Raw genomic sequence first — 72,089 nt, 5'->3', positions numbered from 1 at the left:
AAAAAACCTGAACACCCCTCATTTTGAGGGTGTGTGTGTGTAGAATGTTGCTCCTATTTTGATTTTGGCATTCACTCTTCAGTTGTCAAAATGCCGTCCAAGCAAGAAGAGTAGCGTATTAAAATTTTGCTCGCGCATCGCGAAAATCCGAGCTACTCGCACGCAAAGCTGGCAAAATCGCTAAAACTTGCCAAATTAACCGTTACAAATATAATTAAAGTGTTTGGGGAACGTTTGTCGACAGCCAGGAAGTCTGGATCGGGGGGAAATCGAAAACAGGAAGCCGCTGAGACGACAAAGAGAGTTGCCGGTAGTTTCAAGCGAAACCTTAACCTCTCTCTCCGAGATGCCGCAAATAAGCTGGGTGTATCGTCTACAACCGTGCATCGAGCCTAAAAACGAGCCCAACTATCGACTTACAAGAAGGTAGTGACTCCAAATCGCGATGATAAACAAAATACGACGGCCAAAGCGCGATCCCGGAGGCTGTACACGGCGATGCTGTCGAAGTTTGACTGCGTGGTAATGGACGACGAAACCTACGTCAAAGCCGACTACAAGCAGCTTCCGGCACAGGAGTTTTATACGGCAAAAGGAAGGGGAAAGGTAGCAGATATTTTCAAGCACATAAAACTGTCAAAGTTCGCAAAGAAATATCTGGTTTGGCAAGCCATCTGTACCTGTGGCTTGAAAAGCAGCATTTTCATAGCTTCCGGGACTGTCAACCAAGAAATTTACGTGAAAGAGTGTTTGAATAAACGTCTGCTGCCTTTCCTGAAGAAACACGCTTGTTCCGTACTGTTTTGGCCGGATTTGCCATCTTGCCATTACGGTAAAAAGGCCATGGAGTGGTACGCCGCCAACAACGTGCAGGTGGTTCCCAAGGACAAGAACCCTCCCAACACGCCAGAGCTCCGCCCAATTGAGAAATACTGGGCTATTGTTAAGCGGAACCTAAACAAGACCAAAAAAACTGCTAAGGACGAGCAGCAGTTCAAGGCAAACTGGCTTTCTGCAGCGAAGAAGGTGGCTGTACAAAATCTGATGGCAGGTGTCAAGCGTTAGGCCCGGCAATTCGGATTTGGAAAAGCGAAAGCCTAACTGAATATTTTTCCTGAATTTTATACTAATTGAACTTGAAAAAGAAATTTAATTTGATTTTTTAAATAAACGATTTCACCGATTTTCACGCGTTTTCCCTTGACCAAATTTTGACCGTATCACCCTTTAGTACGCATCGGAGAAAGCTGATACGATGACGTCGCGACTGACCAGACTGATGGCAAACATAGGAGGCCCTCTTCCAAGCAGAAGAAGGATACTCATAAAGATGACTAACAGTATCCTCCTCTAACAGGTTGGCTGATAAGTCTCCGGTCTGACACATAGATGGCAGCGCTAGTATTAAATGCATATTATTTTTATATAGTACCAACCTTCGAATGATTCGTGTCAAAATTTGACGTCTGTAAGCCAATTAGTTTGTGAGATAGAGCGTCTTTTGTGAAGCAACTTTTGTTATTGTGAAAAAAATGGGAAAAAAAGAATTTCGAGTTTTGAAAAAATACTGTTTTCTGAAGGGGAAAAAATACGATGGAAGCAAAAACTTGGCTTGATAATGAGTTTCCGCACTCTGCCCCAGGGAAATCAACAATAATTGATTGGTATTCAAAATTCAAGCATGTTGAAATGAGCACGGAGGACGCTGAACGCAGTGGACGCCCGAAAGAGGTGGTTACCGACGAAAACATCAAAAAAAAAATCCCCAAAATGATTTTGAATGACCGTAAAATGAAGTTGATCGAGATAGCAGAGGCCTTAAAGATATCAAAGGAACGTGTTGGTCATATCATTCATCAATATTTGGATATGCGGAAGCTCTGTGCAAAATGGGTGCCGCTCGAGCTCACATTTGACCAAAATCAACAACGTGTTGATGATGCAGCTGTTAACTCGTAATACACCCGACTTTTTCCGTCGATATGTGACAATGGATGAAACATGGCTCCATCACTACACTCCTGAGTCCAATCGACAGTCGGCTGAGTGGGCAGCGACCGGTGAACCGTCTCCGAAGCGTGGAAAGACTCAAAAGTCCGCTGGAAAAGTAATAGCCTCTGTTTTTTGGGATGCGCATGGAATAGTTTTTATCGATTGTCTTGAGAAAGGAAAAACCATCAACAGTGACTATTATATGGCGTTATTGGAGCGTTTGAAGGTGGAAATCGCGGCAAAACGGCCCCATATGAAGAAGAAACAAGTATATACGGCCGTAAGTTCGGCCAGGCCGAAGCTTATGTACCCTCCATCATGGATTGCGTAGAAACTTCTTCTAAACACTGCCATCCACAATCGAATTACTTAACTTGCGGTAACACTTGCCGATGGCAAGGTATCTTAAAACCTCCTAACACCATCTTCTAAATTGTGGTATATATTAAATCAAAAAAGATCGATCCAATACGTATATAATTCAGTTTGACAAAGTAGGCATACAATTTTGACAACATTTTCTACAGAAATAAAATTTTAACAAAGTTTTCTATAGAAATAAAATTTTCACAAAATTTTCTATAGAAATAAAAATTTTGACAAAATTTTCTATAGAAAGTAAATCTTGGTAGATTATTTTTGGCTCGAGTGGTAATCATGATTATGAACCGAATAAAATTTGAACAAAATTTTCTATAGAAATAAAATTTTGACAAAATTTTCTATAGAAATAAAATTTTGACAATGATGAAAATTTTATTATGAACCGAATAAAATTTTAACAAAATTTTCTCTAGAAATAAAATTTTGACAAAATTTTCTATAGAAATAAAATTTTGAAAAAATGTCTATAGAAATAAAATTTTGATAGATTATTTTTGGCTCTAGTGGCAACCATGATTATGAACCGATATGGACCAATTTTTGTGTGATTGGACCAATTTTGGTATGGTTGTTAGCGACCATATACTAACACCACGTTCCTAATTTGAACCGGATCGGATGAATTTTGCTCCTCCAAGAGGCTCCGGAGGTCAAACCTGGAGAACGTTTTATATGGGGGCTATATATAATTATGGACCGATATGAACCAATCCTGGCACGGTTGTTAAAGATCATATACTAACACCATGTTCCAAATTACAACCGGATTGGATGAAATTTGCTTCTCTTGGAGACTTCGCAAGCCAAATCTGGGGATGGGTTTATATGGGGGCTATATATAATTATGAACCGATGTGGACCAATTGTTGCATGGTTGTTAGAGACCATATACCAATATCATGTACCAAATTTCAGGCGGATCGGATAAAATTTGCTTCTCTTTGAGGCTCCGCAACCCAAATCTGAGGATCGGTTTATATGGGCGCTATATATAATTATGGACCGATATGGTCCAATTTTTGCACGGTTGTTAGAGACCATATACCAACATCATGTACCAAATTTCAGCCGGATCGGATGAAATTTTCTTCTCTTTGAGGCTCCGCAAGCCAAATCTGGGGATCGGTTTATATGGGGGCTATATATAATTATGGACCGATGTGGACCAATTTTTGCATGGTTGTTACAGACCGTATACCAACACCATGTACCAAATTGCAGCCGGATCGGATGAAATTTGCTTCTCTTTTAGGCTCCGCAAGCCAAATCTGGGGATCGGTTTATATGGGGGCTATATATAATTATGGACCGATGTGGACCAATTTTTGCATGGTTATTAGAGACCATATACCAACACCATATACCAAATTTCAGCCGGATCGGATGAAATATGCTTCTGTTAGAGGCTCAACAAGCCAAATCTGAGGGTCCCTTTATATGGGGCTATATGTAAAAGTGGACCGATATGGCCCATTTTCAATACCATCCGACCTACATCGATAACAACTATTTGTGCCAAGTTTCAAGTCGATAGCTTGTTTCGTTCGGAAGTTAGCGTGATTTCAACAGACGGACGGACGGGCATGCTTAGATCGACTCAGAATTTCACCACGACCCAGAATATATATACTTTATGGGGTCTTAGAGCAATATTTCGATGTGTTACAAACGGAATGACAAAGTTAATATACCCCCATCCTATGATGGAGGGTATAAAAAGTGGTGTTCCACCAAGACAACGCACCGTGTCACAAGTCATTGAGAACGATGGCAAAAATTCATGACTTGGGCTTCGAATTGCTTTCCCACCCACCGTATTCTCCAGATCTGGCCCCCGGCGACTTTTTCTTGTTCTCAGACCTCAAAATGATGCTCGCGGTTTGGCTGCAATGAAGAGGTGATCGCCGAAACTGAAGCCTATTTTGAGGCAAAACCGGAGGAGTACTACCAAAATGGTATCAAAAAATTGGAAGGTCGTTATAATCGTTGTATCGCTCTTGAAGGGAACTATGTTGAATAATAAAAACGAATTTTGACAAAAATGTGTTTTTCTTGGTTAGACCGGGGACTTATCAGCCAACCTGTTAAGGATATGAGATCTGTGCGTCGACCCTACAGACACGGACCAGAGCGAAAAAGCTGCTTTCAGTACAGAGAACGGCAGCCCTGAAAATCACTTCAGCATACCGCACGGTGATAGCAGGGACGATCCCAATAGACCTCCAGGCAATTGAGCGACAAAAGGTTTTCGAGGCTAAACAATAACGGACATGATACCGAACATTTAACAAGAGACCAGAGATATATGGCAGGACCACTGGACACACCGCCTTATAAGGTTAGGTTAAAGTGGCAGCCCGATGAAGTTTCAGGCCCACTTAGACTATTCAGTCTATTGTGATACCACATTTAACTAAAAGTACCGATTACATATGGGCACTTCTAGTTTTAACCACTGAACCTTCTCCATTATTTTCTTTTGTTAAACTAACCAGATTGTTCCAAAAAACATTAACAGACTGCTTAAATTAACGTTTTCCAGACCCGCCAGTAATCTAAAGCTATATGCCCCTAAAATTTGCTTACGCCTTACACAAAAATCAGGACACTCACACAAGAGGTGCTTAATTGATTCCTTTTCCTCCGCATCATGACAGCTTCGCAACAATAGTTTTTGAAAATTCGCCTATCAGGCAGCGACCCGTTATAGCAGATATCAGGAGTGATATCTGACGTCTTGAGAACACTAGCATATCTAGTGTGCGGTTTAAGTTTAAATGGGGCTATATTTGCTTGGTGTCGGTACAACCCTTGCAATTCTCCCATCGAACATCTGCTTCGCAGTTCCCCGGTATGTTCCTATGGCCAGGCACCCATATTAGGTGAATATTGTACTGCTCCGCCATCTCGTTGTGAGATTTGCGGCAGTCGATGGCCATTTTCGAGTTATGGAACACAGAGTCCAAGGGTTTTATTGCATGTTGACTGTCTGAGTATATATTAATGCCAACATTTGTTGGAACATTAGGTTAGGTTAAAGTGCAGCCCGATTAAGATTCAGGCTCACTTAGACTATTCAGTCCATTGTGATACCACATTAACTAAAAGTACCTATTACATATGGGCACTTCTGGTTTTAACCGCTGAACCTTCTTGATTATTTTTCTTTGTTGAACCAACCAGATTGTTCCAAAAACATTAGCAGACTACTTAAGTTAACGTTTTCCAGATCCGCCAGTAATCTGAAGCTATATGATCCTAAAAGTTGCTTCCGCTTGCAGATAGCCAGGGGCATACCTACAGATTCTAGTTCCCCTGGAATATGTAAGGTAGTCCCTAGCCTTGCCAACAGGCACCCATATTAGGTGAATATTGTACTGCTTAGCCATCACGTTGTGAGATTTGCGGCAGTCGATGGCCATTTTCGAGTTAAGGAACACAGAGTCCAAGGATTTTATTGCAGGTTGACTGTCTGAGTATATATTAATGCCTACATTTGTTGGAACATTACTTCTCAGCCAATTCGCCACCTCTCTTATTGCTAATATTTCAGCCTGAAAAACACTACAGTGATTAGGTAATCTTTTCGCTATTCGAATTTCCAGATCTTTAGAATATACTCCGAAACCCACTTGTCTATTCATTTTGGAGCCATCAGTGTAGAAATCTATATATCTTTTATTTCCCGGGGTCTGTGTACACCACGCCTCACTGTTGGGAATTAGAGTTTTAAACTTTTTGTTGAAAAGTGGTTTCGCCAGAGTGTAATCCACTACGTTAGGCATATCTGGCATTATTTTGAGGACCGAACTGTGACCGTACATTTTTTCCGACCACAGCGATAGCTCGCGCAACCGCACAGCCGTTGTTGCAGCTGACTGTTTGGCCAAAATGTCTAAAGGCAATAGATGCAGCATGACATTAAGGGAATCTGTTCTTGTCTTACTGAATGCGCCTGAGATACACAAGCACGCCATACGCTGAACTTTATCTAAACCTGTCGGTTGCTGAAGTGCCGGCCACCAGACTACAACACCATATAGCATTATAGGTCTAACCACTGCCGGGTATAGCCAATGCACAATTTTCGGTTTTAGTCCCCACTTTTATCTAAGTGACATAGAGCTATGGCGAGGAAGAAGATACGGGGAAGTGACGTATTACATAACTCAGATGCTCTCTGGTCACGGATACTTTCGAGAGTATCTGCATCGTATTGGGAAATTCAGCTCAGAGAACTATATATACGAAGAAGAAGAGGTCGCGGATGATGCCGAGCATACATTCTATACATGTAGCCGGTGGGCATAGCGACGGACAACGCTGGAAGACGAAATTGGACATGTCTTTCCGAGAAATATAGTCCAGAAGATGGTACAGAGTGAGAAGAACTGGGAAGCCATAGGGCGATTTTTGGAACACGTTCTACGCAGGAAGAAGATTGACATGGCGACTACGACACGAGTAATGTAGGCTCGAATCTGGATGCGGACTAGAAGGAGATGGTCACGTACCACGTGGGGTCCAACTCGAAGTGATGCCAAGGCGGTTCTGAGGTGTCAATCATACCCTGAGGGAAGAGGGATGGGTTTTAAGCCGTTTTAAGTCATTTGGAGGCCGGCACACTGGTGGAAACACTGTCAGGTGCATAAAGCATTTTCCTACTCACAGCCACAAAAAATTTCCCGAATATGAGAAAAATTCCTTTCACATTAATATTATTGTGTTTGATACAGTTAAACAAGTTTCAAGCCGATAACTTGTTTCATCCGGATGGACGGACATCATTAGATCGATTCACTATATCACCACGACCCCAAATATAGAGACCAATATTTCTATGCGTTACAAACGGAGTGACAATGTTAGTATAACCCAATCCTATAATGGAGGGTATAACAATAAATTGAAATGGATTCAGTACCACAAAAAAAGTCATAATAAGTCGAAAGGATTTGAAATTGAAGTACAACGCAGTGAAATGCAGTGGGCAATACAACTGAGCAACAAGCAATCAATGGTAGCTCTCAGTCATCGAGATGATATTGATGAAAGTTTTACCGTGGAGATTTATAGAACCAAGCACAATGGGTGCTGTCGTCTCTCTTAGGATTGAATTCCAATAAATTTCAATAGTACACCAACTAGTAGGATTTATATGTAAATACTACAGTGAATAGAAATAAAATTAATTTGTTTGTAAAATGAAAACTTGACTTATTGTTCTAAGTCCCATTTTCATTAAGCAACTTTAGTGCGAATTTAGCTAACCAACTATTAACCCATTTTAGAGATAAACCTGTCATCCTGCTAATATATTCATATGCCATAACTGCATAAAAATTTTAAATGAAGCATGACAAAACTTTCTGGAAATTCTCACAAAAAACAATCCTTGTAAATAAGCCCAAATCCAAAAAGGATATTTTGAATGACATTAATCACATCGAACAAGGAAAAGTAGCATAACTGCTCCTAAAAAGGCTAGACGTCGCCCTGCAGACTTTTCGCCCATTGGTCAGAAAGATTTTCTGGAAATCACAAGGTACGATTGAATTATCGATCTGCCTGTTGAAGGATAAAACTATCATTAGTCTGTACTACGACGACTTGTTGTACCAATTCGATGTAGAATTGAAGAAATTCGAATTAAGAAAAAGAACCACTTTGCCATGAAAAGTGCTTCTTCACCAGGAGAACACATCGTTCGTTCCTTCTGTCTATGTTACATTTGGAAACGTAGCAATTCTAAAATGTATTATTTGCCCGATCCCCCTTAAAGGTACCATTACTCCACAGTAATCTGGTTTTTATTGTGTATGACGTAATCAAACTAGTACTCTTTTCTGCAAATCTATGACATTTGATAATCTTACCCCACTGTGCAAGTAAGAGGCTCACCAAACTTATGCAAAGTTTCATTATTTCGTCTATTTATCGAACAAATTCAGTCAGCAGCAGTGAAAACTTTCCCTCTCTGTGGTTACGAATGTGTTTACATAAAGTAAGACCAACTATTGGAAAATTTACGTACTCTTCTTATCCATTTCACCAACATAAGAGAAAATCGTACATTACATCAGTCGGTTGTATCGGCCAATATCACACGCAGAAAATAAAAATAAAAATGGGATATGAATTTTTGTCTTCCGAATAACTAAGAGATAGACAAGCGGACGGAAACCCATGGCTAGATCGATTCAATTCAATCTTTATCTTCCGTATAACTAAGAGATGAATAGATGGACGGAAACCCATGGCTAGATCGATTCAAGATCTAGCCATTGATCTAAGACTATCAGATACCCTGTAGTTTGTCTTTAAAAAATAAAAACAAGTATAAACGGCCGTAAGTTCGGCCAGGGCGAATCTTATTTACCCTCTACCATGGATTGCATTGAAAATTGTACTAAAGACCGTCATCCACAATCGAATTACTTGGGTTGCGGTAACACTTGCCGATGGCAAGGTTTCTTAAAACTGCTTAACACCGTCTACTCAATTGTAAGTTAGTCCATACGGAGTATATATTTAAAAAGCTCGATTAAATACTATATAATTCAGTTTGAAAATTTTTTTATAGAAATAAAGTTTTGACAAAATTTTCTATAGAAATAAATTTTTGACAAAATTTTCTATAGAAATAAAATTTTGACAAAATTTTCTATAGAAATAAAATTTTGACAAAATTTTCTATAGAAATAAAATTTTGACAAAATTTTCTATAGAAATAAAATTTTGACAAAAATTTTTGGAGTAATAAAATTTTGACAAAATTTTCTATAGAAATAAAATTTTAACAAAATTTTCTATCGAAATAAAATGTTGACAAAATTTTCTATAGTAATAAAATGTTGACAAAATTTTCTATAGAAATACAATTTTGCTAGATTATTTTAGGGAGCGGCTATATATAACTATAGACGGGTATGGACCAATTTTGGCATGGTTGTTAGCGGCCATACACTAGCACAATGTACAAAATTTCACCCCGTATCAAATTTTAACCGGATCCGATGAATTTTGCTCCTCTAAGAGCTCCGGAGGTCAAATCTGGGGATAGGTTTAAATGGGGGTTATATAATTAAGACCGGTATGGACCAATTTTTGCATGGTTGCTAGAGACCATATACTAACACCACGTACCAAATTTAAACCGGATCGGGTGAGTTTTGCTCTTCCAAGGTGCTCTGGAGGTCAAATCTGGGGATCGGTTTATATGGGGGCTATATATAATTATGGACTGATATATGTTGGATACCATATACTTACATCACGTACCAAATTTCAACCGAATCGGATGAATTTTGCTCTTTCAAGGGGCTCCGGAGGTCAAATCTGGGGATCGGTTTATATGAGGGCTATATATAATTATAGACCGATGTGGACCAATTTTTGCATGGCTGTTAAAGACTATATACTAACACCATGTACCAAATTTCAGCCGGATCGGAAGAAATTTGCTTCTCTTAGAGGGTCCACAAGCCAAATCTGGGGATCGGTTTATATGGGGGCTATATATAATTGTGGACCGATGTGAACCAATTTTTTCAGGTTGTTAGAGATACTAACCCCATGTACCAAATTTCGGATGAAATTTGCTTCTCTTAGAGGTCTGCATGCCAAATTTGGGGGCCCGTTTTTATGGGGGCTATACGTAAAAGTGGACCGATATGGCTCATTTGCAATACCATCCGACCTACATCAATAACAACTACTTGTGCCAAGTTTCAAGTCGATAGCTTGTTTCGTTCGGAAGTTAGCGTGATTCCAACTGACGGACGGACATGCTCAGATCGACTCAAAATTTCACCACGACCCAGATTATATATACTTTATGGGGTCTTAGAGCAATATTTCGATGTGTTACAAACAAAGGTAATATACCCCCATCCTATGATGGAGGGTATAAAAATAAAACAACATTCCGTTTATAATCATCCCTTGATATTGCCATTGCGAAAGCTGCGGAACTATTGTTGATGAGGCCGATATTCACAAGCGATATCAGCTTCTTCATCGACAGTCAGGCAACAATAAAGGCATTAAGAAATCCGAACATAACGTCGAAGGTAGTTAGCCGCTGTTGTAGAGAGCTTAGAGCTATCACTGAACAGCATAATATCAACCTGTGCTGGGTACCTGGACATTATTGAATAATGGAAATGAGCAGGCGGATGTGTTTGCTAAAGAAGGCGCACGCGGGACTAACAACATCGTTATAGATGTCTTCCCCCCGTTATACACGCAAAGAAAAAAAACGTTTGGAAAACGTGTACCGAAAACGTTTTTCTTTTGTTAGAGTTTTTTGAATTGCTTCGAAAATTTGAAACTTTTACCAAAAAAATTCGTTTGTTACAAAATTTTTATTTTTTCAATAAAAAAAGTTATTTTTGAAATAACAACACAGTCCATTTCGTTTATATCAAACACTGTTCTTTTCTGACTTTAGGTCTTTAATAAGACACATTTTACAGTTCAAAATTTAATATAGTACAATGTAATGTTGAACATTTTTTCGGAATCTTCCGAATATATCTGGAATATATGTAAAAAAAAACAAAAGCAAAAAAAAAAAAACTTTGGCCGAAGCAGGGATCGAACCCACGACCCTTGGCATGAGAGTCGGACGTAGCTACCACTGCTCCACGGTGCCAAACTAAATGTTTGTTTCTGTTAAATAAACTTTGTTTATTCGGTTCGTGGGCGCCGCAAGCTATGCTATATAAATATAACTTATATGGATATTTATCTATTGATGACCATAACAGGTACATAGCTCAGTGGTTAGTGTGTTGGCTTACAATGTGCATGGTCCGCGGTTCGATTCTCCGTCCAGGCGAAAGGTAAAAACAATTTTAAAAATCTATAAAATCGTATAATTTCTTCTACATTGTTGGTATTACAGGAAAAGGTGTTAAGAACTAAAAATCCTCGTGGATGTGAGAAAGATGTGAGGGACAATGCAATTAGCAAGAAAATAATGTTTTTTTTTTTGTTGAGCTAGTCTTTATGAAATTGTTTTTACATCCTGGAAAAGAATAAACGTTTATCACAAAAAGTATATACTTTTCTTCCAAATACACTTCCTTACAGCGAAAAGCAAATGAGAAACGAACTTTGTTTGTCTAAAATTTCGTTTGGGAGGAAAGAATTATTTTTTTGCGTGTATTTATATACTTATAGGATCAATGTCAGATATGATGATTTATGGAGGTTAGGTTAGGTGAAGTGGCAGCCCGATGTATCAGACTCACTTAGACTATTCAGTCCATTGTGATACCACATTGGTGAACTTCTCTCTTATCACTGAGTGTTAAGCTCAATGACAAAGGGACCTCCTTTTTATAGCCGAGTCCGAACGGCGTTCCACATTGCAGTGAAACCACTTAGAGAAGCTTTAAAACCCTCAGAAATGTCACCAGCATTATTGAGGTGGGATAATCCTCCGCTGAAAAACTTTTTGGTGTTCGGTCGAGGCAGGAATCGAACCCACGACCTTGTGTATGCAAGGCGGGCATGCTAACCATTGCACCACGGTGGAAGGAACGTTGGGCTTCCTCTACGACGTGCGACCGTAAGAACTCTGATTTTCTGATGGCGACTCTCAGAGATGATCTGAGAGCATTGATAGGCATGATAACAGGACACAACACACTTGGAAAACACATGGTAAGGATTGGTTTAATGACTGACTCTATTTGTAGATGGTGTCTAGGCCCAGGGGCAACAGAAGACTCCTACCATTTTTTGTGCAAAGAAGAGTATTCAAAATGTATTTCACAATTAGAATATTTAATATTAAAATCTTGCTTGTAGATATAATATCGACTCACAATTTCAATCATCAACAATGCAATGGATTTGAATATTAAAAGTAATTTTCTTCATTTTTTATACCCTCCACCATAGGACATAAGACCCCATAAAGTATATATTCTGGGTAGTAGTGAAATTCTGAGTCGACCTGAGCATGTCCGTCCGTCTGTTGAAATCACACTAACTTCCGAACGAAACAAGCTATCGACTTGAAACTTGGCACAAGTAGTTGTTCTTGATGTAGGTCGGATGGTATTGCAAATGGGCCTTATCGGTCCATTTTTACGTATAGCCCCGTCCATAATTACATATAGCCCCCATATGAACCGATCCGCCGATTTGGCTTGCATAGCCTCTAAGAGTAGCAAATTTCATCCGATCCGGCTGAAATTTGGTACATGGTGTTAGTATATGATCTCTAACAACCATGCAAAAATTGGTCCACATCGGTCCATAATTATATATAGCCCCCATATAAACCGATCCCCCGATTTGCCTTGAGGAGCATCTAAGAGAAGCAAATTTCATCCGATCCGGCTGAAATTTGGTATATGGTGTTAGTATATGGTCTCTAAGACCCATGAAAACATTGGTCTATATCGGTAGACTTTTACGTATAGCCCCCATATAAACGGACCCCCAAATTTGGCATGCAGACCTTAAGAGAAGCAAATTTCATCCGAAATTTGGTACATGGTGTTAGTATCTCTAACAACCATGAAAAAATTGGTTCACATCGGTCCACAATTATATATAGCCCCCATATAAACCGATCCCCAGATTTGACCTCCGGAGCCCCTTGAAAGAGCAAAATTCATCCGATTCGGTTGAAATTTGGTACGTGATGTAAGTATATGGTATCCAACATATATCAGTCCATTATTACATATAGCCCCCATATAAACCGATCCCCCGATTTGCCTTGCGGAGCCTCTAAGAGAAGCAAATTTCATCCGATCCGGCTGAAATTTTGTATATGGTGTTAGTATATGGTCTCTATGCAAAAATTGGTCCACATCGGTCCATAATTATATATAGCCCCCATATAAACCGATCCCCCGATTTGCCTTGCGGAGCCTCTAAGAGAAGCAAATTTCATCCGATCCGGCTGAAATTTGGTATATGGTGTTAGTATATGGTCTCTAATGACCATGCAAAAATTGGTTCACATCGGTACATAATTATATATAGCACCCATATAAACCGATCCCCAGATTTGACCTCCGGTGCCTTTTGGAGAAGCAAAATTCATCCGATCTGGTTGAAATTTGGTACGTGGTGGTAGTATATGATATTTAACAACCATGCCTAAAGTGGTCCATATCAGTCCATAATCATTTATAGCCCCCATATAAACCGATCCCGAGATTTGGTTTTGAAGCCTCTTGGAGGAGCAAATTTCATCTGAGTCGGTTGAAATTTGGTACATTGTGCTAGTATATGGCCGTTAACAACCATGCCTAACTAGGTCCATACCAGTTATATATAGCCCTCAGATAAATCGATCCCCAATATAAGCGACCCCATATAAGCGACACCCATATTTCAATACTGGGTCTCTACGTACCGTGCAAAAGTCCATGTCGATTCGTAATTATTTGTAGACTTACCTATACATAACTTTTTTGTCTAATATATACCACGTATGGGCTAACTCACAATTTAGGAAACGATGTTAAGAAGTTTTAAGATACCACAACCCAAGTAGTTTGATTGTGGATGACAGTCTTTCGTAGAAGTTTCTACGCAATCCATGGTGGAGGGTACATAAGATTCGGCCTGGTCGAACTTACGGCCGTATATACTTGTTTAATATTAATATTAATTTTTATTTTATTTATTTAAATTTTTCTTTTTTTTTCTTTTATCTTTGAAATTTAACTATTGTATATACTTATTATAAGTCGAAGATGTTTTAACATGTATAATCCTGCACTGTATTTATAAGATTTTTATCTTGTCAATAAAATGAAATGAAATTAAATGAAATGTCCAGCATTATCCTTTACAGGATCGTGGGTTCAAACTCAGTTTCGACCAAACACCAACAAGTTTTTTGAGCCTGAAATTTCGGGCTGCCACTATACCTAACCTAACCTAACTTTGATTTTGATTGCTAGAACGATTTCGATCGATTTCAATTAGGTTGAAAAAATGTTTATTTGAGGTTTCATTATATTGAGATGAAATATAAATCGATATTAACATAGTTCATTATATAAAGAGAAATATTTTTGTGTACCATTCTTATAGGATGTCATATACTCCACTTTGTAGCATTGCTTTATGCTGACAGTAACCTTAACATTGTTATTGCAATCATTTTTATTTGCGTGTAATATCCTTCCCAGCATATTCATTCACCGACATATTGAATGGTCTCCTCCCCAATAAAATGTGTTTGTGGCCATGTCAAGTAGTCTTCACCATCACAACCACCCAAATTTCATTCAACAATGGCTCAGTAACCCATCAACCCAAAAACTTGATGATGCGGATGCTGCTGCATCTCAGGATGTGGTGACTGACAATGAATGGGTAATAGTTTCCATGATGCTTTACTTGGCTCTCTGTGTGAACTTAAAGAATATAAATAAACTTTGGTTTTTGGGATGTACCAAGTTCCTTAGTTGCACCAAATAGTTTTGTGGCATAGTCCATGTGTCCTCATTGCTATTGTCAAACTTTTCAGTTTTTCGTTTTGTTTTTTGGACAGTTTTTCCAATGCTCTACTAGTTTGCTTCTTTAGTTTGGGTTGTCTTGCTCTAGAGCGGTAGTAGTTCTTTTAGATTGTTGCGGGAAACTTTATTGCACTTTAATGTATTTGTTTGGGTTAAGAAAATTTAAATGTACTCTTAGGTGTGACAAAATGTTCTAAATGCATTTCAGGTGATCCACAGAGCTGGACAACCTCGTAATTGATTTTTATATCCTACACCATAGGATGGTAAAATATTGGTCTCAAATACCATAAAGTATATATTGTGGGTCTTGGTGAAATTCTTAATCGATCTAGCGATGTGAATATGTTACGTCCGTCCACACGGCTGTTGAAAGCCCGCTAATTTCCAAAAGAAACAAGCTATAGACATGGAACTTGGTACAAGTATTTATAATTGGTGTAGGTCGGATCATACTGGGTCCTAGCTGCCCTTTTTTAAGTATAGGCCGACCCCCAGATATGATTTCCGGAGCCTGTAGGAAGATAAAATTTCATCCGATCCGGTCACTTTAATATGGGTTTGTCATCGACAGGCTAAATGTATACTTTAGGACACGACCAAAGGAGATGTGCTGGTACAACTTAGTAGGACTTCCCCATTGCCAGGATCTCTTGAACCAGTCTGGGACAAACTCTTAGGAAACTGTTTTATCATAAATAATAAATCACTACCACTACTGAAGCCAGGCAAAGACCCGAGCAAAGATGATTCGTACAGACCGATCTCCTTTCTCTCGCCAGTAGCCAAGATACTTGAGGCTCTATTTCTTTTTCGCCTTGTGGAGAATTTTCCTGCTAGCAACCATTAACATGGATTACGTAAAGTACATAATACAACAATAGATTTGCATACAATTTCAGCATACATAAATAGCGGACTCAAGCAGCCCAAGCCAAATTTGTCACAATTTTATTTCTGTATACATTTTTGTCAAAATTTTATTTCTATACGAAATTTTGTCAAAATGTTATTTCTATAGAAAATTTTGTAAAAATTTTATTTCTATAGAAAGTTTTGTCAATTTTTTTTTCCATATAAAGTTTTCTCAAAATTTTATTTCTATAGAAAATTTTGTCAAAATTTTATTTCTTTAGAAAATTTTGTCAAAATTTTATTCCTATCGAAAATTTTATCACATTTTATTTATATAGAAAATTTTGTCAAAAGTCTATTTCTATAGAAAATTTTGTAAAAATTTTATTTCTATAGAAAATTTTGTCAAAATTTTATTTCTTTAGAAAATTTTGTAAAAATTTTATTTCTATAGAAAGTTTTGTCAATTTTTTTTTTCCATATAAAGTTTTCTCAAAATTTTATTTCTATAGAAAATTTTGTCAAAATTTTATTTCTTTAGAAAATTTTGTCAAAATTTTCTTTTTTATAGAAACTTTTGTCAAAATTTTATTTCTACATAAAATTTTGTCAACATTTTATTTCTATAGCAAATTTTGTCGCATTTTTATTTCTATAGAAAATTTTGTCAACATTTTATTTTATGTTGTCAAAATTTTATTTCTTTATGAAATTTTGTCAAAATTTCATTTCTATAGAAAATGTTGTAGAAATTTTATTTATTATTGTTGTTTTTTGGCAGCATTTTATTTCTATAGGAAATTTTGTCAAAATGTTATTTCTATAGAAAAATGTTGTCAAAAATTTTTATCTATAGAATGTTTGGTCAAAATTTTATTTCTATAGAAAATTTTGTCAAAATATTATTCCTATCGAAAATTTTATCACATTTTATTTATGTAGAAAATTTTGTCAAAAGTCTATTTCTATAGAAAATTTTGTAAAAATTTTGTAAAAATTTTATTTCTATAGAAAATATTGTCAAAATTTTATTTCCATAGAAAATTTTGTCATAATTTTATTCCTATAGAAAATTTTGTAAAAATTGTATTTCTATAGAAAGTTTTGTCAAAAAATTTTTTTTTCTAAATAAAGTTTTCTCAAAATTTTATTTCTATAGAATATTTTGTCAAAATTTTATTTCTTTAGAAAATTTTGTCAAAATTTTATTTCTATAGACATTTTGTCAAAATTTTTTTCTACGGAAAATATTGTCAAAGTTTTATTCTTATAGAATATACTGCCAAAATTTTATTTCTTTAGAAAATTTTGTCGCATTTTTATTTCTATAGAAAATTTTGTCAACATTTTATTTTATGTTGTCAAAATTTTATTTCTTTATGAAATTTTGTCAAAATTTCATTTCTATAGAAAATGTTGTAGAAATTTTATTTATTATTGTTGTTTTTTGGCAGAATTTTACTTCTATTGGAAATTTTGTCAAAATTTTATTTCTATAGAATATTTGGTCAAAATTTTATTTCTATTAAAAATTTTGTTAAAAAATTTGTTTCATAGGAAATTTTGTCAAAAGTTTTTTCTATAGAATGTTTGGTCAAAATTTTATTTCTATAGAAAATTTTGTCAAAATTTTATTTCTATAGAAAATTTTGTCAAAATTTTATTCCTATCGAAAATTTTATCACATTTTATTTATGTAGAAAATTTTGTCAAAAGTCTATTTCTATAGAAAATTTTGTAAAAATTTTATTTCGACAGAAATTTTTGTCAAAATTTTATTTCCATAGAAAATTTTGTCATAATTTTATTTCTATAGAAAATTTTGTCAACATTTTTTTTCTATATAAAGTTTTCTCAATTTTTTTTTTCTATATAAAGTTTTCTCAAAATTTTATTTCTATAGAAAATTTTGTCAAAATTTTATTTTTTATAGAAACTTTTGTCAAGATTTTATTTCGACAGAAACTTTTGTCAAGATTTTATTTCGACAGAAAATTTTGTAAAAATTTTATTTCTATAGAAATTTTGTCATAATTTTATTTCTATAGAAAATTTTGTAAAAATTTTATTTCTATAGAAAGTTTATTCAACATTTTTTTTCTATATAAAGTTTTCTCAAAATTTTATTTCTATAGAAAATTTTGTCAAAATTTTATTTCATAGAAATTTTGTCAAAATTTTATTTTTTATAGAAACTTTAGTCAAGATTTTATTTTTACAGAAAATTTTGTAAAAATTTTATTTCTATAGAAATTTTGTCAAATTTTTTAATGGAAAATATTATCAAAATTTTATTCTTATAGAATATACTGCCAAAATTTTATTTCTATAGAAATTTTTGTCAATATTTTATCTCTATAGAAACTTTTGTCAAAATGTTATGACTATAGAAAATTTTGTCACAATTTTATTTCTATAGAAAATTTTGTCAACATTTTATTTTCTGTTGTCAAAATTTTATTTCTATATGCAATTTTGTCAAAATTTCATTTCTATAGAAAATGTTGTAGACATTTTATTTATTATTGTTGTTTTTTGGCAACATTTTATTTCTATAGGAAAATTTGTCAAAATTTTATTTCTATAGAATTTTTGGTCAAAATTTTATTTCTAAAAAAAAGTTTTGTCAAAAAATTGGTTTTATAGGAAATTTTGTCAAAATTTTATTTCTATGGAAAATATTGTCAAAATTTTATTCTAATAGAATATACTGCCAAAATTTTAATTCTATAGAAAATTTTGTCAAAACTTTATCTCAATAGAAACTTTTGTCAAAATTTTATGCCTATAGAAAATTTTGCCACAATTTTATTTCTATAGAAAATTTTGTCGCAATTTTATTTCTATAGAAAATTTTGTCAACATTTTATTTTATGTTGTCAAAATTTTATTTCTATAGAAAATTTTAGTCAAACTTTTATTTCTATGTGAAATTTTGTCAAAAGTTTATTTCTTTTTTATACCCACCTCGGGTTTTTTTTATCTAATTTGCCTGAAATTGGAAATCTAGAGGTATTCTTGGACCATAAATAGGTGTGCCGAAAATGGTGTGTATCGGTCCATGTTTTTATATAGCTTCCTTATAGACCGATCTCCAGATTTTACTTCTTGGGCTTCTAGAATCCGTAGGTTTAATCCAATTTACCTGAAATTTGAAATCTAGTGGAACTCTAGGACCCTAAAGACTTGTGCCGAAAATGGTGAGTACCGGTCCATGTTTTGATATAGCCACCATATAGACCGATCTCCCGATTTTACTTCTTGGGCTTCTAGAATCCGTAGTTTTTACCCAATTTGCCTGAAATTGGAAATCTAGAGGTACTCTCCCGATTTTACTTCATGGGCTTCTAGAATCCGTAGTTTTAACCCAATTTACCTGAAATTTGAAATCTAGAGGTACTCTAGACTTGTGCCGAAAATGGTGTGTATCAGTCCATGTTTTGATATAGCCTCCATATAGACCGATCTCCCGATTTTACTTCTTGGTCTTCTAGAATCCGTAGTTTTAATCCAATTTACCTGAAATTTGAAATCTAGAGGTACTCTAGGACTCTAAAGACTCCTGCCGAAAATGTGAAGTACCGGTTCATGTTTTGATATAGCCCCCATATAGACCGATCTCCCGATTTTACTTCTTGGGCTTCTAGAATCCGTAGTTTTTATCTAATTTGCCTGAGATTGGAAATCTAGAGGTATTCCAGGACCATAAAAAATGTGCCGAATATATTGTGTATCGGTACAGTTTTTGATATAGTCCCCTTATAAACCGACCATCCGATTTGGGGTCTAGATTCTAGAACTACAATTAAATGTGCTGAATACTGTGTGTATCCTTCCATGTTTTGGTATAGCCCCCATTACACCGAACTCCCGATGTAACTCCTAGGGTTTCTATAAATTGTAGTTTTTATCCGATTTGCCACAAATTGCACATATAGTGACATTTTAGACCCATAACAAAGTGTATATGATTTAGTTTTATCGGTTCATTTGGTAAGCCTCCATATAGACCGATTTCACTTATTGAGGGTATATTGAGGGTGCACTGATCATGAAAATTGCTTGAAACTGAATGCAAAATTTCCAGATTTTACTTATCGTAGTCATTTAAATAATTGGGATGAAAATCCACAGATTATAGATTTCAAATTAAGTCGTTATTTCATCATTTTCTTGCATACTTACAAGAGATGTTTATGATTCCTCTAAAACTCAAACAAAAAATGGTTCTTATAAATTCAGAATCTGATCTAGTCTTCATAGGTAAAATCTTTACATTTATCTGTGGGAAGTCAGTACGCTTCCTTTAACTGATCTGCTTGGGAAAATATCATTCATCAAACCCCCCTGAAATTTTCAAAGGAAACTATTATATTTGATTCATGGTGGTGGGTATTTAAGATTCGACCCGGCCGAACTTACTACTGTATATACTTGTTTTTATTATTGTTGGTTTTGGTAACATTTTATTTCTATAGGAAAGTTTTTCAAAATTTTATTTCCATAGAATATTTCGTCAAAATTTTTTTTATTTTATTTTTCAAAATTTTATTTCTAAAGAAGAGTTAGTCAAGTTTTTATATTTATAGAAAAGTTGGCCAATATTGAAAATTTATGTACTTCTTGATTTTTTGTAGATTTTGCAAAATCTAACAAAACATTATTCTTTTATGTTCTATACAGTGGAGTAGCTGAGATATGCAGTAACTCCATGACAGCCGTCATTATCCTAAATATCGATGATTATCTTTCCCATTATTTTGGGAAATTAAATTCTTTTCCATTGGGTGCCGGAATATTGCCCAACCCCTCCCCCCAAAACTCGCAACCTTTTGAATAATGCAAACTGGATATAGCAAACATCCAAAAATCTGTTAGGAAACTTTAGTCCATCACCGTAAACGCTAGTGTGAGAGTGAGTTTCGTATCTCCCGGATGCATATAGCTGTTGCATGTCGTTGTGCATTTAGAAACATTTTTATAATTAGAATTGTTAAAGTTTTCCAATTAAATGAAATGAAACTACAGCAGTTCGCTACACTGTCCGCAATTCACCAAAAATTGTACGAAACTATAGGGGAGGAATTAACGGGGGGCATTAAACTTTTCTTTGCGCATAAAAATTTCTGAAATCACTTAATGATGTAGGAAATTTTGAAAAAAAAAGAGCACAGGGCTTTTAGATGTTTGAGTAGGTTTGAAGTCATAAACAAAATGAACTAAGGTAAACGATGGAAAAGCTATGGGAAAATATTTGAAAGTCCCATTAGTTTAGCACTTAGGTAATACCTATTTGCAAACAGTATTTCTATTGGAAATTGCTTACATTGACCTTTTGCAAAAGCTTTCCATTGAACACAAAAGCCATCAACTTTGCCCTTTATATTCAGTTCACTGCATTATGGCTGATTAACTTTGCCTTCATTTTAGTGCCACATTCACCTTCCTTCGTCAGGCCAGAGAATAATGGAACTATCCATTCAAGCATAAAACAGACTACGGGTCATTACATTTTAGATTTCAATCAACCTCACCAGGAAAAATGGGTATACTAACATTGTCATTACATATGTAACATATCATATCATATGTAACTTTGTTTTAGCCTATACACTAATAAATAGAAACAAGTATATACGGCCGTAAGTTCGGCCAGGCCGAATCTTATGTACCCTCCACCATGGATTGCGTAGAAACTTCTACGAAAGACTGTCATCCACAATCGAATTACTTGGGTTGTGTTATCTTAAAACTTCTTAACATCGTTTTCTAAATTGTGAGTTAGTCCATACGTGGTACATATTAGACAAAAAAGGTATGTATAGGTAAGTCTACAAATAATTACGAATCGATATGGACTTTTGAACGGTACGTAGGGAGCTAGAATTGAAATATGGGGGTCGCTTATATGGGGGCTATATACAATTATGAACTTGATATGGACCAATTTTTGTCTGATTGGGGATCGATTTATCTAAGAGCAATATATAACTATAGACCGATATGAACCTAGTTAGGAATGGTTGTTAACGGCCATAAACTAGCACAATGTACCAAATTTCAACTGACTCGGATGAAATTTGCTCCTCTAAGAGGCTCCAAAACTAAATCTCGGGATCGGGACTGATATGGACCACTTTTGGCATGGTTGTTAAATATCATATACTACCACCACGTACTAAATTTCAACCAGATCGAATGAATTTTGCTTCTCCTAAAAGCACTGGAGGTCAAATCTGGGGATCGGTTTATATGTGGGTTATATATAATTATGAACTGATATGAACCAATTTTTAAATGGGTGTTTGAGGCCATATATTAACACCACGTACCAAATATCAACTGAATCAGATAAATTTTGGTCTTCCAAGAGGCTCCGGAGGTCAAATCTGGTGATCGGTTTATATGGGGGCTATACATAATTATGGACCGATGTGGACCAATTTTTGCATGGTCATTAGAGACCATATATGTTACTCACACCATGTACCAAATTTCAGCCGGATCGGATGAAATTTTCTTCTCTTAGAGGCTCCACAAGCCAAATCTGGGGATCGGTTTATATGGGGGCTATATATAATTATGGACCGATGTGGACCAATTTTTGCATGGTTGTTAGAGACCATATACTAACACCATGTACTAAATTTGAGCCGGATCGGATGAAATTTGCTTCTCTTAGAGGGTCTGCAAGCCAAATTTGGGGGTCCGTTTATATGGGGGTGGTGAGGAATAAAACAAATGTTTAGTTTGAATTTTATTACACCATATGGTAGATTTATTTACAATTTGTTGAAGACTTTATTCGCGAGTGTTCACTTGTTTCCATCAATGGGCGAAACTAAAGTGATTTTTGATTTCATTGTTCAATTCTAGTGTACCAAATTTAAAGCGGTACTTCATTCATTATTTTATCAATGATATTTCAAAGTCATTCATATTTTCTACATACGTATAAAGTATTGCTTAAGCTTACTCTATTTCATTCATAGGTTTACATTCATTGATATTAACAGTTTTTGAAAGCAACAACAACATATTCATATTAGTAAAGTAACAACTACTTGTGCCAAGTTTCAAGTCGATAGCTTGTTTCGTTCGGAAGTTAGCGTGATTCCAACTGACGGACGGACATGCTCAGATCGACTCAGAATTTCGACCCAGAATATATATACTTTATGGGGTCTTAGAGCAATATTTCGATGTGTTACAAACGGAATGACAAAGTTAATATACCCCCAACCTATGGTGGAGGGTATAAAAATTATACATTTTTTAGGCTTCTCGCAAAATTTTTTCTGATTTCTTTTCGAACACAAACCAAGGATATACGAAAAAAATAATTCAAACGAAATTTGAAACAAACAAACTAATTGTAAAATATTTCTACATCCTTCCGGTAAATATCTGAGAAATATGCGAATTATAAAAAAATTGGTTTTTTAACGTATGTTAAAATCTTAATGCCATCATAATTAGTTCAAAAGTTATAAAAGTTTCAATTCATATTTTTAATTCCTAAAAAAAATTGTATTTCAAAACAAATGTTATTTGTCCTAAAGACTGTAAAATTTTGTAAAAATGTACCATAGATTTGCACTAAATTCTGGAAAATTTGAAATAGTGCATTTAACAGGTTGGTTGATAAGTCCCCGGTCTAACAAAGAAAAACACATTTTTTTGTCACAATTCGTTTTTATTATTCAACATAGTTCCCTTCAAGAGCGATACAACGATTATAACGACGTTCCAATTTGTTGATACCATTTTGGTAGTACTCCTTCGGTTTTGCCTCAAAATAGGCTTCAATTTCGGCGATCACCTCTTCATTGCAGCCAAATGTTTTCCCTGCGAGCATCCTTTTAAGGTCTGAGAACAAGGCACCCATTTTGAATGATATGACCACGTTCCTTTGATATCTTTATCTCGATCAACTTCATTTTACGGTCATTCAAAATCATTTTGTGGATTTTTTTGATGTTTTCGTCGGTAACCACCTCTTTCGGGCGTCCACTGCCTACACCGTCCTCCGTGCTCATTTCACCATGCTTGAATTTTGCATACCAATCAATTATTGTTGATTTCCCTGGGGCAGAGTCCGGAAACTCATTATCAAGCCAAGTTTTTGCTTCCACCGTATTTTTCCCCTTCAGAAAACAGTATTTTATTAAAACACGAAATTCCTTTTTTTCCATTTTTTTTCACAATAACAAACGTTGCTTCACAAAAAACGCTCTATCTCACAAACTAATTGACTTACAGACGTCAAATTTTGACACGAATCATTTGAAGGTTGGTACTATATAAAAATAATATGCATTTAATACTAGCGACGCCATCTATGTGTCAGACAGGGGACTTATCAGCCAACCTGTTATAAACCGATGCCCAGATTTGAACTCCAAAACCTCTTGGAGGAGAAAATTTCATCCAATCCGATTGAAATTCGGACGTGATGTTAGGTTAGGTGGCAGCCCGATGTATCACGCTCACTTAGACTATTCAGTCCATTGTGATACCACATTGGTGAACTTCTCTCTCATCACTGAGTGCTGCCCGATTCCATGTTAAGCTCAATGACAAGGGACCTCCTTTTATAGCCGAGTCCGAACGGCGTTCCACATTGAAGTGAAACCACTTACACGCAAAGAAAAAAACATTTGGAAAACGTGTACCGAAAACGTTTTTCTTTTGTTAGAATTTTTTGAATTTCTTCGAAAATTTTAAATTTTTATTACCAAAAAATTCGTTTGTTACAAAATTTTTATTTTTTTAATAAAACAATTATTTTTGAACCACTATACTTTTCTGACTTTAAGTCTTTAATAAGACACATTTTACAGTTAAAATTTAATATCGAAGCAGGGATCGAACCCACGACCCTTGGTATGCAAGGCGGACGAACTAACCATTGCTCCACGGTGCCCAACTAAATGTATGTTTCTGTTAAATAAAGTTTGTTTAACCGGGTCGTGGGCGCCGAAAAGGATGCTATATAAATATAACTGTTTGACTGTTGATGACAATAACAGCTACGCCCAGTGGATAGTGTGTTGGCTTACAAATTGTATGGTCCGCGGTTCGATTCTCCGTCCAGGTGAAAGGAAAAATTTATAAAATGGAAGTGAGGAAGATGTGAGGGAAAATGCAATTAGCCAGAAAAGATTGTTGAAATTGTTTTTATATCCTGGAAAATAATAAGCGTTAATCACAAAAAGTATATACTTTTCTTCCAAATAAACTTCCTTACAGCGAAAAGCAAATGAGAAACGATCTTTGTTTGTCTAAAATTTCGTTTGGGAGCAAAGAATTATTTTGTTTGCGTGTAGAGAAGCTTTGAAACCCTCAGAAATGTCACCAGCATTACTGAGGTGGGATAATCCACCGTAGAAAAACTTTTTGGTGTTCGGTCGAAGCAGGAATCGAACCCACGACCTTGTGTATGCAAGGCGGGCATGCTAACCATTGCACCACGGTGGCTTCCTGATGTTAGTATATGTTTTTAGACAACTATGCAAAAATTGGTTCAGATCTATCTAAAATTATATAAACCCCCATATAAACAGACATCCCCTATTTGTCTTGCGTAGCCTCTTTTAAGAGTAAATTTCATCCGATCCGGTTGAAATTTGGTACATGATTTTAGCATGTGCTCTCTAATAAGCGTGCAAAAATTTGCCCACATCCGTCCAAAATTATATATCAATAGCTCCCATATAAGCGAAGCGAATTAGTTAAAAACCTTGCCAATTAAATGACGTGGCAAATTATGCTCTAAGCATGGAGTAAAAGTGAATCTAGCTTATGATCGTTTTTATGGGGAGCAGTCCTCAAAATAGATCATATTCATCCAACTGACTGTTTTCGAAAGTTTTGCTCTGTTCGTTTCTAAACATACTAAAAGAAAACGAGCAATTGCTGCGACACAATCCAACAACCATGACTGTCTGGATTACAGAGGAAACATTTACAAAAGTGTCCGAAAATTTGAGTTGTCCATATAGACCGGATTAGAGATGTTATGATGTATAACAAAATGCTTTTGTAAGCTTGTAAATAAATCTGGAAGCTGTCAGATTAGCGTTTTAGAAATAACTGCCACCGGAAGTTGGTTGCAATACATATAAAAATTGTTCCGAATTTTACTTCATAAATATATGGATGGATAGTATCAGATTGTCTCAGAGGAGGATAGGTATTAAAATTCCAACAACCAAGTTTTCACGACCATCAAAATTAGTATACCTTGACCATAACGCATCACATGAAAGAAAATAGTGTAGTGTAGCTTATATAGCAGTCGTTCCCCCCAGTCTTTTGCAATCAAACGAAAGTTTAATGACATGCAAATATATGCGCAATATAATGAAAGGTTAATAATATCTTTGTGTAGTTGTATTCTTCTATGTATTGGCATTTGTGTCCTTGATCGTTTTCATTCTTGACTAGCTGCTGTAGATGCCTCTAGAGGAACCATTCAATAATTATTGATTTCCACTCTGCGATGCAGACGACAAGGACGACAATCATAAAGTTTAAGAGTTTCCTGGAAAATGTAAATTGTGTAAACGCCTTTTCGTCTGCCATACCATGCCTTGTCCACAACTCAACTAGGAGCTAAAGTGGGGGCTTTATTTTATAACAAATTCAATTTGTCTATTTTCAACAATTTGTCTATTCTTGGGAAATCTGCTTAAACTCTTGTTCTATGGCGCACTTTTTGTCGTAATAGTCAATGCCTGTCACTTGTCGATAGTTCAGTCAAATTCGTCTCCATCAATTTGAATGGCAATACTCTTATAAAGATTTCAATCAAGATTGAATATTTAAGATTATTTGGGGTGGGAAAGAAAAATAATAGTGGAGTTCAAAGACATTGAATTTTGAGAGAAAAACCAAACACAAGTAACAAAGAGCTTAGTTGGAAATTTTAGGATATTCTATTTTAAAAGAATTCAAAATTCAAATTCAAATTAAAACAAGTATATACGGCCGTAAGTTCAGCCAGGCCGAATCTTATGTACCCTCAACCACTGATTGCGTAGAAACTTCTACTAAAGACGGTCATCCACAATTGAATTACTTGGGTTGCGGCCGATGACAAGGCATCTGAAAACTTCTTAACATCATCTTCTAAATTGTAAGTTCGTCCATGCGGGATATATATTAGACAAAAAAAGGTCGATTAAATACATATATATTCAGTTCTTGACCGGTATATATAGGAAAGAAATAATTACGAACCGATATGAACTTTTGTGCGGTAATTGCGGAGACAGACTTGAAATATGGGGGTCGCTTTATATGGGGGCTATATAAAGGGTGGTTAAATTGTAAGGACCGATGTTGAATGTGAACCACACCTAAAGGCCAAGTTTTTTTCCGAATTTTATTTGACATTTCTCTATTTCAGACTTACTCAATTTGAACCATGGACGTCGTGAATGGGCAGAATGGTTCCAAGAAAAGGCAACAGTGGATGATAAATTTTCGAACAAAATCATCTTCAGTGATGAGGCACATTTTCACCTCAGTGGATTCGTCAATAAACAGAATTGCCGCATTTGGGCGAATGAGAATCCAAGAGTGATTGTCGAAAATCCAATGCACCCACAAAGAATGACTGTTTGGTGCGGTTTATGGGCTGGCGGTATCATCGGGCCGTATTTTTTCCAAACTGAGGCCGGTCAGGCAGTTACTGTGAATGGTGTTCGCTATCGTGAGATGATAACGAACTTTTTATGGCCCGAATTGGAAGATATGGATGTGGACGATATGTGGTTTCAGCAGAACGGTGCCACTTGCCACACAGATAACGAAACAATGGCGAAAATTTGGACTATTGGATGAAGGTGTGCCACCGAGGTCGCGGCGGCCCTTTGGCCGGTATTTTGTTCCATACATAATTGAGTAGTACCAATATATCATAATAAAATAAAATTACAATAGTTTCCTAAATAGTTTGTGTTTTATTCGAAATCAACATCGGTCCTTGAAATATTAACCACCCTTTACAATTATGAACACGAGTCTACCAAAACTGGCAGATTTTTTACTGTTTGGTAGATTGGTAGAATTCTTGTTTTGAAAGATTTTGCAAGATATGCCTCTCCAACTACGAGTAAGAGGTGTTTCATAAAATTCTATAGAAATAATATTTTGACAAAATTTTTCTACAGAAATAAAGTTCTGAAAAAATTTTCTATAAAAATAAAATTTTGACAAAATTTTCTATAGAAATAAAATTTTGACAAAATTTTCTATAGAAATTATATTTTGACAAAATTTCCTAAAGAAATAAACTGTTGACAAAATTTTCTATAGAAATGACATTTTGACAAAATTTTCTATAGAATTATACAATTTTGATAAAATTTTCTATGGCAATAAAATTTTGGTAGATTATTTTTGTCTCGAGTGGCAATCGTGATTTTTCTGTGATTGGGGATCGGTTTATCTGGCGGCTATATATAACTATAGATCAACACGAACCAATTTTGGCATGGTATTTATTGGCCATATACTAGCGCAATTTACCAAATTTCAACCGAATTGGATGAATTTTGCTTCTCCAAGAGGCAACGGAGGTCAAATTTGGGGATCGGTATATATGGGGGCTATCTATAATTATGGACCGATATGGACCTATTTTTGCATGGTTGTTAGAGACCATATACTTAAACCATGTAACAATTTTCAGGGGGACATGACCCATTTGCAATACCATCCGACCTACATCAATAACAACTACTTGTGCCAAGTTTCAAGTCGATAGCTTGTTTCGTTCGGAAGTTAGCGTGATTTTAACAGACGGACGGACGGACATGCTTAGATCGACTCAGAATTTCACCACGACCCAGAATATATATATTTTATGGGGTCTTAGAGCAATATTTCGATGTGTTACAAACGGAATGCCAAAGTTAATATACCCCCAACCTATGGTGGAGGGTATATAAAATTATACATTTTTTAGGCCTCTCGCAAAATTTTTTCTGATTTCTTTTAGAACACAAAACAAGGATACACGAAAAAAAAACAAATCAAACGAAATTTGAAACAAACAAACTAATTGTAAAATGTTTCTACATCCTTCCGGTAAATATCTGAGAAATATGCGAATTATACAAAAAATTGGCTTTTTAACATATGGTAAAATCTCAATGCTATCATAATTAGTTCAAAAGTTATAAAAGTTTCAATTCATATTTTTAATTCCCAAAAAAAATTGTATTTCAAAACAAATGTTCTTTGTCCCAAAAACTGTAAAATTTTGTAAAAATGCACCATAGATTTGCACTAAATTCTGGAAAATCTGAAATAGTGCATTTATATATAAACGTACACAGAAAAACATATCACCAAAATATTTCCAATTAAAAAGTTAATTGAAGTTGATTTTTTTTTTCAATTAATAAATTAATTGGTACAATTAACTTTTTAGTCAAGATAGAAACATTAACTTAATTTTAAATTTTTTAAAATTTTAAAATTTTAAAATTTTCGTCCTGGTTCCTGACTTATAATTACCTAAACTTCTTCCTTTCAACCTACCTATTATGTTCCTGTCCTTTGGCGTCATTTCCTGTATCCGTTCCTGCTGTCCTTATTCCTGCTATCCTGCAATAACTCCCGTTCAAGCGATATTATTATCTCCGATTTATTTCCCATTTCCTTGTACTGCTGTGTTCCTGATTCGTCCTGGCTCCTGACTTGTAATTGCCTAAATTTCTTCCTTTCAATATACCTATTATGCTCCTGTCCTTTGGCGTCATTTCCTGTATCCGTTCCTCCTGTCCTTATTCCTGCTATCACCATGTTCCTGATTCTCTTAGTTCCTGATTATCTTAGTTCCTGACCCATAATTCGTCTAATACAACACTAATTCTATCCCTGGTATCCCAGTTTTTCCGTAATGAATTTACTCCAGCTTCATCCTATATTCCCATTTCTGGTTGTAATATTGTTCCTTATCTTAACGTTGTTTTTTTTTTTTTTTTGTTTGTATCAAATTCTTAGTCCCAATCCTGCCTATAAATCTTCTATTGTCCCTACAATTTCTAAAATAACTTATATAGATATATTTAATATATTTTATTTTGTTTTATTTTTAATATATTATAAGTGTCATACTTTTTATTTGACTGTAACCAGCTGCTAATTATGCTGTGTAAGTAAATAAATAAATAAAAAGTTAATTGATACAATTAACTTTTAATCAAATTCGGAAGACTAAGTCAGTTAAAAAAGCGATGAACATTTTTTAAAATTTTTAATTAATTTTTTTTTTCAAACAATCAATTGTTAATCCAAATAAAAATTCTAAGCCAATTCAGAATGTAATTGAAATTAGTTACCTTTTTTTAATTAATAAATTAATTGAGTTTTGCAATCAACATCAATTAAATTTTTAATTGAATCAATTAAAAAATTAATTGATATTTGGTAATGAAATCAATTAATTTTTTAATTAAGAATTTTTTCTATTCCCAATTAAAACTGTGATTGATACTATCATTTTCGTGATTGAAGACATTTCAATTAAAAAATTAATTGGGTCAATTAATTTTGTGATTGAATCAGAAAAAAAATTTTTGTGTGTATGCTCATGTAGGGTTTATTTTTAAATCTGAATCGATTTCAACAAAATTGGGCACACGATACTGTCAAATCTGAGCCGTATATGTAAGTGCATATCGGGCGAAAATTACATATGCGACCAACATTCAACCCCTATGGACCAGCCCGGGGACCAACTAAGCTTTGAAACAACTATGGTATAGTTCCCGACCCAATTGTCCTTCTATTCTGCCCACAGTATATTTTTAACATATCCCATGCAAATATGCTTTAAATATACATACAAATTATTATTTGTACACGGATGAAAAAGACTGTTTTTCATATGTTTGGCTATAAACATTATATGTTTGGAACACAAATTTTTAAACACAATATTTTTGAGTGCAAGCATATAATGTTCATAAACTAGCATAACATGTTTGGGACATATATGTTAATATGTTAGAACATATTATGTTTGGGACATAAAATGTTTGTAAATATAATATGCTTGGATGCAAACATATATTAATTTAGAAATAGCCTATAAACATATATGTGTTTAGTAGCTTGGAGCGCTATTTAACAGGGAGCGATATTGAATTAAGTTGGTGGTTGTTGCTTGTTATTACAAAATTAACATTTTATTTTTCCTTGGGCAATTGATCAGCTACTTCTTTGATCCTTACAAACTGTGTGGTCCGCTGTTCGAATCCCCGTCCGGCAAAAGGTAAAATTAAAATAAAACAAGTATAATCGGCCGTAAGTTCGGCCAGGCCGAATCTTATGTACCTCCACCATGGATTGCGTAGAAACTTCTACGAAAGACTGTCATCCACAATCGAATTACTTGGGTTGTGGTATCTTAAATCGTTTTCTAAATTGTGAGTTAGTCCATACGTGGTATACATTAGACAAAAAAAAATGTGTAGGTAAGTCTTCAAATAATTACGGATCGATATGGACTTTTGCACCTAGGACCTAGCTAGGCATGGTTGTTAACGGCCATATACTAGCACAATGTACCAAATTTCAACTGACTCGGATGAAATTTGCTCCTCCAAGAGGCTCCAAAACCAAATCTCGGGATCGGTTTATATGGGGGCTATATGTGATTATGGACTGATATGGACCACTTTTGGCATGGTTGTTAAATATCATATACTATACACGTACAAAATTTCAACCAGATCGGATAAATTTTGCTTCTCCAAAAGGCACCGGAGGTCAAATCTGGGGATCGGTTTATATGGGTGCTATATATAATTATGGACTGATCTGAACCAATTCCTGCATGGTTGTTGGATACCATATACTAACATCACATACCAAATTTCAACCGAATCGGATGCATTTTGCTCTTCCAAGGGGCTCCGGAGGTCAAATCTGGGGATCGGTTTATATGGGGGCTATATATAATTATGGACCGATGTGGACCAATTTTTGCATGGGTGTTAGAGACCATATACTAACACCATGTACCAAATTTCAGCCGGATCGGATGAAATTTGCTTCTCTTAGAGGCCTCGCAAGCCAAATCGGGGGATCGGTTTATATGAAGGCTATATATAATTATGGACCGATGTGGACCAATTTTTGCATGGTTGTTAGAGACCATAGACTAACACCATGTACCAAATTTCAGCCGGATCGGATGAAATTTGCTTCTCTTAGAGGCCTCGCAAGCCAAATCGGGGGATCGGTTTATATGGGGGCTATATATAATTATGGACCGATGTGAACCAATTTTTGCATGGTTGTTAGAGACCATATACTAACACCATGTACCAAATTCCAGCCGGATCGGATGAAATTTGCTTCTCTTAGAGGCCTCGCAAGCCAAATCGGGGGATCGGTTTATATGAAGGCTATATATAATTATGGACCGATGTGGACCAATTTTTGCATGGTTGTTAGAGACCATAGACTAACACCATGTACCAAATTTCAGCCGGATCGGATGAAATTTGCTTCTCTTAGAGGCCTCGCAAGCCAAATCGGGGGATCGGTTTATATGGGGGCTATACGTAAAAGTGGACCGATATGGCCCATTTGCAATACCATCCGACCTACATCAATAACAACTACTTGTGCCAAGTTTCAAGTCGATAACTTGTTTCGTTCGGAAGTTAGCGTGATTTCAACAGACGGACGGACGGACGGACGGACGGACGGATATGCTCAGATCGACTCAGAATTTCACCACGACCCAGAATATATATACTTTATGGGGTCTTAGAGCAATATTTCGATGTGTTACAAACGGAATGACAAAGTTAATATACCCCCCATCCTATGGTGGAGGGTATAAAAATCATAAAATTGAATAATTTCTTCTACAATGTTTGTATTACAGGTGCTAAGAACTAAAAAATCTCGTGGAAGTGAGAAAGATGTCGGGGAATATACAATTGGGCAGAAACAAAATTTTGAGTATTCAGGTCGAAAACCTATGTTGTTAGCACCTATATTATCTGTTTATTTTCATAATTCATTATGATTGTAAATATATAAATACATAAATAAAATTTTGAGCACAATATTGTTTGGGAGAATTTTTTTTTAAGCATATAATATTTTTGGGTGCAAAATGCTTCCAAACATATTATATGGTCACATAATAACATATTGTTTTTTGGAAGACAACATTATTGAATTCGGATGCAAAAATACAAAATGTTTGGAACATAGACTACCCAAACATATATTGTTTAGACCAATATGCTTTCAAACATATTATATATTGGTAGAGATCAAACATATAAATGTTTGGGCAATACCCAAAAATGTATATGCTTGAAGTAAAATATGTTTGGGAGTATATGTTACAGAAGCGATTTTTTGTAAGAGTGTAGAAAGCAATATGGCGCTTTTACACAACCTCCATTTGTAATCCTATGTAATCCCAATTTTGCACAATATTCAATAATCATTCAATATCTTACCTCTGTATCCTGTACTCATCAATTTCATAAAAAAGCGATTTGTCATTGATTCGATACTTCATCATAGCCACGTATACAAGTAGGCAGAACTTGGCAGTCCTTGCAACCATCATCTTCACATACCTAGCAGATATATGACACGTGTCATTTTGTCATGATATCCTTAGTGTCATAGTTCAAAAGTAATTACAATAAGTACCTAAATTTACTTTACTTCATAGAGAAGACACAATCAAACTCCATTCATGTGGTAAGACAACCTATGCGATTCATGAGTTCTAACCACTTTTTGTAAATCTAACACAAATCTACTGACAGTCAGTATAGCAAGGGAAAGGAAAATTTCGTCAGGTGGGAGGTGGGCTATGGGGTGGTAAGGACTATAATATCCTTGCAACTAAATGTTATAGCAAAAGGCAGAGTTAAGCACTCATATGCCCATAAAACGAACGAGAACTTAACATGAGTTGGGAAAACTGTTCGAAGTCTTACTTGAGTGGTTGTTGCTTTCGCCTTTTTTTATTGTTTGCAACATTTCCGGTTCCGTTACACTTCATCATCGACAATGGCAAGCAACATTTATATTTTTTCGATTTCCCATAGTAAAGAAATCAAAAAGGAGTAGAGGGAGAGAGAGAGAAAAAATAGCAATCCATAGTAGAACAGTAAATAAGGAAGTAATGGGAGCCACAGTGATACAATAGACCATGGGTTCCATTCCAGTTTCGGCCGAACTTCCAAACCTTTCTCAGCGACGGATTATCCCCTCTTAATATTTGTAAAAAAGGGGTCTCCTATCATTTAGCTAAAACATAGAATCGGGCAGTATTCAGTAACACATAAAAATATAACCAAAATTTTTTCCGATTAAAATTTTAATTGAATTCTAAAAAAAATTCAATTAAAGTCAACCACAGAAATTAATAGTATCAATTAATTTTTTTATTGGATCAATTAAATGAAGACAAAAACAAGTATATATGGCCGTAAGTTCGGCCGAATCTTATGTACCCTCCACCATGGATTGCGTAGAAACTTGTACGAACCACATCCACAATCGAATTACTTGGGTTGTGGTATCTTAAATCGTTTTCTAAATTGTGAGTTAATCCATACGTGGTATATATTAGACAAAAAAGGTATGTGTAGGTAAGTCTACAAATAATTACGAATCGATATGGACTTTTGCACGGTATATGGGGGCTATATACAATTATGAACTTGTAATGGACGAATTTTTGTGTGATTGGGGATCGATTTATCTGAGGGCTATATAAAACTATGGACCGATATGGACCTAGTTAGCCACGGTTGTTAATGGCCATATACTAGCACAATGTACCAAATATCAACCGACTCGGATGAAATTTGCTCCTCCAAGGGGCTCCGGAAGTCAAATCTGGGGATCGGTTTATATGGGGGCTATATATAATTATGAACCGATATGGACCAATTTTTGCGTGGTTGTTGGAGACCATATACCAACAGTATGTACCAAATTTCAACCGAATCGGATGAATTTTGCTCTTCCAAGGGGCTCCGGATGTCAAATCTGGGGATCGGTTTATATGGGGGCTATATATAATTATGGGCCGATTTCAACCAATTTTTGCATGAATGTTTGAGGCCATATATTAACACCACGCACCAAATATCAACTGAATCAGATGAATTTTGGTCTTCCAAGAGGCTCCGGAGGTCAAATCTGGTGATCGGTTTATATGTGGGCTATATAATTATGCACCAATGTGGAACAATTTTTGCGTGGTCATTAGAGGCCATATACTAACACCATGTACCAAATTTTAGCCGGATCGGGTCAAATTTGCTTCTCTTAGAGGCTCCGCAAGCCAAATCGGGGGATCGGTTTTATGGGGGCTATATATAATTATTGACCGATGTGGACCAATTTTTGCATCGTTGTTACAGACCATATACTAACACCATGTACCAAATTTCAGCCGGATCGGATGAAATTTTCTTCTCTTAGAGGCTTCGAAAGCCAAATCGGGGGATCGGTTTATATGGGGGCTATATATAATTATGGACCGATGTGGACCAATTTTTGCACGGTTGTTAGAGACCATATACTAATACCATGTACCAAATTTCAGCCGGATCGGATGAAATTTGCTTCTCTTAGAGGGTCTGCAAGCCAAATTTGGGGGTCCGTTTATATGGGGGCTATACGTAAAAGTGAACCGATATGGCCCATTTGCAATACCATGCGACCAACATCAATAATAACTACTTGTGCCAAGTTTCAAGTCGATAGCTTGTTTCGTTCGGAAGTTAGTGTGATTTCAACAGACGGACGGACGGACATGCTCAGATCGACTCGGAATTTCACCACGACCCAGAATATATGTACTTTATGGGGTCTTAGAGCAATATTTCGATGTGTTACAAACGGAATGACAAAGTTAATATACCCCCATCCTATGGTGGAAGGTATACAAATTTTCTGTGAAGAGAAAAATTCACCACTTGTGGTATCACACAAGGACAGAATAATCTAATTGAGGCTAAAATAACGGGCTGCCACTATACCTAACCTAAGGAAATAATCATAGAAGGAGCTTTTCTTTGGGAACATAAAATTCAACATTTCCAATTTTTATTCTGCCATTGGCCCACTGTCCAATATGTAAGAGTTTTGATACTGAACATTTTGGCTAAGTCGTGTGACGACAGTACCTTCATTTTGTGGTAAAACGGTCGATGAACGTTGAAATACGAGTTGGATGGTGACAAGAAGCAATTTCCTCTTGAGAGGAAAGGGAAATAACTGGAAAAAGGCATTGCATGTTAGTTTCGAACATATTTCTCTACTTAGCGCTAATGTGTGTTCTTCCGAGTTATGGGATATTGATGTTACTTCGGGTTTGTTGGTTTTTTCCTTTTTCCTACCATAATTTCCCTGCATTATAGAAATCTACTAGAGTTGGTTATGCTCGACCACTCAAAAGTCCGCCGCTCTTCCGCCTGTCTATGCTATGTCTCTGTGACAGCTTGCCTGTCATTCTTTATTAGTGAACGATAAAATCCTTCGACTTATGTCTATTATTTTCCTTGTTTTTTCCTAGTGTTTTTTTTTTGTATTTTGGTTTATCGGTTCATTGTTTGGTTTGATGGAAAATTCTTTGGTTTTCGTTGTTTCGACAAGAACAATTTTTGAGTTACTTGTTGTTGTTGTTTGAATTGATGAAGAAATAACGAATGCGTATCCTTCCCATATCCTTCAAAGTTTTACTAGGATTTGTATATGAGAAAGAGAAATATCAGATATCAAGACCAAGGGAGGAATATTGGTAGCCAATGTGAAGACAATAAAGGGTAGTTGAAAATGTGCTATGAATTGTATTTCCAAGGTTTTACTTCGGTCAATATTTTATTAAAAATATGATTGCTTGGTTTTCTTATTTATTTATGAGAGTGATGTGATAATAAACTAGAACAAAAAAAAAACATTTTGGAACAAAGGAGATTTATTTTTCAATACAGACTTCCCACTCTCAGCCCGGCGTTCCCGGTTAACACCAGAGCCAAAAGTAATCTAGCAAAATTTTTAGAAAACTAAAAAAAACTGTCAAATAAAAGAAACTTTATATCCAGTTGTTAATCAAATTTTTGTGATGTTATGCTCACTTCTAACAGCGACAATTTATTGGGGGTCAAAATATCCCTTGAATTATAAATATGTTGAAATTTAAAAAATTTTTAACTAGCACCAAAAAAATTGCTACTTCTGCAAAAATGAGTACTTACCCACAATGGATTTGTATGGTATGACCTAAAACGAGAAATTAATTTTTTGTTCATTTATTATTGACTTTATAGAAAATTTAAGTTTAACACAAAATTTATCAAAATTTTATTTGTATTGAAAATATTGTTAAAACTTTATTTGTTTAGAAAATTTTGTTAGAATTTTCTTTGTAAAGAAAAATCTTATTTGTATAGCAAAATGTTGTAAAATTTTTATTTATATAGAAAATTTGGTCAAAATTTATTTGTATAGAAAATTTTGTCAAAATTTTTTTCGCATAGAAAATATTGTCATAATTTCATTTGTATACAAACTTTTGTCAACATTTTATATCTATAGTAAATTTTGTCAAAATTTTATTTCTATAATTTTTTTTTCTAAATTTTCTTTCTGTATAAAATTGTATCAACATTTTATTTCTATAGAAAAGTTTTTCAAAATTTCATTTCTATAGAAAATCTTGTCATAATTTTATTTCTATAAATTTTTTTCTAAATTTTATTCCTATAGAAAATTTTGTCAACATTTTACTTCTATAGAAAAGTTGGCCAACATTTTATTTCTATAGAAAATCTTGTCAAGATTTTGTTTTTATAGAAAATTTTGTCTAGATTTTGTTTTTAAAGAAATTTCTATTAATATTTTGTTTCTATTCAAAAATTTTGTCAAAACTTTATTTCTATAGAAAATTTTGTCAAAATTGCATTTTTATAGAAAATCTTGTCAAAATTATATTTCTATAGAACTTTTTGTCAAAATTTTATTTCTATAGAAAATTTTGCCAAATATGTTTCTATAGAAAATTGTGTAAAGATTTTATTTCTATTGAAAATTTTTTTCTAAGCTTTATTTCTATAGAAAATTTTGCCAAAATTTTACTTCTAAAGAAAATTTTGTTAAAATTTCATTTCTATAGAGAATTTTGTCAAAATGTCTATAGAAAATTGTGTCAAAATTGCATTGCAATAGAAAATTTTGTCAAAATTTGATTTGTATAGAATTTTTTTTTTCAAAATTTCATTTCTATCGAAAAATTTCAAAAAATCTTTTTCTATAGAAAATTTTGTCAAATTTTATTTCTATCGTAAATTTTGTCAAAATTTTATTTCTGTAGAAAATTTTGTCAAAACTTTATTTCTAAACGTGATTTTTATTAATTTTTTTTTAACATTTTATGTCTATAGAAAATTTTGCCAAAATTTTACTTCTAAAGAAAATTTTGTTAAATTTTCATTTCTATAGAGAATTTTGTCAAAATTTCTATAGAAAATTGTATCAAAATTGCATTTCTATCGAAAAACTTGAAAAACTCTCTTTCTACAGAAAATTTTGTCAAATTTTATTTCTATAGTAAATTTTGTCAAAATTTTATTTCTATAACTAGAAACTTTCGTCAAAACTTTATTTTATAGGCAATTTTCGCAAAATTTTATTCCTATAGGAAACTTAGTAAAAACGTGATTTTTATGGAAAATGTTTCTAATATTTTATGTCTATAGAAAATTTTGTCAACATTTGATATTTGATATTTGATAGTTGAAAATGTGCTATGAATTGTATTTCCAAGGTTTTACTTCGGTCAATATTTTATTAAAAATATGATTGCTTGGTTTTCTTATTTATTTATGAGAGTGATGTGATAATAAACTAGAACAAAAAAAAACATTTTGGAACAAAGGAGATTTATTTTTCAATACAGACTTCCCACTCTCAGCCCGGCGTTCCCGGTTAACACCAGAGCCAAAAGTAATCTAGCAAAATTTTTAGAAAACTAAAAAAAACTGTCAAATAAAAGAAACTTTATATCCAGTTGTTAATCAAATTTTTGTGATGTTATGCTCACTTCTAACAGCGACAATTTATTGGGGGTCAAAATATCCCTTGAATTATAAATATGTTGAAATTTAAAAAATTTTTAACTAGCACCAAAAAAATTGCTACTTCTGCAAAAATGAGTACTTACCCACAATGGATTTGTATGGTATGACCTAAAACGAGAAATTAATTTTTTGTTCATTTATTATTGACTTTATAGAAAATTTAAGTTTAACACAAAATTTATCAAAATTTTATTTGTATTGAAAATATTGTTAAAACTTTATTTGTTTAGAAAATTTTGTTAGAATTTTCTTTGTAAAGAAAAATCTTATTTGTATAGCAAAATGTTGTAAAATTTTTATTTATATAGAAAATTTGGTCAAAATTTATTTGTATAGAAAATTTTGTCAAAATTTTTTTCGCATAGAAAATATTGTCATAATTTCATTTGTATACAAACTTTTGTCAACATTTTATATCTATAGTAAATTTTGTCAAAATTTTATTTCTATAATTTTTTTTTCTAAATTTTCTTTCTGTATAAAATTGTATCAACATTTTATTTCTATAGAAAAGTTTTTCAAAATTTCATTTCTATAGAAAATCTTGTCATAATTTTATTTCTAAAAATTTTTTTCTAAATTTTATTCCTATAGAAAATTTTGTCAACATTTTACTTCTATAGAAAAGTTGGCCAACATTTTATTTCTATAGAAAATCTTGTCAAGATTTTGTTTTTATAGAAAATTTTGTCTAGATTTTGTTTTTAAAGAAATTTCTATTAATATTTTGTTTCTATTCAAAAATTTTGTCAAAACTTTATTTCTATAGAAAATTTTGTCAAAATTGCATTTTTATAGAAAATCTTGTCAAAATTATATTTCTATAGAACTTTTTGTCAAAATTTTATTTCTATAGAAAATTTTGCCAAATATGTTTCTATAGAAAATTGTGTAAAGATTTTATTTCTATTGAAAATTTTTTTCTAAGTTTTATTTCTATAGAAAATTTTGCCAAAACTTTACTTCTAAAGAAAATTTTGTTAAAATTTCATTTCTATAGAGAATTTTGTCAAAATGTCTATAGAAAATTGTGTCAAAATTGCATTGCAATAGAAAATTTTGTCAAAATTTGATTTGTATAGAATTTTTTTTTTCAAAATTTCATTTCTATCGAAAAATTTCAAAAAATCTTTTTCTATAGAAAATTTTGTCAAATTTTATTTCTATCGTAAATTTTGTCAAAATTTTATTTCTGTAGAAAATTTTGTCAAAACTTTATTTCTAAACGTGATTTTTATGGATTTTTTTTAACATTTTATGTCTATAGAAAATTTTGCCAAAATTTTACTTCTAAAGAAAATTTTGTTAAATTTTCATTTCTATAGAGAATTTTGTCAAAATTTCTATAGAAAATTGTATCAAAATTGCATTTCTATCGAAAAACTTGAAAAACTCTCTTTCTACAGAAAATTTTGTCAAATTTTATTTCTATAGTAAATTTTGTCAAAATTTTATTTCTATAACTAGAAACTTTCGTCAAAACTTTATTTTATAGGCAATTTTCGCAAAATTTTATTCCTATAGGAAACTTAGTAAAAACGTGATTTTTATGGAAAATTTTTCTAATATTTTATGTCTATAGAAAATTTTGTCAACATTTTGTTTGCATAGAAAATTTTGTCAAAATTTTATTTCTGTAGAAAATTTTGTCAAAATTGTATTTCTATGGATTTTTTTATCAAAATTTTGTTTCTATAGAAAATTTTATAAAATTTTTAATTTCTATAGAAAATTTTGTCAAAATTGTATTTATATAGAAAATTTTGTCAAAAATCTATTTATATAGAAATTTTTGTCAAAATTGTATTTCTATAGAATTTTTTGTCAAAGTTTTGTTTCTGTAGAAAATTTTATCAATATTTTATTTCTATAGAAAATTTTGTCAAAATTGTATTTCTATAGAAAATTTTGTCAAAATTGCATTTCTATCGAATTTTTTTGTCAAAATTTTGTTTCTATAGAAAATTTTATCAAAATTTTATTTCTATAGAAGAATTTGTCAAAATTGTATTTCTATAGAAAATTTTGTCAAAATTGTTTTTCTGTAGAATTTTGTTTTTCCATTCGTTTTGTTTTGTTATTGTTGGTTTTGTTCTTTAAGCATTGTTGTTGTTTTTTATTGCAGCTTAAAACCATACATTAGTCAATGTATCAGAATAAATTCAGGCAGTTTATTAAACCCAAAAAAACCACACTTGAACCCTCCGAAAAAAGGTTTTACATTGATAGCCGGCTTATGCCGCAATAAATTCGAAACAAACATATCTCTTTTCCTATGCCACTGTCAAATCATCGATTTGAATTCAGTTGGCTGGGTTTATTTTGAGCGTGCCTCCTCTTCTTTTTCCATTCGTTTTGTTTTGTTATTGTTGGTTTTGTTCTTTAAGCATTGTTATTGTTTTTTATTGCAGCTTAAAACCATACATTGACTAAACTACAAGTGTAGCTTGACAGTGGCATAGGAAAAGAGATATGTTTGTTTCGAATTTATTTCGGCATAAGCCGGCTATCAATGTAAAACCTTTTTTCGGAGGGTTCAAGTGTGGTTTTTGTTGGGTTTAATAAACTGCCTGAATTTATTCTGATAATTGGTTGATAGTTCTGCTGCAAGTAGAGAATGCTGATGAGGAATGTGATAATTCCGAAACGTGCGTCCATCCAACCATCTTGCAGTCTATAGGGCTTTGCCCAAATAAATTTGACAAACATTCTTTTCCTCTGTTGGTTAAGCTACACTTGTAGTTTAGTCAATGTATGGTTTTAAGCTGCAATACAAAACAACAACAAAATTTTATTTCTATAGAAAATTTTGTCAAAATTTTATTTCTATAGAAAATTTTGTCAAAATTTTATTTCTATAGAAAATTTTATCAAAATTTTATTTCTTCAGAAAATTTTGTCAAAATTTTATTCCTTCAGAAAATTTTGTCAAAATGTCATTTCTATAGCAAATTTCGTCAAAATTTTATTTCTATAGAAAATTTTGTCAAAATTTTATTTCTGTAGAAAATTTTGTCAAATTTTTTTTTTCATTGTTGTTGTTTTGAATTCAGCTTAAAGCCATGCATTGACCAAACTATAAGTGTAGCTTAACCAACAGAGGAAAAGTATGCTTGTCAAATTTATTTGGGCAAAGCCCTATAGACTGCAAGATGGTTGGATGTACAGCTGTTTCGGAATTACCACATTCCTCATCAGCATCCTCTACTTGCAGCAAAACTATCAACTAATTATCAGAATAAATTCGGGTAATTCACTCAACCCAATGTGAACTACACTTGAACCTTCCGAAAAGGGGTTTGATAGTCGGCTACTGCCTAAACAAATTTGCCAGCATATCTCTTTTCCTTTGCCAAAAATTTTGTCAAAATTGTATTTCCATAGAATTTTTTGTCAAAATTTTGTTTCTATAGAAATTTTTATCAAAATTTTATTTCTAAGAAAATTTTGTCAAAATTTTATTTCTATAGAAAATTTTGTCAATATTTTATTTCTATAAAAAATTTTATCAAAATTTTATTCCTCAGAAAATTTTGTCAAAATGTCATTTCTATAGAAAATTTTGTCAAAATTTTATTTCTATAGGAAATTTTGTCAAAATTTTATTTCTATAGGAAAATTTTATTTCTATCAAAATTTTGTCAAAATTTTATTTCTATAGAAAATTTTATTTCTGTAGAAAATTTTGTTAAAATTTTATTTCTGTAGAAAATTTTGTCAAAATTTTATTTCATTATTGTTGTTTTTGATCTCAGCTTAAAACCATGCATTGACTAAACTACAAAAGTAGCTTAACCAACAGAGGAAAAGTATGCTTGTCAAATTTATTTGGGTAAAGCCTGTAGACTGCAAGATGATTGGATAGCCTTAACCAACAGAGGAAAAGTATGCATGTCAAATTTATTTGGGCAAAGCCCTATAGACTGCAAGATGGTTGGATGTACAGCTGTTTCGGAATTACCACATTCCTCATCAGCATCCTCTACTTGCAGCAAAACTATCAACTAATTATCAGAATAAATTCGGGTAATTCACTCAACCCAATGTGAACTACACTTGAACCTTCCGAAAAGGGGTTTGATAGTCGGCTACTGCCTAAACAAATTTGCCAGCATATCTCTTTTCCTTTGCCAAAAATTTTGTCAAAATTGTATTTCCATAGAATTTTTTGTCAAAATTTTGTTTCTATAGAAATTTTTATCAAAATTTTATTTCTAAGAAAATTTTGTCAAAATTTTATTTCTATAGAAAATTTTGTCAATATTTTATTTCTATAAAAAATTTTATCAAAATTTTATTCCTCAGAAAATTTTGTCAAAATGTCATTTCTATAGAAAATTTTGTCAAAATTTTATTTCTATAGGAAATTTTGTCAAAATTTTATTTCTATAGGAAAATTTTATTTCTATCAAAATTTTGTCAAAATTTTATTTCTATAGAAAATTTTATTTCTGTAGAAAATTTTGTTAAAATTTTATTTCTGTAGAAAATTTTGTCAAAATTTTATTTCATTATTGTTGTTTTTGATCTCAGCTTAAAACCATGCATTGACTAAACTACAAAAGTAGCTTAACCAACAGAGGAAAATTATGCTTGTCAAATTTATTTGGGTAAAGCCCTGTAGACTGCAAGATGATTGGATAGCCTTAACCAACAGAGGAAAAGTATGCTTGTCAAATTTATTTGGGCAAAGCCCTATAGACTGCAAGATGGTTGGATGTACAGCTGTTTCGGAATTACCACATTCCTCATCAGCATCCTCTACTTGCAGCAAAACTATCAACTAATTATCAGAATAAATTCGGGTAATTCACTCAACCCAATGTGAACTACACTTGAACCTTCCGAAAAGGGGTTTGATAGTCGGCTACTGCCTAAACAAATTTGCCAGCATATCTCTTTTCCTTTGCCAAAAATTTTGTCAAAATTGTATTTCCATAGAATTTTTTGTCAAAATTTTGTTTCTATAGAAATTTTTATCAAAATTTTATTTCTAAGAAAATTTTGTCAAAATTTTATTTCTATAGAAAATTTTGTCAATATTTTATTTCTATAAAAAATTTTATCAAAATTTTATTCCTCAGAAAATTTTGTCAAAATGTCATTTCTATAGAAAATTTTGTCAAAATTTTATTTCTATAGGAAATTTTGTCAAAATTTTATTTCTATAGGAAAATTTTATTTCTATCAAAATTTTGTCAAAATTTTATTTCTATAGAAAATTTTATTTCTGTAGAAAATTTTGTTAAAATTTTATTTCTGTAGAAAATTTTGTCAAAATTTTATTTCATTATTGTTGTTTTTGATCTCAGCTTAAAACCATGCATTGACTAAACTACAAAAGTAGCTTAACCAACAGAGGAAAAGTATGCTTGTCAAATTTATTTGGGTAAAGCCCTGTAGACTGCAAGATGATTGGATAGCCTTTTCGGAATTACCACATTCCTCATCAGCATACTCCACTTGCAGCAAAACTATCAACCAATTATCAGAATAAATTCGGCTAAATTATCAAACCCAAAGTGAATAATTGTTAATAATTTCTATTAAAAAATTTGTCAAAATTTTATTTCTAAACAAATTTTGTCACGGTTTTATTTCAGTAGGAAATTTTATTAAAATTTTATTTCTGTAGAAAATTTGCTCAAAATTTTATTTTGTAGAAAATTTTATCAACAATGTATTTTTGAGGCAAATTTTGTCAAAATTTTATTTCTGTAGAAAATTTTGTCAAAATTTTATTTTGTAGAAAATTTTATCAAAAATGTATTTTTGTAGAAAATTTTGTCAAAAATTAATTTCTGTAGAAAATGTTGTCAAAATTGTATTTTTGTAGAAGATTTTATCAAAAGTATATTTTTGTAGAAAATTTTGTCAAAATTTTATTTCTGTAGAAAATGTTGTCAAGATTTTATTACTATGTATAATACACAAATTTTTATCAACATCGTTAGCTGGATTAACATTTTAAAATTCTCTCTTCGGTTTTCTAATATCTCTTTTCATATATGCCAAGTTCCATTGCAAACCCCCTTTAACCAAATATGCGAAATAACGAGGGAAGATGACTTCATTAATATTGCATATGGTCGTAGGATAAGACACAACCATGATTGTATGTAGTTGCTTGACTGCATGCCTGCGAATGAAATATGTGCATGTGTGTGAGAACTTGTGTGAAATGGTGTGTTTGATTACAGGAAACGGAAATACCACAATACAGCCTGTTGTGCAAGTCGTTAAACAGAATTCTGGTTTTATGAATTTTATTCTCCCTGTTCAGTGTCCGCCACTTCTCCACCTCTCAAATACTTCACTCCACTCCACTCCATCTTCATTTGTACATTTCACGTTAAGAAAAATAAAATTAAACGACTGAGACAAAACATGGACAATTTGCTTATTTCACTCTGTGGTTTCGCAATAAGTAAACACAGTCAGTAAGTGAAGCATTAAGGAAATGCCAGTCAATTAAGGTATTACATAAGGTTCTTCTCTTCGCCCACTCTACACCAAGGTTTGTATTTATTTTTTTTTGGTTGTGTCTGTTTGTATATCGTTGAGAAGAAATATAAAGTAAATTTATAATGTAAATACACCCTCATCCTTCCAACTCCTATGTACCAGGAAAAAACGCAAATACTGTACCTTATCATGGGTATACATCAAAAGCTTCATCACCATTGAATTCACATGGAACAAATAATGAATTAAACAAAAAATAAATGAGATTTCTTCAGACATATGAATGCTTGCTATGGAGAAACAGACTATTTGCTCTTTTTTTTTAATTTTTATAGCCGACACACCAAAACATATCAATGGAAAGTCCTGAAAATTTAATGGTTGCAAGCCGTTATTGTCCTTTAATGTAAGAAAAATCATGGAAAAAGCCATTCCATGTACTGATTTAAATTGGGCTGAAAGAACTTAAAGTTAACATAATAATTTAAAATGTTGACAACTTTAATCGATTTCTTTTTATTAAAGCGAATTGGAAATCTCCAACGAGCATAATCGATATGAACAATAAAGTTCCGTAACGATCGATTTGCAACGATTTTGTGTTCGCAGCAAAACAACCTCAGGGAAAATTCGGCCAAGTTTATATACTAAAGCTATTTGCAAAACAATACCGGGTGGCTGACAAGTATTAGAAACAACTTCCCATGACAGTTAATTTTATATATTATTATTACAATTTTAATAGGAGTTGGTTACTCGTAGGTTAGGTTAGGTTAGGTGTAGGTGGCAGCCCGACGTATAAGGCTCACTTAGACTATTCAGTCCATTGTGATACCACATTGGTGAACTTCTCTCTTATCACTTAGTGCTGCCCGATTCCATGTTAATTTAATAGCCGAGTCCGAACGGCGTTCCACATTCCAGTGAAACCACTTAGAGAAGCTTTGAAACCCTCAGAAATGTCACCGGCATTACTGAGGTGGGATAATCCACCGCTGAAAAACTTTTTGGTGTTCGGTCGAAACAGGAATCGAACCCACGACCTTGTGTATGCACTGAAAAAAATATTGTCGTGAGGTCAAAGATTTCATGTCTTTCAAATACGAATACAAATTTTGCTTGACATAGAAGACGCATTTTTCTAAAAAAAAGTTATTTTCCTTGTCCAAAAGTCGATAAACTTTTCAATGAAGTCGTATTGTCCTTATAATTAAGTGATTTGACTTAAAAATGGGTATCTTAACATGAAAAACAAAATGTATAGGCTAAGGTCAACTTGACTTTAATAATTCAGAAAAATTCTTTAAATTTAATGAAATTGTCTTTAAATTTGTTGTCTTTTTGCATCTTGACTACAAAGCAAAAAATCGTTCAAATATAGGACATGTTTTTCAAAACTTTATTTTAAAGAAGTTTTTTACTTCAAACATAGCATAATTTCTACTGGAAGTCGAGTCCTAATTTGGAAAACAAAGTTGCCGTTAACTCGTTTTTAAAGGACTTTGATAGCATATGAAGAAAAAAAGCTGAGAAAGCGAAAAATTAAAATTTGGTTCCTAGAAGCAAGTACACAAAACCTAAATTTAAAAGAGAATTGTGTCTTAAAAGTATCCTTACTTGTATTCTCCGCTTCTTTGGCTCGGAATCAATACCAAATTTTTTAAAGTAAAGACAAAATCTTTGGAACCGAGTATGCTTTTTTTTCGGTGTGCAAGGCGGGCATTCTAACCATTGCACCACGGTGGCTCCCTGGTTACTCGTATGAAGCTATTGAAAATAAAACGCCAGATACCAATTCAAAAGCCTGACTATCATAACATATGCTTTAGGTTAGGTAGGTTCCCAGCAAAAAAAAGCGTCGCCAAAAAAGTAATGAAAATGTTCTTTTTGGATCCGGAAGTGGTGCAAAATTGACGCAGAAGCGATGAATTTAACATGGGCTTGTCATAGGACGGAAGTCCTCTATTTCAACAGCCTTTCTCCTTCCGATGCGGTCCGCTTTGTCCCAGAAACTTCCACCTGCTCGTTCTCTTTGAAAGAAATCTCGGAATAACCAACCAGAAGCCCTTATGAATGCAAGTATGTTCCTTAAGCTGCACTCCCGCAGATCAGTGAGAGCCTGAAAGAAAAAGGAGCCAAGTATTTTGTTTCTTCTAAAGGATAAAGCTGGGCACTGACACAGGAAGTGGTACGAGTCCTCCGTAACTTCTGGGACCAGGCACCATCTACAGATATCATCGTCATTAAGTCCTATTCTTACCATGTGTGTTATGCCCTGTTATGATACCAATCAATGGCCGTAATTCGTCTCTGTTCATCGACAACAAAATTTCACAGTTCCTACGTTTCTTTTCATCCCATATCAACTTGGTTGGCTCGCAACCATCCGAAGGGACCTCTATCCTGTAATGATAAGAAGATAGTGGGGGGAAAACGTCCGCTAGGACGTTGTTCGTTCCACGAGCAGCCTCCTTAGCCAGCACATTCGCTTTCTCATTTCCTATTATCCCATAGTGCCCAGGTACCCAGCACAGAGTTATATTATGCTGTTCAGTGAAAACCTTGAGTTCTCGACGATAGCTGCTGACTACCCTAGACCTTATGTCAGCACTGCACAATGCCTTTATAGCTGCCTGACTGTCGGTTAAGAAGCTGATATAGCTTCTGAATAACGGCCTCATCAACAGCGACTCAGCAGCCTTTGTGATCGCAGAAATCTCAGCCTGAAAAATACTGCAATCACTATCCTGCTTGTAAGACTCACTTATTCCTAATTCACTATAATAGATTCCGCTACAAGTTCCTTCCTCCATCTTTGATCCGTCCGTAGACATATTCAGGGTTCCGAAGGGTATCCTCCTGTCTTCCGACTCCTCCATACGTGGTATAAGGTATGTCGGTTTGTGATGATAAACATGCTCCGTGGCCATATGGTCCGTCTCTCTATACTGCCCGGCCAGAATTTCAGAATGCCTGCAGGCTGTCCTCTCCAGCGTGTTCAAGCTCTTAATGCTTGATTGCTGGCTAATGAAAGTTTCCATAGTCTTTAGTGTTGATCTGGCGGGGTGAGAGATGATTTACCATATTCTGTCAATTTAATTTGTGGGGGCCACCGCGGTGCCATCGCACAGTAGTCGGTGCTATATGGCCGTTCTGAATAACGGCCTCATCAACAGCGACTCAGCAGCCTTTGTGACCGCAGAAATCTCAGTCTGAAAAATACTGCAATCACTATCCAGCGTGTAAGACTCCCTTATTCCCAGTTCACTACAATAGATTCCGCTGCCAGTTCCTTTCTCCATCTTTGATCCGTCCGTATACATATTCAGGGTTCCGAAGGGTGTCCTCCTGTCATCCGACTCCTCCATACTTGGTATAATGTATGTCGGTTTGTGATGATAAACATGCTCCGTGGCCATATGGTCCGTCTCTCTATACTGCCCGGCCAGCATTTCAGTATGCCTGAAGGCTGTCCTCTCCAGCGTGTTCAAGCTCTTAATGCTTTATGCTTTATTGCTGGCTAATGCAAGTTTCCATAGTCGTTAGTGTAGATCTGGCGGGGTCAGAGATGATTTACCATATTCTGTCAATTTAATTTGTGGGGGCCACCGCGGTGCCATCGTACAGTGCTATATGGAGTTAGTGGCCAAAAATACTTCCAGTATAGGTCTCATCGTGAAACTTCGGTCACGGCTTTATAATTAGATCTCCCGATTTTATTTCTTGGGCTTCTAGAAACTGTATTTTCTATCCGATTTGGCTGAAAATTTAAATCTAAAGGTATATTAGGACCAAAAGTAGGTGTGCTAAAAATGGTGTGTATCGGTCAAAAAGTTCGTACTTTTAACGAAACTTTCTTCACATTTCATGAATTTTGTGAAGAAGTTTTTACGAATATTTTACGAAACATTCTGCGTTAAAATTTCTTCATAAAAAGTACGAAACATTTTCTTTGAAATAACGAAGAAGTTTCATTGAAGTTGTAAAATTTCCGTTCGCGGCATTAAATTGTCTTTTATAATGTGCTTGAGTGCATTCCTTTATTCTATTTTTTTATGCAAGTCTATGCTACTTCTCATTTGGGTGATAGCGCGCTATGAATAAAAGTGAAGCAATAAAACTAAAAATTATTCAAAAACTTAAGATGTAAAGTAGTGATGTCATTTTTCACACTTGCAACTACAACCAAATGCACTTTCGACTATAAATTTTTTTCTAAAAGTTCGAACATTTTTCAGAAAAAAGTACGAAAGTTTTTCATAAAAAGTACGAACATTTTTCATAAAAACTACGAAAAGTTTTCATAAAAAGTACGAAACATTTTCATAAAAAGAACGAAATTGTTTCATAAAAAATACGAAGATTTTTCATAAAAAGTACGAAGATTCTTCATAAAAAGTACGAATTTTTTTCTTACAAACTACGAAAATTTTGGAAGAACTTTTCTTCGTAAAAAGTACGAAATATTTCGTACTTTTAATGAAAAGTTTCTTTGGTTGTAAAACAATGACAAATTTCGTACTTTTAACGAAATTTTTCGTTCTTTTTACGAAGAAAATTCTTTCGGTGTACACGTTGCTCCGACATCTCAATACTTTGCATTCAAGTACAAACAACGATATAATCATACATTTTTAGCTCGAGGTATAATTTGTTTAAAAAAAAAAGTTAGAAAAACTAAAAATAACGGAATATCTCAAAAACGGTTCCATTTTTATACCCTACACCATAGGATGGGGGTATATTAACTTTGTCATACCGTTTGTAACATATCCAAATATTGCTCTAAGACCCCATAAAGTATATATATATATATATATATATATATATATATATATATATATATATATATATATATATATATATATATATATATATATATATATATATATATATATATATATATATATATATATATATATATATATATATATATATATATATATATATATATATATATATATATATATATATATATATATATATATATATATATATATATATATATATATATATATATATTCTGGGTCGTGGTGAAATTCTGAGTCGATTTGAGCATGTCCGTCCGTCCGTCTGTTGAAATCACGCTAACTTCCGAACGAAACAAGCTATCGACTTGAAACGTGGCACAAGTTGTTGTTATTGATGTAGGTCGGATTGTATTGCAAATGGGCCATATCGGTCCACTTTTACGTATAGCCCCCATATAAACGGACCCCCAAATTTGGCTTGCAGATCTTCTAAGAGAAGCAAATTTCATCAGATCCGGCTTAAATTTGGTACATAGTGTTAGTATAGGGTGCCCAACAACCATGCAAAAATTGGTCCACATCGGTCCATAATTATATATAGCCCCCATATAAACCGATCCCCCGATTTGGCTTGCGGAGCCTCTAAGAGAAGCAAATTTCATCCGATCCTGCTGAAATTTGGTACATGGCATTAGTATATGGTCGGTAATGACCATGCAAAAAATGGTCCATATGGGTCCATAATTATATATAGCCCCCATATAAACCGATCACCAGATTTGACCTCCGGAGCCTCTTGGAACACCAAAATTCATCTGATTCAGTTGAAATTTGGTACATGGTGTTAATATATGGCCTCAAACACCCATGCAAAAATTGGTCGAAATCGGTTCATAATTATATATAGCCCCCATATAAACCGATCCCCAGTTTTGATCTCCGGAGCTGCTGATTTTTATCAATTTAGAATCTTGAAATATTAACTACCCAGCAAAAAAAAAACGTCGCCAAAAAAGTAATGAAAATGTTCGTTTTGGATCCTAACCTAACCTAACCTAACATGGGCTTGTCATAGGACGGAAGTCCTCCATTTCAACAGCCGGTGCACTGAATTTGCATCAGTTCTTTAGGTGTGATCCGAATTCAATTCTTTGGATGTAAATTAAAAAATTCTGTGATATTTTGGCAAAAAAATATTTTTTATAATTTAATAGAAAGATCGAATAAAATCAAAATTTATAATTTTTATATTTTTTTATAATTTTTAATGGATTTTATTTAACTCTTGTCTTAAACGTTTGACCTCAAATATTTAAAAAAATTCACAATTTTTTCAGATTGGATTTAGCATGTTTTCTACAAAATTTAAATAATTTGTAGCATTTTATGACTTTTTACTCTTTTTGCAACCTATTTGAAACAAAAAAAGGTAAAATTACCCATTAAAAGTATGAAAAAAACATGTTATAAACAATTGAATGAAAAGAACTTCCTGTATAGTTAAAATAAAGAACAGCATTGGGAGTACATCTTCTAGAAGTGCTTATAAAGTTGTGCGTTTGGAAGAACTTCCAAATTTTTTTGCTGGGTAATAAACCACAAAAAATCCCATTGAAGACTTCAGCGGGGAACACAACTAAAACTCTACATAAAATTTTTATATAGGAACGAAGGAACACGAAACAATGAGACTGACAAAAATTGATTTTATAACAAATTTAAAACAAGTTTTATAATTTTTTTTATTTTAAAATATACACGGATGAAAAAGACTGTTTTTCATATGTTTGGCTATAAACATTATATGTTTGGAACACAAATTTTTAAACACAATATTTTTGAGTGCAAGCATATAATGTTCATAAACTAGCATAACATGTTTGGGACATATATGTTAATATGTTAGAACATATTATGTTTGGGACATAAAATGTTTGTAAATATAATATGCTTGGATGCAAACATATATTAATTTAGAAATAGCCTATAAACATATATGTGTTTAGTAGCTTGGAGCGCTATTTAACAGGGAGCGATATTGAATTAAGTTGGTGGTTGTTGCTTGTTATTTCAAAATTAACATTTTATTTTTCCTTGGGCAATTGATAAGCTACTTCTGTGATCCTTACAAACTGTGTGGTCCGCTGTTCGAATCCCCGTCCGGCAAAAGGTAAAATTAAAATAAAAAAATCATACAATTGAATAATTTCTTCTACAATGTTTGTATTACAGAAAAAGGTGCTAAGAACTAAAAAATCTCGTGGAAGTGAGAAAGATGTGGGGGAATATACAATTGGGTAGAAACCAAATTTTGAGCATTCAGGTCGAAAACCTATGTTGTTAGCACCTATATTACCTGTTTATTTTCATAATTCATTATGATTGTAAATATATAAATAAATAAATAAAATTTTGAGCACAATATTGTTTGGGAGATTTTCTTTTAAGCATATAATATTTTTGGGTGCAAAATGCTTCCAAACATATTATAAATTCACATAATAACATATTGTTTTTTGGAAGACAACATTATTGAATTTTGATGCAAAAATACAAAATGTTTGGAACTTAGACTATTCAAACATATATTGTTTAGACCAATATGCTTTCAAACATATTATATATTGGAAGAGATCAAACATATAAATGTTTGGGCAATACCCAAAAATGTATATGCTTGAAGCAAAATATGTTTGGGAGTATATGTTACAGAAGCGATTTTTTGTGAGCGTGTAGTTAATACCATGTAACACAGCTGTTATTTCTTCATCCTCATTTGTGATTCTTTGAATTACAAATATTTTTGTGATCTAAATAAATGAAAAGTTTGTCCCAAATTGTTCATGCAAAAACCCCAACTTTGGTCCTTACCCATTGTGAAAAGTCTTAAGCGTAATCCTTCTACAACACTTATAAACAATAAATGAAACCAAACGATGTCAACCAAAGACGTTTCTTGCCTTTTGCTAATTAATAATTTCGCATATTTTGACAGTTTGAAAAGATGAACGCACAACCGAACCATTCATCCACTAAGTGAAAAGGCCAAAAAAAAGCGAAGAAAATATTTTGCGCTTTTGCAAAACACCAAATGATCGTTAAGAGAAGATGAGAAAATGGATGGAACTAAGGCATTCAAACGCAGCACAATGAGACGAGGACAAAAAAACGTATACTAAATAAAATTACGAATTTGAAAGAGTCGTAAATTTTGTTTGGCCAAATCCTTTGTATCCCCAAGCATTGGTCGCATGTAAAATTCTACTAAAGGCAATGCAATGCAATGTCTTTTATATTCTGGAAGTAGAGAAGAAAATCAAATATTAATAATCGAATATCAATTTACTGGTTTTTAAAATATGGCCCATTAAGATCTATACACTTTTGCGTGTGTTTGACCCAATTGTCGAAGCACTGTGATTGAGGTATCTTCAAAATGCATCAACTGCTTCTTCAGGTGTCGAAAAATGTTGACCTTTCATTTTATATTTTACATAATGGGATTTTTTGTTTATTCGGTGCCATAATTGTTTAGAATTTAGCATAGAAGGCTCCACCATCAACTTTGTGAACATGGGTTTCATTTTCAAATTTCACCCAAATAAAATACAAAACCATTTTATCCTATATACCAACCACGGTTGCCACTCGAGCCAAGAATAATCTACCAAAATTTGAAAAAAAAAAAAAAAAAAACAAGTAAAGAAAGTCTAAAGTCGGGCGGGTCCGACTATATTATACCCTGCACCACTTTGTAGATCTAAATTTTGGATACCATATCACATCCGTCAAATGTGTGGGGGCTACATGAAGGTTTGTCCCAAATACATACATTTAAATATCACCCGATCTGGACAGAATTTGATAGACTTCTACAAAATCTATAGACTCAAAATTTAAGTCGTCTAATGCACTAGGGTGGAACACAATGTTAGTAAAAAATATGGGAATCATTTAAATCTGAAGCTATTTTAAGGAAACTTCGCAAAAGTTTATTTATGATTTATCGCTCGATATATATGTATTAGAAGTTTAGGAAAATTAGAGTCATTTTTACAACTTTTCGACTAAGCAGTGGCGATTTTACAAGGAAAATGTTGGTATTTTGACCATTTTTGTCGAAATCACCATGGATTGCGTAGAAACTTCTACGAAAGATAATCGAATTACTTGTTTGTGGTATCTTAAAACTTCTTAACATCGTTTTCTAAATTGTGAGTTAGTCCATACGTGGTATATATTAGACATGGAATCGTCATGGACTTTTGCACGATACGTAGAGAGCCAGAATTGAAATATGGGGGTCGCTTATATGGGGGCTACATAGAATTATGAACTTGATATGGACCAATTTTTGTGTGATTGGGGATCGATTTATCTGAGGGCTTTACCCATTAATATATATCAATGTACCAAATTTCAATTGACTCGGATGAAATTTGCTCCTCCAAGAGGCTCCAAAACCGAATCTCGGGATCGGTTTATATGGGGGCTGTATATAATTATGTACTGATATGAACCAATTCCTGCGTAGTTGTTGGATATCATATACTAACATCACGTAGCAAATTTCAACCGAATCGGATAAATTTTGCTCTTCCAAGCGGCTCCGGAGGTCATATCTGGGGATCGGTTTATATGGGGCATATATATAATTATTGACCGATTTCGACCAATTTTTGCATGGGTGTTTGAGGCCATATATTAACACCACGTCCAAATTTCAACTGAATCAGATGAATTTTGTCTTCCAAGAGGCTCCGCAGGTCAAATCTGATGATCGGTTTATATGGGGGCTATATATAATTATGGATCGATGTTTGCATGGTCAATTTTTGCATGGTCATTAGAGACCATATACTAACACCATGTACCAAATTTCAGCCGGATCGGATGAAATTTGCTTCTCTTAGAGGCTCCGCAAGCCAAATCGGGGGTCGGTTTATATGGGAGCTATATGTAATTATGGACCGATGTGGACCAATTTTTGCATGGTTGTTAGAGACCATATACCAAGATGTGGACCAATTTTTGCATGGTCATTAGAGACCATATACTAACACCATGTACCAAATTTCAGCCGGATCGGATGAAATTTGTTTCTCTTAGAGCAATCGCAAGCCAAATCGGGGGATCGGTTTACATGGGGGCTATATGTAATTATGGACCGATATTTCTGCATGGTTGTTAGCGACCATATACTAACACCAAGTACCAAATTTCAGCCGGATCGGATGAAATTTGCTTCTCTTAGAGCAATCGCAAGCCAAATTTGGGAGTCCGTTTATATGAGGGCTATACGTAAAAGTGAACCGATATGGACCAATGTATGTATGGTTGTTAGAGACCATATACTAACACCACGTACCAAATTTCAACTAAATCAGATGAATTTTTGTCTTCCAAGAGGCTCCGGGGTCAAATCTGGTGATCGGTTTATATGGGGGCTATATATAATTATGGACTGATATGAATCAATTCCTGCATGGTTGTTGGATACCATATACTAACATCACGTACCAAATTTCAACCGAATCGGATGAATATTGCTTTTCCAAGGGGCTCCGGAGGTCAAATCAGGGGATCGGTTTATATGGGGCCTATATATAATTATGGATCGATTTCAACCAATTTTTGCATGGTTGTTAGAGACCATATACAAACACCATGAACCAAATTTCAGCCGGATCGGATGAAATTTGCTTCTCTTAGAGCAATTGCAAGCCAAATTTGGGGGTCCGTTTATATGGGGGCTATACGTAAAAGTGGACTGATATGGCCCATTTGCAATACCATCCGACCTACATCAATAACAACTACTTGTGCCAAGTTTCAAGTCGATAGCTTGTTTCGTTCGGAAGTTAGCGTGATTTCAACAGACGGACGGACGGACATGCCCAGATCGACTCAGAATTTCACCACGACCCAGAATATATATACTTTATGGGGTCTTAGAGCAATATTTCGATGTGTTACAAACGGAATGATAAAGTTACTATACCCCCATCCTATGGTGGAGGGTATAAACAAATTTTGCAGTGTTTGATGAAAAATTTCCGGTTATTATGAAAAAAATATATCTTCGAAAGAAATGTTTTATTATTTTTTTGGGGTGTATAAATATCCCTTGAATTGTAAATGTGTCGTGTCGTGTTCTCAAAATGGAATATAAAAATGAGACTTTGACGAAATGTAAACTTTTTATAGAAAATTTTGTCCAAATTTTATTCCTATATAAAATTTTGTCAAAATTTTATTTCTAAAGAAACTTAGCAAAAATGTATTTGTATAGAAAATTTTGTCAAAATTTTATTTCTATACAAAATTTTGTCCAAATTTTATTCCTATATAAAATTTTGTCAACGTTTTATTTCTACACAAAATTTTGTCAAAATTTTATTTCGCATTGTTGTTGTTTTTATTGCAGCTTAAAACCATACATTGACTAAACTACAAGTGTAGCTTAACCAGCAGAGGAAAAGAATGTTTGTCAAATTTATTTGGGCAAAGCCCTATAGACTGCAAGATGGTTGGATGGACGCACGTTTCGAAATTACCACATTCCTCATCAGCATCCTCTACTTGCAGCAAAACTATCAACCAATTATCAGAATAAATTCAGGCAGTTCATTAAACCCAAAAATGAACCACACTTGAACCTCCCGAAAAAAGGTTTTGTATGATAGCCGGCTTATGTCGATATAAATTCAAAACAAACAAATCTCTTAAAGAACAAAACCAACAATAACAAAACAAAAAGAATGGAAAATTTTATTTCCATAGAAAATTTTCTCGAAATTTTATTTCTATTGAAATTCATCAAAACATCAAGAATTCTAATAATCTACAAAACAGTAAAAAAAAACTACCATTTTTTGGTAGAATTCCAGGAATTGTTGCAACTGTGATACCAGCCCATTGTGCAAAATGCGAAAACGCATAATGCCACTAAAACCACAACTTACCACGTTAACACTTCGCAGTGGAACAACATCAGCATCAACAACTATGAAAGCCAAAAACTTCAGTGTTAAAAAAAATGGGTAAATGGGTAGTCCCAAGGATTTTTGGTATTCATAGCCAACAGAGAGGAAAGCGAAAACTACCAGTCATACTCATAGCTCGAGAAAGTTGTTCGGGACGGAAAAACTCAAAAGAGAAACTCCATGGAAAATGGCAAGAAAAATTTATGGATTCAATTAAAACTTTTTCATATTTTTGAGCCAAACAACCAAAGTCGTCCCAAAAACATGACCACAATGGTAGCAGCAATGCGAAACAACTGCCGCCACACCATTCAAAATTCCACCCTCCTAGTGAGTAACATGACAACAGCAGCAACAACAACAATCAACATCGTCAACTGGCACTTGGTCCACGTATGCTTCTTTTGCATAACACCATGGGAAGTCTAATGCAAAGCAGAAATAAAAGAGTCATTGGACAATCCTGAAGGGGAAAACGCCACAGTTTTTTTCCTTTTTGTTATGGCACTTGCAATGCATATTCAACTACATAGGAAAAAAATGAACTAAGAACGCTATGAAAATTTTATACCATTATAGTTTGAAAATTATACCAAATGATATTGTTTCTATTGCTAGAGATGTTCTCGCTTTATCAATTTAAAATCATTGTGATCATTCATTGTTACTTTCAAAAAATTTCTTTAAGTGTATATGTGAAAAGTGCGTAGTTTGTTGTTAATGCAAAAACACAAATGTTTCCTGTTATTGCCGTAGTTTATGAGAATTTCTTGATAAGGGTGGCTTTTTATGACCCCTACATCGCCCTGTTCTTAGCAATGTATCCCGCTATGAATTCATTTGAAGTTATGGCTAAGATGCTTATTGGTCTTTCTCTCAGTACAATTTCTTTCGAAGAATAACTGAATTTTGAATGCCCCACATAACTTCAATTGAACGACTTTAAAAATATATGCATCGAAATTTCCCTATACCTGTAATGGATTCGTTTAACTTAAAGACAACTTGTAAATATTTAATAGTAAAACCACTAAAAGAGAAAGAGAGACATAACAATTATAAACAGCTCAAAGCTTAAACCTGCCGAAAGGATTGTGTACAAACCAGAGCTATTGGGTCGAGTCAATTTGACTCGACTCCGGCTCCGGAGTCGACTCCATGTGGTGTACCTAAATCTCAATTTACATTATTCCAATTGTAATTTTAAGATGTAGTGTTCCAAAAATATACGGCCCCATATGGGGCCGTTTTGCCGCGATTTCGACCTTCAAACGCTCCAATAACGCCATATAATAGTCACTGCTGATGGTTTTTCCATTCTCAAGATAATCGATAAAAAATTATTTCATGCGTATCCCAAAAAACAGAGGCCATTACTTTGCCAGCGGACTTTTGAGTCTTTCCACGCTTCGGAGACGGTTCACCGGTCGCTGTCCACTCAGCCGACTGTCGATTGGACTCAGGAGTGTAGTGATGGAGCCATGTTTCATCGATTGTCACATATCGACGGAAAAACTCGGGTGTATTAGGAGTTAACAGCTGCAAACACCGCTCAGAATCATCAACACGTTGTGTGAGCTCGCGCGGCACCCATTTTGCAGAGAGCTTCCGCATATCCAAATATTGATGAATGATATGACCCATACGTTCCTTTGATATCTTTAAGGACTCTGCTATCTCGATCAACTTCATTTTACGGTCATTCAAAATAATTTTGTGGATTTTTTTGATGTTTTCGTCGGTAACCACCTCTTTCGGGCGTCCACTGCGTTCACCGTCCTCTGTGCTCATTTCACCACGCTTGAATTTTGCATACTAATCAATTATTGTTGATTTCCCTGGGGCAGAGTCCGGAAACTCATTATCAAGCCAAGTTTTTGCTTCCACCGTATTTTTTCCCTTCAGAAAACAGTATTTTATCAAAACACGAAATTCCTTTTTATACCCTCCACCATAGGATGGGGGTATATTAACTTTGTCATTCCGTTTGTAACACATCGAAATATTGCTCTAAGACCACATAAAGTATATATATTCTGGGTCGTGGTGAAATTCCGAGTCGATCTGAGCATGACCGTCCGTTCGTCTGTTGAAATCACGCTAACTTCCATACGAAACAAGCTATCGACTTGAAACTTGGCACAAGTAGTTGTTATTGATGTAGGTCGGATGGTATTGCAAATGGACCACATCGGTCCACTTTTACGTATAGCCCCCATATAAACGGACCCCCAAAATTGGCTTGCGATTGCTCTAAGAGAAGCAAATTTCATCCGATCCGGTCTCTAACAACCATGCAAAAATTGGTCCATATCGGTCCTTTTTTACGTATAGCCCCCATATAAACGGACCCCCAAATTTGGCTTGCGATTGCTCTAAAAGAAGCAAATTTCATCCGATCCGGCTGAAATTTGGTACATGGTGCTAGTAGTAGTATGGTATCTAAGAACCATGCAAAAATTGGTCTATATCGGTAGACTTTTACGTATAGCCCCCATATAAACGGACCCCCAAATTTGGCTTGCTGTGCTTCAAATAAAAGCAAATTTCATCCGATACGGCTAAAATTTTGTGCATGGTATTAGTATATGGTCTCTAACAACCATGCAAAAATTGGTCCATATCGGTCCATAATTATATATAGCTCCTATATAAACCGATCCGCAGATTTGAACTCCGGAGCCACTTGGACGAGCAAAATTCATCCGATCCGGTTCAAATTTGCAACGTGATGTTAATATATGACCGCTAATAACCACGCCAAAAATTGGTCCATATCGGTCTATAGTTACATATATAGCCGATCCCCACTCACACAAAAATTGGTCCATATCGGTACATAATCATGCTTGCCACTCGAGCAAAAATAATCTAGCAAAATTTTATTTCTATAGAAAATTTTGTCAAAATTTTATTTCCATAGAAAGTTTTGTCGAAATGTTATTCCTATGGAAAATTTTGTAAAAATTTTATTTCTATAGAAAATTTTGTCAAAATGTTATTTCTATAGAAAATTTTTTTAAAATCGTATTTCTATAGAAAATTTTGTCCAAATTTTACTTTTATAGAAAATGTTGTCAAAATTTTATTTTGTCAAAATTTTATTTCTATAGAAAATTTTGTCAAACTTAATTATATACGTATTTAATGGGCCATTTTAACTTTAATATATACCACGTATGGACTACGTGGTATACGTTACGGTATTAGGAAGTTTTAAGATACCTTGTTATCGGCAAAAGTTACCGCAACCCAAGTAATTCGATTATGGATGACAGTCTTCAGTAGAAGTTTCTACGCAATCCATGGTGGAGGGTACATAAGCTTCGGCCTGGCCGAACTTACGGCCGTATATACTTGTTTTCCATTTTTTTTTTTTCACAATAACAAAAGTTGCTTCACAAAAGACGCTCTATCTCACAAACTAATTGACTTACAGACGTCAAATTTTGAAGGTTGGTACTATATAAAAATAATATGCATTTAATACTAGCGACGCCATCTATGTGTCAGACCGGGGACTTATCAGTGTTTTTCTAATTTTGTTTCGCCGGAGTCGGAGTCAAGCAAAATTTATACGACTCCGGCTCCGACTCCGACTCCAGCAAAATCTTCTAAGCATGTCCATCCTTCTTCAGACTCCGGCTCCACAGCCCTGGTACAAACTTCTACCAACACCGTTGATCATCAACGATGATCTTTTGGTACAGAAAAATCATCAACGCTGATCTTCTCGGATGGAAAAGTTATCAATGATGATATTTTTGTATATAAAGGTCATCAACGGTACTCCTACAGTATACAAGATGTATCAACGTTGATCTTCTCAAACAAAAAAGTCATCCAAGAGATCAATTCATATAGGAAAATGATCTTTTCATATAGAAAGGTTTTCAACGATGATATTTCTGCGTATAGAAAAGTAATCATCGATGATCTTGCTGCATACAAAACTCAGCAACGTCCATCTTGTCGTATAAAAAAGGCTTCAAGGATGATCTTGTCGTATAGAAAAATCTTACATATAGAAGGAAGAAAATATCAACGATGATATTTTCGTATAAAAAAGTATAAATTCATATTGAAAATTCATCAACGTTGATCTTGTCTTATACAAAAGTAATCAAGTGATAACTTTGTTAACGCTGATCTTAACTGTATAGAAAAATCATCAAAGATGATCTTTTCATATATTTTGTATAGAAAATGCATCAACTATGAACTTTTCGTATAGAAAGATGATCAACGATGATCTTACTGTAGTTTTTAATACAGTAATGCATCAACGTTGATGTTGTCTTATACCAAAGTAATTAACAATGATCTTATCCTATAGAAAAATGATCTTTTGGTATAGAAAAGTAATCATCGGCGGTCTCTTCGTGTGGATAATTTATCAACAATGATCTTCCCGTTTAGAAACATAATCAACGATGATCATTTCGTATAGAAAGTCATCAACGATGTTCCTCTCAAAAGTCCAAAGTCCAAAACGGTGATATGTTCCTATAGAAAATTCATTAACAATAATCTTTTCGTATAGAAAACTCATCAACGTCGATACTTTTGTATAGAAATGCATCAACGTTTATATTTTTGTATAGAAAAGTAATCAATTCTTATAGGAAAATGATCTTTTCTTATAGAAAGGTTTTCAACGATGATATTTTCGTATAGAAAATTAATCAACGATGATCTTGCTGCATACAAAATTCATTAACGTTCATCTTGTCAAATAAAACAAGTCTTCAACGATGATCTTCTCGTATCGAAAAATAATGAACAATGATCTTACATATAGAACGGTCTTTAACGATGATCTTTTCATGTAGAAAATCATCATTCATATTGAAAATTAATCAAAGTTGATATTTTTGTATAGGAAAGTTATCAACGATGATGTATTTATATAGGATAGTTATCAACCGTGATCCCTTCGTTAAGAAAAGTCATCAACCATGATTTTACTGTATATAAAATTCATCAACGTCGATTTATCATATACAAAATATATCAACAATTATTTTTTCACATAGAAAGGTCTTTAACAATGATATTTTCTTATAGAAAACTCATTAACGATGATCTTACTGTACACAATTTTCATCAACGTTCATCTTGTCATATAAAAAAAGTCATCAACTCTTTTTATAGACAAATCATCAATGGCGATGTTTTCGTATAGAAAGGTCATCAACCATGATCGTATTGTATACAAAATGCATCAACGTTGATGTTGTCGTAAAAAGCAGTCATAAACAAAAATATTCTCGTAGAGAAAGGTTATTAACGGTGATCATTTCATATTGAAAAATTTTCAACGATGATAGTTTTGTATATAACGGTGATCTTTTCGTATAGAAAAGTTTTCAACGGTGATCTTTTCATATAGAAAAGTTATCAACCATGATTTTTAAACCCTCCACCATAGGGTGGGGGGTATATTAACTTTGTGATTCCGTTTGTAACAAATCGAAATATTGCTCTAAGACCCCATAAAGTATATATATTCTGGGTCGTGGTGAAGTTCTGAGTCGATCTAAGCATGTCCATCCATCCGTCCGTCAGTTGAAATCACGAAACAAGCTATCGACTTGAAACTTGCCACAAGTAGTTATAATTGATGTAGGTCGTACGGTATTATGGACCACTTTTATGTATAGCCCCCATATAAACCAACCCCCAGATTTGGCTTGCGAAGCCTCTTAGAGAGGCAAATTTCATCAGATCCGGTTGAAATTTGGTACGTGGTGTTAGTATATGGTCTTTAACAACCATGCCAAAATTGGTCCATATTGGTCCATAATGATATTAGCCCCCATATAAATCGATCCCCAGATTTGACCTCCGGAACCTCATGGAGGAGCAAAATTCATCCAATCCGGTTGAAATTTAGTACGAGGTGTAAGTATATGGTATCTAACAACCATGCCAAAATTGGTCCATATCGGTCCATAATTATATATAGCCCCCATAAAAACCGATCCCCAGATTTAACTTGCGGAGCCTCTTGGAAGAGCAAAATTCATCCGATTAGGTTGAAATTTGGAACGTGGTGTTAGTATATGGCCGCTAACAACCATACCAAAATTAGTCCATATCGGTCTATATTTATAAATATATGGCCGATACCCAATCACACAAAAATTGGTCCACATCGGTTCATAATCATGGTTGCCATTCGAGCCAAAAATTATCGACCAAAATGTTATGTAGGTAGACAGAACTACCAAAATGTTATGGTTCTGTTCTTAAGCTACTCTTATAGGTTAGTCAACGCAATGGTTTCTAAGCTGAGATCAAAACAACAAATATGATTGAAGTACAAACCAACAATAACAAAACAAAATAAAATTTTATTTCTATAGATTTTTTTTTAAATCGATGATTTGACGGTGGCAAAGGAAAAGTGACATGTTTGCAAGAATTTATTTCGGCATAAGCCGGCTATCGTGTAAACCGTTTTTCGGAAGGTTCAAGTGTGGTTCACTTTTGGGTTTAGTGAACTGCCTGAATTTATTGTGATAATTGGTTGATAGTCAAAAATTATCGACCAAAATGTTATGTAGGTAGACAGAACTACCAAAATGTTATGGTTCTGTTCTTAAGCTACTCTTATAGGTTAGTCAACGCAATGGTTTCTAAGCTGAGATCAAAACAACAAATATGATTGAAGTACAAACCAACAATAACAAAACAAAATAAAATTTTATTTCTATAGATTTTTTTTTTTAAATCGATGATTTGACGGTGGCAAAGGAAAAGAGACATGATTGCAAGAATTTATTTCGGCATAAGCCGGCTATCGTGTAAACCGTTTTTCGGAAGGTTCAAGTGTGGTTAACTTTTGGGTTTAGTGAACTGCCTGAATTTATTGTGATAATTGGTTGATAGTTTTGCTGCAAGTAGAGGATGCTAATGATGGATGTGGTAATTCCGAAACATGCGTCCATCTAACCATCTTGCAGTCTATAGGGCTTTGCCCAAATAAATTTGACAAACATTCTTTTCCTCTGTTGGTTAAGCTACACTTGTAGTTTAGTCAATGCATGGTTTTAAGCTGAAATCAAAAACAACAACAATGATTAACGAAAAAAACCAACAATAACAAAACAAAACGAATTTTATTTCTATAGAAAAAAATTTTCAAGATTTTATTCCAATAGAAAAAAGATTTTATTTCTGAAGAAAATTTTGTCAAAACTTTATTTCTATAGAAAATTTTGTAAAATCTTTATTTCTATAGAAAATGTTGTAAAACTTTTATTTCTATAGAAAATTTTGTTAAAACTTTATTTCTATAGAAAATTTTGTCAAATCTTTATTTCAATAGAAAATTTTGTTAAAATTTTATTTCTATAGAAAATTTTGTCAAGATTTTATTTCTATAGAAAATTTTGTAAAAATTTTATTTCTATAGAAAATTTTGTCAAAATTTTATTTCTATAGAAAATTTTGTCAAATTTTTACTTCTATAAAAAATGTTGTAAACATTTTATTTCTATAGAAAATTTTGTTTAACCTTTATTTCTATAGAAAATTTTTTCAAACTTTTATTTCTATAGAAAATTTTGTCAAATCTTTATTTCTATAGAAAATGTTGTAAAAATTTTATTTCTATAGAAAATTTTGTTAAACCTTTATTTCTATAGAAAATTTTGTCAAAATTTTATTTCTATAGAAAATTTTGTCAAAACTTTATTTCTATAGAAAATTTTGTCAATACTTTATTTCTATAGAAAATTTTGTCAAAACTTTATTTCTATAGAAAATTTTGTCAAATTTTTACTTCTATAAAAAATGTTGTAAACATTTTATTTCTATAGAAAATTTTGTTAAAACTTTATTTCTATAGAAAATTTTTTCAAAATTTTATTTCTATAGAAAATTTTGTCAAAACTTTATTTCTATAGAAAATTTTGTAAAATCTTTATTTCTAAAGAAAATGTTGTAAAAATTTTATTTCTATAGAAAATTTTGTTAAAACTTTATTTCTATAGAAAATTTGGTCAAAATTTTATTTCTATAGAAAATTTTGTCAAAACTTTATTTCTATAGAAAATTTTGTCAAAACTTTATTTCTATAGAAAATTTTGTCAAAACTTTATTTCTATAGAAAATTTTGTAAAATCTTTATTTTTATAGAAAATTTTGTCAAAATTTTATTTCTATAAAAATTTTTGTCGAGATTTTATTTCTATAGAAAATTTTGTCAAAATTTTATTTCTCTAGAGGGTACATAAGCTTCGGCCTAGAAAATTTTGTTAAAATTTTATTTCTATAGAAAATTTTTTCAACATTTTATTTCTATAGAAAATTTTGTCAAATCTTTATTTCAATAGAAAATTTGTAAAAATTTTATTTCTATAGAAAATTTTGTCAAGATTTTATTTCTATAGAAAATTTTGTCAAAATTTTATTTCTATAGGAAATGCTGTAAAAATTTTATTTCTATAGAAAATTTTGTTAAAATTTTATTTCTATAGAAAATTTTTTCAACATGTTATTTCTATAGAAAATTTTGTCAAATTTTTATATCTATAGAAAATGTTGTAAAAATTTTATTTCTTTAGAAAATTTTGCCAAAATTTTATTTCTATAGAAACTGTTGTCAAAATTTTATTTCTATAGAAAATTTTGTCAAATTTTTATTTCTATAGAAAATGTTGTAAAAATTTTACTTCTGTAGAAAATTTTGATAAAACTTTATTTCTATAGAAAATTTTGTCAAATTTTTATATATATAAAAAATGTTGTTAAAACTTTATTTCTAAAGAAAATGTTGTTAAAACTTTATTTCTATAGAAAATTTTGTCAAAATTTTATTACTATAGAAAATTTTGTCAAATTTTTATTTCTATAGAAAATTTTCTTAAAATTTTATTTCTTTAGAAAATTTTGTCAAAATTTTATTTCTATAGAAAATTTTGTCAAAATTTTATTTCTATAGAAAATTTTATCAAAATTTTATCTCTATAGAGGGTACATAAGCTTCGGCCGAACTTACGGCCGTATATACTTGTTTCATATAGAATAGTCGTCACCGGTGATCTTTACATTTAAAAGAATCATCAATGATGATTTATTCCGCTGTTATTGTTTCGTTTAGAAGTCATCAAAGAGGATAGATATTAAAGATTCAAATCTTCCTGAAACGGATATGACCTTCTGAGCATGGTGGTGGATATTTCGCTGGTATAACTTTTCACTATTAACTGCATATTTCCCCTTTATTATAAAATAAACAGCTGATTATTAAATCACTGTTATTTAAATTCCTCCTTATTCAACAGCAATTGTGTTATTGGTGTGATTGAAAATTTCAGACAAAAATAAATTTTCCGACCCCGACTCTGTTTAGACTGCAACTTTGTACCCTCGAAGGAACATGTCCTTTCATGGCAACAAAATTCGTTCAAGAAATATTTGGCCATGACTCGATGGCGAGCGCAACCTGAGGAATTTTTTAGTCACAAAGCGAAAGCTCAGTGATTGGTATACACTGGAGACCAAAACACATTTTTTCACATTAAGACCAACTTTTTGGAAAATAAATATTTTATAGTTAAAGCTTATATAATGACAAAACAAAACGAAATTTTATTTCTATAGAAAATTTTGTCAAGATTTTATTTCTATAGAAAATTTTGTTAAAACTTTATTTCTATAGAAAATTTTGTCAAATCTTTATTTCAATAGAAAATTTTGTTAAAATTTTATTTCTATAGAAAATTTTGTCAAGATTTTATTTCTATAGAAAATTTTGTCAAAATTTTATTTCTATAGAAAATTTTGTCAAAATTTTATTTCTATAGAAAATTTTGTCAAATTTTTACTTCTATAAAAAATGTTGTAAACATTTTATTTCTATAGAAAATTTTGTTTAAACTTTATTTCTATAGAAAATTTTTTCAAACTTTTATTTCTATAGAAAATTTTGTCAAAACTTTATTTCTATAGAAAATTTTGTCAAATCTTTATTTCTATAGAAAATGTTGTAAAAATTTTATTTCTATAGAAAATTTTGTTAAACCTTTATTTCTATAGAAAATTTTGTCAAAATTTTATTTCTATAGAAAATTTTGTCAAAACTTTATTTCTATAGAAAATTTTGTCAAAACTTTATTTCTATAGAAAATTTTGTCAAAACTTTATTTCTATAGAAAATTTTGTCAAATTTTTACTTCTATAAAAAATGTTGTAAACATTTTATTTCTATAGAAAATTTTGTTAAAACTTTATTTCTATAGAAAATTTTTTCAAAATTTTATTTCTATAGAAAATTTTGTCAAAACTTTATTTCTATAGAAAATTTTGTAAAATCTTTATTTCTAAAGAAAATGTTGTAAAAATTTTATTTCTATAGAAAATTTTGTTAAAACTTTATTTCTATAGAAAATTTTGTCAAAATTTTATTTCTATAGAAAATTTTGTCAAAACTTTATTTCTATAGAAAATTTTGTCAAAACTTTATTTCTATAGAAAATTTTGTCAAAACTTTATTTCTATAGAAAATTTTGTAAAATCTTTATTTTTATAGAAAATTTTGTCAAAATTTTATTTCTATAAAAATTTTTGTCGAGATTTTATTTCTATAGAAAATTTTGTCAAAATTTTATTTCTCTAGAGGGTACATAAGCTTCGGCCTAGAAAATTTTGTTAAAATTTTATTTCTATAGAAAATTTTTTCAACATTTTATTTCTATAGAAATTTTTGTCAAATCTTTATTTCAATAGAAAATTTGTAAAAATTTTATTTCTATAGAAAATTTTGTCAAGATTTTATTTCTATAGAAAATTTTGTCAAAATTTTATTTCTATAGGAAATGCTGTAAAAATTTTATTTCTATAGAAAATTTTGTTAAAATTTTATTTCTATAGAAAATTTTTTCAACATGTTATTTCTATAGAAAATTTTGTCAAATTTTTATATCTATAGAAAATGTTGTAAAAATTTTATTTCTTTAGAAAATTTTGCCAAAATTTTATTTCTATAGAAACTGTTGTCAAAATTTTATTTCTATAGAAAATTTTGTCAAATTTTTATTTCTATAGAAAATGTTGTAAAAATTTTACTTCTGTAGAAAATTTTGATAAAACTTTATTTCTATAGAAAATTTTGTCAAATTTTTATATATATAAAAAATGTTGTTAAAACTTTATTTCTAAAGAAAATGTTGTTAAAACTTTATTTCTATAGAAAATTTTGTCAAAATTTTATTACTATAGAAAATTTTGTCAAATTTTTATTTCTATAGAAAATTTTCTTAAAATTTTATTTCTTTAGAAAATTTTGTCAAAATTTTATTTCTATAGAAAATTTTGTCAAAATTTTATTTCTATAGAAAATTTTATCAAAATTTTATCTCTATAGAGGGTACATAAGCTTGGCCGAACTTACGGCCGTATATACTTGTTTCATATAGAATAATCATCACCGGTGATCTTTTCATTTAAAAGAATCATCAATGATGATTTATTCCGCTGTTATCGTTTCGTTTAGAAGTCATCAAAGAGGATAGATATTAAAGATTCAAATCTTCCTGAAACGGATATGACCTTCTGAGCATGGTGGTGGATATTTCGCTGGTATAACTTTTCACTATTAACTGCATATTTCCCCTTTATTATAAAATAAACAGCTGATTATTAAATCACTGTTATTTAAACTCATCCTTATTCAACAGTAATTGTGTTACTGGTGTGATTGAAATTTTCAGACAAAAATAATTTTTCCGACCCCGACTCTGTTTAGACTGCAACTTCGTCCCCTCGAAGGAACATGTCCTTTCATGGCAACAAAATTCGTTCAAAAAATATTTGGCCATGATGTCGATGTCGAGCGCAACCTGAGGATTTTTTTAGTCACGAAGCGAAAGCTCAGTGAATTGTATACACTGGAGACCAAAACACATTTTTCCACATTAAAACCAACTTTTTGGAAAATAAATGTTTTATAGTTAAAGCTTATATAATGGGAGACGTAGTTAAAGCTGGTTAGGAAGGAAAACTAAAACAGAGACATGTATTGAAAATTTTTACCTATACAAACAGATTTCGCATCTGTATTTTTGATAGAAAGCAAATTATTTTTGCCAGTGAATATGCCTGATTTTCCACTATGCTAATTATTTTTTATGCTTTGTTTTCTAGTTGGATTATTCAAAATCTTCTCATTTCCCATAAAATATTTTTTGATTTTGTTCGACCAAATATCCAAAAATTAAGCATATTTGTCCATGGGACCCAATAGCACATCAACTCCTTTTATGGGCAATAAAAAAAGAGGTCACTTTGTTAGCCAATAGAAAAGTTTTTGGCCACAAAAAAAAAAAAAAATAGGAAACAGCAACAACATTATTATTTATTAAATTGGTTTTCCCCCATTGGAAGTGGTATCAGTAGTTTCAATTAAACTCTTATTTGACAAATAACTAAATCTGGAGTTTGGAATTTCGATACACACACAAAAAAAATCTGAGATATTTCGTTGTTGTTTGTCCATGGAATTAATGAAATTTTTTAGCATACTATTGGGAATACCTTTTCACAATCAACAACAACAAAAACAATGAAAAACAAACATACATACAAATGCCTTCAATATGTTTATTTGCTGTTGTCCTAGATGCTATTCTTATGTTCTTCTATTTTCTTCTTTGGCAGGACCAAACCATAGGCAAGGGCATAAAACGATTCTTTAGTTCATGGAACATTTTCATTCATGACACATACATGAATAGACACTCAGGAACAAACGAACATTATTACGGAAAACAGTAATAATATGTGTGGGTATATGTGTGTGTGTGTGTGTGTCTGTATTTTTGTTCATTATGTGTAAGAGTTTGTGAGAGGAAACCCCATCTTAACCATGTCCTTGTCAAGGTAGGTATTCACATGTCAACCAAAACATATGTATGATTGGAATGTGAGAGGGTGTAAGGCGGTAGTGAAGAGAAAATATATACATATGGGCATTTCCATAAAATTTAAGTGGAAATTCTTACGAGAGCCATTTGTGGAATTTTCTACTTACCCTCTTATTGTATGCACCTGGTAGGTTAGGTTAAGTGGCAGCCCGATGTATCAGATTCACAATGGACTGAATAGTCTACTATTCAGTCCATTGTGATACCACATTGGTGAACTTCTTATCACTGAGTGCTGCCCGATTCCATGTTAAGCTCAATGACAAGGGAACTCCTTTTTATAGCCGAGTCCGAACGTCGTTCCACATTGTAGTGAAACCACTTCGAGAAGCTGAGGTGGGATAATCCACCGCAAAAAACTTTTTGGTGTTCTGTCGAAGCAGGAATCGAACCCACGACCTTGTGTATGCAAGGCGGGCATGCTAACCATTGCACCACTGTGGCTCGGTGCACCTGGTAATATGGGAAATTTATTAATAGTGAATCAATTATTAATATGGATACTGATTCTTTAGTTAGTGGTCACACAGTTTGGAATTTAGTCAATGTAAAAACATAGTTTGGCAAGTAACCTGAAAAAAAAATTAATAAGAACAAATATCTTTATAAAAATATTTTAATAAAAATAGAGATTATAATGTTTTTATACCCACCACCATAATGGTGACGGGGGTCATTCCGTTTGTAAAACATCGAAATATTGATTTCTGACTATATATTTTTATACCCTCCACCATACAATTAAGCAGAAACAAAATATTGAGCACAATCTTCTTTGGGAGAAAATTCTTCTAAGCATATAATATTTTTGGGTTCAAAATGCTTCCAAACATATTATATGTTCACATAATAACATATAGTTTTTTAGAAGACAACATTATTGAATTTGGATGGAAAAATACATAATGTTTGGAACTTAGACTCCCCAAACATATTATATTGTTTAGACCAATATGCTTTCAAACATATTATATATTGGAAGAAATCAAATATATAAATGTTTGGGCAATACCCAAAAATGTTTATGCTTGAAGCAAAATGTGTTTGGGAGTATATGTTACAGAAGCGATTTTTTGAGGGTGTATATATCTAGTGCCCCATATATAAAATATTTGCAAAAATAACAAGTAAGGAAAGTCTAAAGTCGGGTGGGGCCGACTATATTATACCCTGCACCACTTTGTAGATCTAAATTTTCGATACCATATCACATCCGTCAAATGTACTGGGTGCTATATATAAAGATTTGTCCCAAATACATACATTTAAATATCACTCGATTTGCACAGAATTTGATAAACTTTTACAGAGTCGATAGACTCAAAATTTATGTTGGCTAATGCACTAGGGTGGAACACAATTTTAGTAAAAAAATATGGGAAACATTTAAATCTGAAGCAATTTTAAGGAAACTTCGCAAAAGTTTATTTATGATTTATCGCTCGATATATATGTATTAGAAGTTTAGGAAAATTAGAGTCATTTTTACAACTTTTCGACTAAGCAGTGGCGATTTACAAAGGAAAATGTTGGTATTTTGACCATTTTTGTCGAAATCAGAAAAACATATATATGGGAGCTATATCTAAATCTGAACCGAATTCAATCAAATTTGGCACACATGACTATATTACTAATTTTACTTCTAGTGCATAATTTCAACCAAATTGGGACAAAACTCTGGCTTGTGGGGCCATATAAGTCCATATCGGGCGAAAAATATATATGGAAGCTATATCTAAATCTGAACCGATTTCAATCGAATTTGGCACACATGACTATACTACCAATTGTACTTCTTGTGCAAAATTTCAAACTAATCGGGATAAAACTCTGGCTTCTGGGTCCATATAAATGGTGATACGGTCAAAATTTGGTCAATATAAACTTGACGTATTTCTTTAAATTTTGCATTTAAAAAACCTGAACACCCCTCATTTTGAAGGTGTGTGTGTGTAGAATGTTGCTCCTATTTTGATTTCGGAATTCACTCTTCAGTTGTCAAAATGCCGTCCAAGCAAGAAGAGCAGCGTATCAAAATTTTGCTCGCGCATCACGAAAATCCGAG

At 32.9% G+C, this 72,089-nt stretch overlaps 1 long non-coding RNA gene across 1 annotated transcript; it reads right to left on the bottom strand.

The window, feature by feature from the left end:
- Positions 1 to 38,966: 38,966 nt before the first annotated feature.
- On the bottom strand, positions 38,967 to 70,593 carry LOC142238379 (uncharacterized). Its single transcript, XR_012722713.1, has 3 exons — positions 70,475 to 70,593; positions 70,129 to 70,145; positions 38,967 to 38,995 (listed from the first exon to the last, which is right to left on the bottom strand). It is a non-coding gene; the product is annotated as an uncharacterized LOC142238379 (long non-coding RNA).
- Positions 70,594 to 72,089: the final 1,496 nt, after the last annotated feature.

Source organism: Haematobia irritans, chromosome 5, assembly GCF_050003625.1.
Source record: "Haematobia irritans isolate KBUSLIRL chromosome 5, ASM5000362v1, whole genome shotgun sequence".
NCBI classification, from domain to species: Eukaryota; Metazoa; Arthropoda; class Insecta; order Diptera; family Muscidae; genus Haematobia; species Haematobia irritans.
Note: the sequence above shows the minus strand (reverse complement) of the source record. Positions and strands in the feature narration are given on the sequence as shown.